This window comes from Vicugna pacos, unplaced genomic scaffold (assembly GCF_048564905.1).
Source record: "Vicugna pacos unplaced genomic scaffold, VicPac4 scaffold_16, whole genome shotgun sequence".
In the NCBI taxonomy this organism is placed as follows: Eukaryota; Metazoa; Chordata; class Mammalia; order Artiodactyla; family Camelidae; genus Vicugna; species Vicugna pacos.
Genome location: NW_027328737.1, coordinates 6,382,077 through 6,454,165, shown reverse-complemented (window position 1 = coordinate 6,454,165; position 72,089 = coordinate 6,382,077).

The window sequence follows — 72,089 nt, the reverse complement described above, 5'->3', positions numbered from 1 at the left end:
AATTCTGGGTTTTGTATTCTGTTTTCCATATTCTATATTCTGTGTTCTACATTCTATATTCTAAATTCTATATTCAGTATTCTATACTCTATATCTAAATACTGTGTTCTACATTCTATATTCTAAATTCTATATTCAGTATTCTGTATTCTATACACTAAATTCTGTGTTCTACTTTCTATATTCTAAATTCAATATTCAGTAATCTGTATTCTATATTCTAAATTCTGTGTTCTGCATTCTTCTTCTAAATTCCGTGTTCCATATTCTGCTTTCCATATTCTATATTCTGTGTTCTACATTCTATATTCTAAATTCTATATTCAGTATTCTATACTCTATATCTAAATACTGTGTTCTACATTCTATATTCTAAATTCTATATTCAGTATTCTGTATTCTATACACTAAATTCTGTGTTCTACTTTCTATATTCTAAATTCAATATTCAGTAATCTGTATTCTATATTCTAAATTCTGTGTTCTGCATTCTTCTTCTAAATTCCGTGTTCCATATTCTGCTTTCCATATTCTAAATTCTGTGTTCTACATTGTATATTCCGTATACAATATTCTGCATTCCGTATCGTACATTCCATATTCTGTGTTCTAAATTCTATATTCAGTATTCTGTATTCTATTTTCCAAATTGTGTGTTCTGCATTCCACGTTCTAAATTTTTGTTCCATATACTCTATTCTATATTCTGTATTCTGTGTTCTACATTCTATATTCTGTATACTATATTCTGCATTCCATATTCTATATTCTATAGTCTGTGTTCTACATTCTATATTCTAAATCCTATATTAAGTATTTTGTATTGTATATTCTAAATTCTGTGTTCTACATTGTATATTAATATTCTATATTCAGTATTCGGTATTCTATATTCTAAATTCTGTGTTGTGCATTCCATCTTCTAATTCTTTTGTTCTATATTCTGCATTCTATATTCTATATTATGTGTTCTACATTCTATATTCTAAATTCTATATTCAGTAATCTGTATTCTATATTCTAAAATCTGTATTCTGCATTCCATGTTCTAAATTTTGGTTTCCATATACTCTATTCTATATTCTATATTCTGTGTTCAACATTCTATATTCTGTATTCTATATTCTGCATTCCATATTCTATATTCTATATTCTGTGTTCTACATTCTATATTCGAAATTCTATATTTAGTATTCTTTATTCTGTATTCTAAATTCTGTGTTCTATATTTTGTATTCATATTCTATATTCAGTATTCGGTATTCTATATTCTAAATTCTGTGTTGTGCATTCCATGTTCTAAATTTTGTGTTCTATATTCTGTATTCTATTTTCTATATACTGTGTTCTACATTATATATACTAAATTCAATATTCAGTATTCTTTATTCTATATTCTAAATTCTTTGTTCAACATTCTATATTCAGTATTCTGTTTTCTATATTCTAAATTCTCTGTACTTCATTCCATTTTCTCAATTCTGGGTTTTGTATTCTGTTTTCCATATTCTATATTCTGTGTTCTACATTCTATATTCTAAATTCTATATTCAGTATTCTATACTCTATATTCTAAATTCTGTGTTCTACATTCTATATTCTAAATTCTATATTTAGTATTCTGTATTCTATATTCTAAATTCTGTGTTCTACATTGCATATTCATATTCTATATTTGTATTCGGTATTCTATATTCTAAATTCTCTGTTCTGAATTCCATGTTCTAAATTTTGTGTTCTATATTCTTTATTCTATATTCTAAATTCTGTGTTCTACATTCTATATTCTAAATTCTATATTCAGTATTCTATACTCTATATCTAAATACTGTGTTCTACATTCTATATTCTAAATTCTATATTCAGTATTCTGTATTCTATACACTAAATTCTGTGTTCTACTTTCTATATTCTAAATTCAATATTCAGTAATCTGTATTCTATATTCTCAATTCTGTGTTCTGCATTCTTCTTCTAAATTCCGTGTTCCATATTCTGCTTTCCATATTCTAAATTCTGTGTTCTACATTGTATATTCTGTATACAATATTCTGCATTCCGCTTCGTACATTCCATATTCTGTGTTCTAAATTCTATATTCAGTATTCTGTATTCTGTATTCTAAATTCTGTGTTGTACATTTTATATACATTTTCTATATTCAGTATTCGGTATATTATAGTCTAAATTCTGTGTTGTGCATTCCATGTTCTAAATTTTTTGTTCTATATTCTGTATTCTATTTTCTATATTCTGTGTTCTACATTCTATATTCTAAATTCTATATTCAGTATTCTATACTCTATATTCTAAATTCTGTGTTCTACATTCTATATTCTGTATCCAATATTCTGCATTCCGTATTCTACATTCCATATTCTGTGTTTTTCATTCTATATTCTAAATTCTATATTCAGTATTCTGTTTTCTGTATTCTAAATTCTGTGTTCAACAGTGTATATTTGAAATTCTATATTCAGTATTCTGTTTTCTATATTCTAAATTCTATGTTCTATATTCCATTTTCTCAATTCTGGGTTTTGTATTCTGTTTTCCATATTCTATATTCTGTGTTATATATTCTATATTCTGTATTCTATATTCTGCATTCCGTATTCTATATTCTATATTATGTGTTCTACATTCTATATTCTAAATTCTACATTCAGTATTCTATACTCTGTATTCTAAATTCTGTGTTCTACATTCTATATTCTAAATTTTATATTTAGTATTCAGTATTCTATATACTAAATTCTGTGTTCTACTTTCTATATTCTAAATTCAATATTCAGTAATCTGTATTCTATAGTATAAATTCTGTGTTCTACATTCCATGTTCTAAACTCCGTGTTCTATATTCTGGTTTCCATATTCTAAATTCTGTGTTCTACATTGTATATTCTGTATACAATATTCTGAATTTCGTATCCTACATTCCATATTCTGTGTTCTAAATTCTATATTCTAAATTCTATATTCAGTATTCTGTATTCTATATACTAAATTGTGTGTTCTGCATTCCATGTTCTAAATTTTGGGTTCCATATACTCTGTTCTATATTCTATATTCTGTGTTCTACATTCTGTATTCTAAATCCTATATTATGTATTCTTTATTATATATTCTAAATTCTTTGTTCAACATTCTATATTTGAAATTCTATATTCAGTATTCTGTATTCTATATTCTAAATTCTCTGTACTTCATTCCATGTTCTCAATTCTGGGTTTTTTATTCTGTTTTCCATATTCTATATTCTGTTTTCTACTTTGTATATTCTAAATTCTGTATTCAGTATTCTGTATTCTATATTCTAAATTCTGTGTTCTACATTGTATATTCATATTCTCTATTTGTATTCGGTATTCTATATTCTAAATTCTCTGTTCTGCATTCCATGTTCTAAATATTGGGTTCTATTTTCTGTATTCTATATTCTATATTCTGTGTTCTACATTCTATATTCTAAATTCTATATTCAGTATTCTATACGCTATATTCTAAATTCTGTGTTCTACATTGTATATTCTTATTTCTATATTCAGTATTCTGTATTCTGTATTCTAAACTCTGTGTTGTACATTTTATATACATTTTCTATATTCAGTATTCGGTATACTATAGTCTAAATTCTGTGTTGTGCATTACATCTTCTAAATTTTTGTTCTATATTCGGTTTTCTATGTTCTATATTATGTGTTCTACATTCTCTATTCTAAATTCTATAATCACTATTCTATACTCTATATTCTAAATTGTGTATACTATATTCTATATAATGTATTCAATATTCTGCATTCCGTTTTCTACATTCCATATTCCTTGTTCTACATTCCATATTCTAAATTCGAAATTCAGTATTATGTATTCTATATACTACATTCTGTGTTCTACATTACATGTTCTTAATTCTGGGTTCTATATTCTCTATTGTATATTCTAAAATTTGTGTTCATCATTCTATACTCTATATTCTATATTCTGCATTCTGTAGCCTATATTCTATATTCTGTGTTCTACATTCTATACTCTATATTCTATGTACAGTATTCTGTATTCAATATTCTAAATTCTGTGTTCTGCATTCCATGTTCTAAATTCTAGGTTCTATATTCTCTAATCTATATTCTATATACTGTTTTCTACATTATATATTCTAAATTCAATATTCAGTATTCTTTATTCTATATTCTAAATTCTTTGTTCAACATTCTATATTTGAAATTCTATATTCAGTATTCTGTTTTCTATATTCTAAATTCTCTGTACTTCATTCCATTTTCTCAATTCTGGGTTTTGTATTCTGTTTTCCATATTCTATATTCTGTGTTCTACATTCTATATTCTAAATTCTATATTCAGTATTCTATACTCTATATCTAAATACTGTGTTCTACATTCTATATTCTAAATTCTATATTCAGTATTCTGTATTCTATACACTAAATTCTGTGTTCTACTTTCTATATTCTAAATTCAATATTCAGTAATCTGTATTCTATATTCTAAATTCTGTGTTCTGCATTCTTCTTCTAAATTCCGTGTTCCATATTCTGCTTTCCATATTCTATATTCTGTGTTCTACATTCTATATTCTAAATTCTATATTCAGTATTCTATACTCTATATCTAAATACTGTGTTCTACATTCTATATTCTAAATTCTATATTCAGTATTCTGTATTCTATACACTAAATTCTGTGTTCTACTTTCTATATTCTAAATTCAATATTCAGTAATCTGTATTCTATATTCTAAATTCTGTGTTCTGCATTCTTCTTCTAAATTCCGTGTTCCATATTCTGCTTTCCATATTCTAAATTCTGTGTTCTACATTGTATATTCCGTATACAATATTCTGCATTCCGTATCGTACATTCCATATTCTGTGTTCTAAATTCTATATTCAGTATTCTGTATTCTATTTTCCAAATTGTGTGTTCTGCATTCCACGTTCTAAATTTTTGTTCCATATACTCTATTCTATATTCTGTATTCTGTGTTCTACATTCTATATTCTGTATACTATATTCTGCATTCCATATTCTATATTCTATAGTCTGTGTTCTACATTCTATATTCTAAATCCTATATTAAGTATTTTGTATTGTATATTCTAAATTCTGTGTTCTACATTGTATATTAATATTCTATATTCAGTATTCGGTATTCTATATTCTAAATTCTGTGTTGTGCATTCCATCTTCTAATTCTTTTGTTCTATATTCTGCATTCTATATTCTATATTATGTGTTCTACATTCTATATTCTAAATTCTATATTCAGTAATCTGTATTCTATATTCTAAAATCTGTATTCTGCATTCCATGTTCTAAATTTTGGTTTCCATATACTCTATTCTATATTCTATATTCTGTGTTCAACATTCTATATTCTGTATTCTATATTCTGCATTCCATATTCTATATTCTATATTCTGTGTTCTACATTCTATATTCGAAATTCTATATTTAGTATTCTTTATTCTGTATTCTAAATTCTGTGTTCTATATTTTGTATTCATATTCTATATTCAGTATTCGGTATTCTATATTCTAAATTCTGTGTTGTGCATTCCATGTTCTAAATTTTGTGTTCTATATTCTGTATTCTATTTTCTATATACTGTGTTCTACATTATATATACTAAATTCAATATTCAGTATTCTTTATTCTATATTCTAAATTCTTTGTTCAACATTCTATATTTGAAATTCTATATTCAGTATTCTGTTTTCTATATTCTAAATTCTCTGTACTTCATTCCATTTTCTCAATTCTGGGTTTTGTATTCTGTTTTCCATATTCTATATTCTGTGTTCTACATTCTATATTCTAAATTCTATATTCAGTATTCTATACTCTATATTCTAAATTCTGTGTTCTACATTCTATATTCTAAATTCTATATTTAGTATTCTGTATTCTATATTCTAAATTCTGTGTTCTACATTGCATATTCATATTCTATATTTGTATTCGGTATTCTATATTCTAAATTCTCTGTTCTGAATTCCATGTTCTAAATTTTGTGTTCTATATTCTTTATTCTATATTCTAAATTCTGTGTTCTACATTCTATATTCTAAATTCTATATTCAGTATTCTATACTCTATATCTAAATACTGTGTTCTACATTCTATATTCTAAATTCTATATTCAGTATTCTGTATTCTATACACTAAATTCTGTGTTCTACTTTCTATATTCTAAATTCAATATTCAGTAATCTGTATTCTATATTCTCAATTCTGTGTTCTGCATTCTTCTTCTAAATTCCGTGTTCCATATTCTGCTTTCCATATTCTAAATTCTGTGTTCTACATTGTATATTCTGTATACAATATTCTGCATTCCGCTTCGTACATTCCATATTCTGTGTTCTAAATTCTATATTCAGTATTCTGTATTCTGTATTCTAAATTCTGTGTTGTACATTTTATATACATTTTCTATATTCAGTATTCGGTATATTATAGTCTAAATTCTGTGTTGTGCATTCCATGTTCTAAATTTTTTGTTCTATATTCTGTATTCTATTTTCTATATTCTGTGTTCTACATTCTATATTCTAAATTCTATATTCAGTATTCTATACTCTATATTCTAAATTCTGTGTTCTACATTCTATATTCTGTATCCAATATTCTGCATTCCGTATTCTACATTCCATATTCTGTGTTTTTCATTCTATATTCTAAATTCTATATTCAGTATTCTGTTTTCTGTATTCTAAATTCTGTGTTCAACAGTCTATATTTGAAATTCTATATTCAGTATTCTGTTTTCTATATTCTAAATTCTATGTTCTATATTCCATTTTCTCAATTCTGGGTTTTGTATTCTGTTTTCCATATTCTATATTCTGTGTTATATATTCTATATTCTGTATTCTATATTCTGCATTCCGTATTCTATATTCTATATTATGTGTTCTACATTCTATATTCTAAATTCTACATTCAGTATTCTATACTCTGTATTCTAAATTCTGTGTTCTACATTCTATATTCTAAATTTTATATTTAGTATTCAGTATTCTATATACTAAATTCTGTGTTCTACTTTCTATATTCTAAATTCAATATTCAGTAATCTGTATTCTATAGTATAAATTCTGTGTTCTACATTCCATGTTCTAAACTCCGTGTTCTATATTCTGGTTTCCATATTCTAAATTCTGTGTTCTACATTGTATATTCTGTATACAATATTCTGAATTTCGTATCCTACATTCCATATTCTGTGTTCTAAATTCTATATTCTAAATTCTATATTCAGTATTCTGTATTCTATATACTAAATTGTGTGTTCTGCATTCCATGTTCTAAATTTTGGGTTCCATATACTCTGTTCTATATTCTATATTCTGTGTTCTACATTCTGTATTCTAAATCCTATATTATGTATTCTTTATTATATATTCTAAATTCTTTGTTCAACATTCTATATTTGAAATTCTATATTCAGTATTCTGTATTCTATATTCTAAATTCTCTGTACTTCATTCCATGTTCTCAATTCTGGGTTTTTTATTCTGTTTTCCATATTCTATATTCTGTTTTCTACTTTGTATATTCTAAATTCTGTATTCAGTATTCTGTATTCTATATTCTAAATTCTGTGTTCTACATTGTATATTCATATTCTCTATTTGTATTCGGTATTCTATATTCTAAATTCTCTGTTCTGCATTCCATGTTCTAAATATTGGGTTCTATTTTCTGTATTCTATATTCTATATTCTGTGTTCTACATTCTATATTCTAAATTCTATATTCAGTATTCTATACGCTATATTCTAAATTCTGTGTTCTACATTGTATATTCTTATTTCTATATTCAGTAATCTGTATTCTATATTCTAAATTCTGTGTTCTGCATTCCATGTTCTAAATTCTGGTTTCTATATTCTTTGTTCCATTTTCCAAACTCTGTGTTCTGCATTCTATATCCTGTATTCAATATTCTGCATTCCGTATTCTACATTCCATATTCTGTGTTCTACAGTCTATATTCTATATTCAAAATTCAGTATTATGTATTCTATATTCTTAATTCTGTGTTCTACATTCCATGTTCTTATTTGTGGGTTCTATATTCTCTATTCTATATTCTATAATTTGTGTTCATCATTCTATATACTATATCCTATATTTTGCATTTCGTAGTCCATATTCTATATTCTGTGTTCTACATTTTATATTCTAAATTTTATATAAAGTATTCTGTATTCTATATTCTAAATTCTGTGCTCTGAATTCCACGTTCTAAATTCTGGTTTCTATATTCTCTAATCTATATTCTATATACTGTGTTCTAAATTCTATATTCTGTATTCAATATTCTGCATTCCGTATTCTACATTCCATATTCTGTGTTCTACATTCTATATTCGAAATTCGAAATTCAGTATTCTGTATTCTATATTATAAATTCTGTGTTCTACATTCCATGTCCTTAATTCTGGGTTCTATATTCTCTATTCTATATTCTATAATTTGTGTTCATCATTCTATACTCTATATATTATATTCTGCATTCTGTAGTCTATATTTTATATTCTTTGCTCTCCAATCTATATTCTAAATTCTATATTCAGTATTCTGTATTCTATATTCTAAATTCTCTGTTCTGCATGCCATGTTCTAAATTTTGCTTTCTATATTCTGTATTCTATAGTCTATTTTCTGTGTTCTAAAATCTATATTCTGTATTCTATATTCTGCATTCCGTATTCTATATTCTATATTCTGTGTTCTACATTGTATATTCTAAATTCTATATTCAGTATTCCGTATTCTATATTCTATATTCTGTGTTCAACTTTCTATATTGTAAATTTTATGTTAAGTATTCAGTATTCTATATTATAAATTCTTTCTTCTGCTTTCCGTGTTCTAAATTCTGAGTTCTCTCTCCTCTATTCTCTATTCTATATTCTGTGTTCTACATTCTATATTCTAAATTTTGTATTCAGTATTCTTTATTCTATATTGTAAATTCTGTGTTCTACAATCTATATTCGAAATTCTATATTCAGTATTTTTTTTTCTATATTCTAAATTCCGTGTTCTGCATTCCATGTTCTCAATTCTGGGTTTTGTGTTCTGTTTTCCATATTCTATACTCTGTGTTCTACATTCTATTTTCTGTATTCTATATTCTATATTCTGTCTTCTACATTGTATATTCTTAATTCTATATTCAGTATTCTCTATTCTATATTCTAAATTATGTGTTCTACCATGTATATTCATATTCTATATTCAGTATTCGGTATTCTATATTCTAAATTTTGTCTTGTGCATTCCATGTTCTAAATTTTGTGTTCTATATTCTGTATTCTATATTCTGCATTCCGTACTCTACATTCCATATTCTGTGTCTTTCATTCTATATTCTAAATTCTATATTCAGTGTTCTGTTTTCTATATTCGAAATTCTCTGTATTACATTCCATGTTCTCAATTCTGGGTTTGGTATTCTGTTTTCCATATTCTATATTCTGTGTTCTACATTGTATATTCTAAATTCTATATTCAGTAATCTGTATTCTACATTCTTAATTCTGTGTTCTACATTGTATATTCATATTCTATATTTGTATTCGGTATTCTATATTCTAAATTCTCTGTTCTGCATTCCATGTTCTAAATTTTGGGTTCTATATTCTTTATTCTATATTCTATATTCTGTGTTCTATATTATATATTCTAAATTCTATATTCAGTGTTCCGTATTCTATATTCTATACTCTGTGTTCAACATTCTATATTGTAAATTTTATATTAAGTATTCAGTATTCTATATTCTAAATTCTGTGTTCTGCTTTCCGTGTTCAAAGTTAGAGTTCTCTATTCTCTATTCTCTATTCTTTATTCTGTGTTCTACATTCTATATTCTAAATTTCGTATTCAGTATTCTTTATTCTATATTGTAAATTCTGTGTTCTACAATCTATATTCGAAATTCTATATTCAGTAATCTGTATTCTATATTCTAAATTCTGTGTTCTGCAATCCATGTTCTAAATTCTGGTTTTTATATTCTTTTTTCCGTATTCTAAATTCTGTGTTCTACATTGTATATTGTGTATTCAATATTCTGCATTCCGTATTCTACATTCCATATTCTGTGTTCTACATTCTATACTCTAAATTCGAAATTCAGTATTATGTATTCTATATACAAAATTCTGTGTTCTACATTCCATGTTCTTAATTCTGGGTTCTATATTCTCTATTGTATATTCTATAATTTGTGTTCATCATTCTATACTCTATATTCTATATTTTGCATTCCGTAGTCTATATTCTATATTCTGCATTCCGTAGTCTATATTCTACATTCTGTGTTCTACATTCTATATTCTATGTTCTATATTCAGTATTCTGTATTCTATATTCTAAATTCTGTGTTCTGCATTCCATGTTCTAACTTCTGGGATCTATATTCTCTAATAAATATTATATATACTGTGTTCTACATTCTATATTCTAAATTCAATATTCAGTATTCTTTATTCTATATTCTAAATTCTGTGTTCAACATTGTATATTCATATTCTAAATTAAGTATTCTGTATTCTATATTCTAAATTCTGTGTTGTGTATTCCATTTTCTAAATTATGTGTTCTATATTCTGTATTCTATATTCTGGATTCCATATTCTATATTTCATATTCTGTGTTCTACATTGTATATTCTAAATTCTATATTCAGTATTCTGTATTCTGTATTCTAAATTCTGTTTTCTACATTTTATATTCATATTCTATATTCAGTATTCGGTATTCTATACTCTAAATTCTGTGTTGTGCATTCCAACTTCTAAATATTTTGTTCTATATTCTGTAATCTATATTCTATATTATCTGTTGTACATTGTATATTCTAAATACTATATTCAGTATTCTATACCCTATATTCTAAATTCTGTGTACTACATTCTATATTCTAAATTTTATATTCAGTAATTTGTATTGTATATTCTAAATTCTGTGTTCTGCAATCCATGTTCTAAATTCTGGTTTCTATATTCTTTTTTCCATATTCTAAATTCTGGGTTCTACATTATATATTGTGTATTCAATATTCTGCATTCTGTATTCTACATTCCATATTCTGTGTTCTTCATTCTATACTCTAAATTCGAGATTCAGTATTATGTATTCTATATACAAAATTCTGTGTTCTACATTCCATGTTCTTAATTCTGGGTTCTATATTCTCTATTGTATATTCTATAATTTGTGTTCATCATTCTATACTCTATATTCTCTATTTTGCATTCCGTAGTCTTTATTCTATATTCTGCATTCCGTAGTCTATATTCTATATTCTGTGTTCTACATTCTATATTCTATATTTTATATTCAGTATTCTGTATTCTATATTCTAAATTCTGTGTTCTGCATTCCATGTTCTAAATTCTGGGATCTATATCCTCTAATCTATATTCTATATACTGTGTTCTACATTCTATTTTCTAAATTCAATATTCAGTATTCTTTATTCTATATTCTAAATTCTGTGTTCAACTTTGTATATTCATATTCTATATTCAGTATTCGGTATTCTATATTCTAAATTCTGTGTTGTGTATTCCATTTTCTAAATTATGTGTTCTATATTCTGTATTCTATATTCTGGATTCCGTATTCTATATTTCATATTCTGTGTTCTACATTGTATATTCTAAATTCTATATTCAGTATTCTGTATTCTGTATTCTAAATTCTGTTTTCTACATTTTATATTCATATTCTATATTCAATATTCGGTATTCTATATTCTAAATTCTGTGTTGTGCATTCCATGTTCTAAATTTTGTGTTCTACATTCTATATCCTGTATACAATATTCTGCATTCCGTATTCTACATTCCATATTCTGTGTTCTACATTCTATATTCTAAATTCAAAATTCAGTATTATGTATTCTATATTCTTAATTCTGTGTTCTACCTTCCATGTTCTTAATTCTGGGTTCTATATTCTCTATTCTATATTCTATATTTTGTGTTCATCATTCTATATACTATATCCTATATTATGCATTTCGTAGTCTAAATTCTATATTCTGTGTTCTACATTTTATATTCTAAATTCTATATAAATTATTCTGTATTCTATATAATAAATTCTGTGCTCTGAATTCCATGTTCTAAATTTTGGTTTCTATATTCTGTAATCTATATTCTATATAATGTGTTCTACATTCTATATTCTGTAAACAATATTCTGCATTTCGTATTCTACATTCCATATTCTGTGTTCAACATTCTATATTCTAAATTCTATATTCAGTATTCTTTATTCTATATTCTAAATTCTATGTTCAACATTGTATATTCATAATCTATATTCAGTATTCCGTATTCTATATTCTAAATTCTGTGTTGTGCATTCCATGTTCTAAATTTTGTGTTCTATATTCTGTATTCAATTTTCTATATTCTTTGTTCTACATTCTATATTCTAAATTCTATATTCAGTATTCTATACTCTATATTCTAAATTCTGTGTTCTACATTCTATATTCTGTATCCAATATTCTGCATTATGTATTCTACATTCCATATTCTGTGTTCTTCATTCTATATTCTAAATTCGATATTAACTATTCTGTATTCTATATTCTAAATTCTGTGTTCTATATTGTATATTCATTCACTATATTCAGTATTCCGTATTCTATATTCTAAATTCTGTGTTGTGCATTCCATGTTCTAAATTTTGTGTTCTATATTCTGCACTCTATATTCTATATTCTGTGTTCTACATTCTATATTCTAAATTCTATATTCAGTATTCTATATTTTATAACCTTAATTCTGTGTTCTACATTCCATGTTCTTAATTCTGAGTTCTATATTCTCTATTCTATATTCTATAATTTGTGTTCATCATTCTATATAATATATCCTATATTCTGCATTCCGTATTGTACATTCTATATTCTGTGTTCTACATTTTATATTCTAAATTGTATTTAAAGTATTCTGTAACTATATTCTAAATTCTGTGTTCTGAATTCCATGTTCTAAATTCTGGTTTCTATATTCTCTATTCTATATTCTATACACTGTGTTCTACATTGTATATTCTGTATTCAATATTCTGCATTTCGTATCCTTCATTCCATATTCTGTGTTCTACATTCTATATTCTAAATTCAAAATTCAGTATTATGTATTCTATATACTACATTCTGTGTTCTACATTACATGTTCTTAATTCTGGGTTCTATATTCTCTATTGTATATTCTAAAATTTGTGTTCATCATTCTATACTCTATATTCTATATTCTGCATTCCGTTGTCTATATTCTATATTCTGTGTTCTACATTCTATATTCTAAATTCTATATTCAGTATTCTGTATTCTACATTCTAAATTCTGTGTTCTACACTGTATATTCATATTCTATATTTGTATTCGATATTCTATATTCTAAATTCTCTGTTCTGCATTCCATGTTCTAAATTTTGGGTTCTATATTGTGTATTCTATATTCTATATTCTGTGTTCTACATTCTATATTCTAAATTCTATATTCAGTGTTCCGTATTCTATATTCTATACTCTGTGTTCAACATTCTATATTGTAAATTTTATATTAAGTATTCAGTATTCTATATTCTAAATTCTGTGTTCTGCTTTCAGTGTTCAATGTTCGGAGTTCTCTATTTTCTATTCTATATTCTTTATTCTGTGTTCTACATTCTATATTCTAATTTTCGTGTTCAGTATTCTTTATTCCATATTGTAAATTCTATGTTCTACAATCTATATTCGAAATTCTATATTCAGTATTTTTTTCTATATTCTAAATTCTGTGTTTTCCATCCATGTTCTAAATTTTGTGTTCTATATTCTGTATTCTATATTCTATATTCTGTGTTCTACATTCTATATTCAAATTCTATATTCAGTATTCTATATTCTATATTCTAAATTCTGTGTTCTACATTCTATATTCTAAATTCTATATTCAGTAATCTGTATTCTATATTCTATATTCTGTGTTCTACATTGTATATTCATATTCTATTTTCAGTATTCGGTGTTCTATATTTTAAATTCTGTGTACTGAATTCCAAGTTCTAAATTTCGTGTTCCATATTCTGTATTTTATATCCTATATTCTGTGTTCTACATTCTATATTCTAAATTCTATATTCAGTATTCTGTATTCTATATAGTATATTCTGTGTTCTACATTCTATATTCTGTATTCTATATTCTGCATTCCATATTCTATATTCTATAGTCTGTGTTCTACATTCTATATTCTAAATCGTATATTAAGTATTCTGTATTGTTTATTCTAAATTCTGTGTTCTACATTGTATATTAATATTCTATATTCAGTATTCGGTATTCTATATTCTAAATTCTGTGTTGTGCATTCCATCTTCTAAATTTTTTGTTCTATATTCTGTAATCTATATTCTATATTATGTGTTGTACATTGTATATTCTAAATACTATATTCAGTATTCTATACCCTATATTCTAAATTTTGTGTACTACATTCTATATTGTAAATTCTATACTCAGTAATCTGTATTCTATATTCTAAATTCTGTGTTCAGCAATCCATGTTCTAAATTCTGGTTCTATATTCTTTTTTCCATATTCTAAATTCTGTGTTCTACATTGTATATTGTGTATTCAATATTCTGCATTCCGTATTCTACATTCCATATTCTGTGTTCTACATTCTATACTCTAAATTCGAAATTCAGTATTATGTATTCTATATACAAAATTCTGTGTTCTACATTCCATGTTCTTAATTCTGGGTTCTATATTCTCTATTGTATATTCTATAATTTGTGTTCATCATTCTATACTCTATATTCTATATTTTGCATTCCGTAGTCTATATCCTATATTCTGCATTCCGTAGTCTATATTCTATATTCTGTGTTCTACATTCTATATTCTAAATTCGAAATTCAGTATTCTGAATTCTATATTCTAAATTCTGTGTTCTACATTCCATGTTCTTAATTCTGGGTTCTATATTCTCTATTGTATATTCTATAATTTGTGTTCATCATTCTATACTCTATATTCTATATTCTGCATTCCGTTGTCTATATTCTATATTCTGTGTTCTACATTCTATATTCTAAATTCTATATTCAGTATTCTGTATTCTACATTCTATATTCTGTGTTCTACACTGTATATTCATATTCTATATTTGTATTCGTTATTCTATATTCTAAATTCTTTGTTCTGCATTCCATGTTCTAAATTTTGGGTTCTATATTGTGTATTCTATATTCTATATTCTGTGTTCTACATTCTATATTCTAAATTCTATATTCAGTGTTCCATATTCTATATTCTATACTCTGTGTTCAACATTCTATATTGTAAATTTTATATTAAGTATTCAGTATTCTATATTCTAAATTCTGTGTTCTGCTTTCCGTGTTCAAAGTTCGGAGTTCTCTATTCTCTATTCTATATACTTTATTCTGTGTTCTACATTCTATATTCTAAATTTCTTATTCAGTATTCTTTATTCTATATTGTAAATTCTGTGTTCTACAATCTATATTCGAAATTCTATATTCAGTATTTTTTTCTATATTCTAAATTCTGTGTTCTTAATTCCATGTTCTAAATTTTGTGTTCTATATTCTGTATTCTATATTCTATATTCTGTGTTCTACATTCTATATTCAAATTCTATATTCAGTATTCTATACTCTATATTCTAAATTCTGTGTTCTACATTCTATATTCAAAATTCTATATTCAGTAATCTGTATTCTATATTCTATATTCTGTGTTCTACATTGTATATTCATATTCTATTTTCAGTATTCGGTGTTCTATATTTTAAATTCTGTGTACTGAATTCCAAGTTCTAAATTTCGTGTTCCATATTCTGTATTTTATATTCTATATTCTGTGTTCTACATTCTATATTCTAAATTCTATATTCAGTATTCTGTATTCTATATAGTATATTCTGTGTTCTATATTCTATATTCTGTATTCTATATTCTGCATTCCATATTCTATATTCTATAGTCTGTGTTCTACATTCTATATTCTAAATCCTGTATTAAGTATTCTGTATTGTTTATTCTAAATTCTGTGTTCTACTTTGTATATTAATATTCTATATTCAGTATTCGGTATTCTGTATTCTAAATTCTGTGTTGTGCATTCCATCTTCTAAATTTTTTGTGCTATATTCTGTAATCTATATTCTATATTATGTGTTGTACATTGTATATTCTAAATACTATATTCAGTATTCTATACCCTATATTCTAAATTCTGTGTACTACATTCTAAATTGTAAATTCTATACTCAGTAATCTGTATTCTATATTCTAAATTCTGTGTTCTGCAATCCATGTTCTAAATTCTGGTTTCTATATTCTTTTTTCCATATTCTAAATTCTGTGTTCTACATTGTATATTGTGTATTCAATATTCTGCATTCCGTATTCTACATTCCATATTCTGTGTTCTACATTCTATACTCTAAATTCGAAATTCAGTATTATGTATTCTATATACAAAATTCTGTGTTCTACATTCCATGTTCTTAATTCTGGGTTCTATATTCTCTATTGAATATTCTATAATTTGTGTTCATCATTCCATACTCTATATTCTATATTTTGCATTCCGTAGACTATATCCTATATTCTGCATTCCGTAGTCTATATTCTATATTCTGTGTTCTACATTCTATATTCTATATTCTATATTCAGTATTCTGTATTCTATATTCTAAATTCTGTGTTCTACATTACATGTTCTTAATTCTGGGTTCTATATTCTCTATTGTATATTCTAAAATTTGTGTTCATCATTCTATACTCTATATTCTATATTCTGCATTCTGTAGCCTATATTCTATATTCTGTGTTCTACATTCTATACTCTATATTCTATGTACAGTATTCTGTATTCAATATTCTAAATTCTGTGTTCTGCATTCCATGTTCTAAATTCTAGGTTCTATATTCTCTAATCTATATTCTATATACTGTTTTCTACATTATATATTCTAAATTCAATATTCAGTATTCTTTATTCTATATTCTAAATTCTTTGTTCAACATTCTATATTTGAAATTCTATATTCAGTATTCTGTTTTCTATATTCTAAATTCTCTGTACTTCATTCCATTTTCTCAATTCTGGGTTTTGTATTCTGTTTTCCATATTCTATATTCTGTGTTCTACATTCTATATTCTAAATTCTATATTCAGTATTCTATACTCTATATCTAAATACTGTGTTCTACATTCTATATTCTAAATTCTATATTCAGTATTCTGTATTCTATACACTAAATTCTGTGTTCTACTTTCTATATTCTAAATTCAATATTCAGTAATCTGTATTCTATATTCTAAATTCTGTGTTCTGCATTCTTCTTCTAAATTCCGTGTTCCATATTCTGCTTTCCATATTCTATATTCTGTGTTCTACATTCTATATTCTAAATTCTATATTCAGTATTCTATACTCTATATCTAAATACTGTGTTCTACATTCTATATTCTAAATTCTATATTCAGTATTCTGTATTCTATACACTAAATTCTGTGTTCTACTTTCTATATTCTAAATTCAATATTCAGTAATCTGTATTCTATATTCTAAATTCTGTGTTCTGCATTCTTCTTCTAAATTCCGTGTTCCATATTCTGCTTTCCTTATTCTAAATTCTGTGTTCTACATTGTATATTCCGTATACAATATTCTGCATTCCGTATCGTACATTCCATATTCTGTGTTCTAAATTCTATATTCAGTATTCTGTATTCTATTTTCCAAATTGTGTGTTCTGCATTCCACGTTCTAAATTTTTGTTCCATATACTCTATTCTATATTCTGTATTCTGTGTTCTACATTCTATATTCTGTATACTATATTCTGCATTCCATATTCTATATTCTATAGTCTGTGTTCTACATTCTATATTCTAAATCCTATATTAAGTATTTTGTATTGTATATTCTAAATTCTGTGTTCTACATTGTATATTAATATTCTATATTCAGTATTCGGTATTCTATATTCTAAATTCTGTGTTGTGCATTCCATCTTCTAATTCTTTTGTTCTATATTCTGCATTCTATATTCTATATTATGTGTTCTACATTCTATATTCTAAATTCTATATTCAGTAATCTGTATTCTATATTCTAAAATCTGTATTCTGCATTCCATGTTCTAAATTTTGGTTTCCATATACTCTATTCTATATTCTATATTCTGTGTTCAACATTCTATATTCTGTATTCTATATTCTGCATTCCATATTCTATATTCTATATTCTGTGTTCTACATTCTATATTCGAAATTCTATATTTAGTATTCTTTATTCTGTATTCTAAATTCTGTGTTCTATATTTTGTATTCATATTCTATATTCAGTATTCGGTATTCTATATTCTAAATTCTGTGTTGTGCATTCCATGTTCTAAATTTTGTGTTCTATATTCTGTATTCTATTTTCTATATACTGTGTTCTACATTATATATACTAAATTCAATATTCAGTATTCTTTATTCTATATTCTAAATTCTTTGTTCAACATTCTATATTTGAAATTCTATATTCAGTATTCTGTTTTCTATATTCTAAATTCTCTGTACTTCATTCCATTTTCTCAATTCTGGGTTTTGTATTCTGTTTTCCATATTCTATATTCTGTGTTCTACATTCTATATTCTAAATTCTATATTCAGTATTCTATACTCTATATTCTAAATTCTGTGTTCTACATTCTATATTCTAAATTCTATATTTAGTATTCTGTATTCTATATTCTAAATTCTGTGTTCTACATTGCATATTCATATTCTATATTTGTATTCGGTATTCTATATTCTAAATTCTCTGTTCTGAATTCCATGTTCTAAATTTTGTGTTCTATATTCTTTATTCTATATTCTAAATTCTGTGTTCTACATTCTATATTCTAAATTCTATATTCAGTATTCTATACTCTATATCTAAATACTGTGTTCTACATTCTATATTCTAAATTCTATATTCAGTATTCTGTATTCTATACACTAAATTCTGTGTTCTACTTTCTATATTCTAAATTCAATATTCAGTAATCTGTATTCTATATTCTCAATTCTGTGTTCTGCATTCTTCTTCTAAATTCCGTGTTCCATATTCTGCTTTCCATATTCTAAATTCTGTGTTCTACATTGTATATTCTGTATACAATATTCTGCATTCCGCTTCGTACATTCCATATTCTGTGTTCTAAATTCTATATTCAGTATTCTGTATTCTGTATTCTAAATTCTGTGTTGTACATTTTATATACATTTTCTATATTCAGTATTCGGTATATTATAGTCTAAATTCTGTGTTGTGCATTCCATGTTCTAAATTTTTTGTTCTATATTCTGTATTCTATTTTCTATATTCTGTGTTCTACATTCTATATTCTAAATTCTATATTCAGTATTCTATACTCTATATTCTAAATTCTGTGTTCTACATTCTATATTCTGTATCCAATATTCTGCATTCCGTATTCTACATTCCATATTCTGTGTTTTTCATTCTATATTCTAAATTCTATATTCAGTATTCTGTTTTCTGTATTCTAAATTCTGTGTTCAACAGTCTATATTTGAAATTCTATATTCAGTATTCTGTTTTCTATATTCTAAATTCTATGTTCTATATTCCATTTTCTCAATTCTGGGTTTTGTATTCTGTTTTCCATATTCTATATTCTGTGTTATATATTCTATATTCTGTATTCTATATTCTGCATTCCGTATTCTATATTCTATATTATGTGTTCTACATTCTATATTCTAAATTCTACATTCAGTATTCTATACTCTGTATTCTAAATTCTGTGTTCTACATTCTATATTCTAAATTTTATATTTAGTATTCAGTATTCTATATACTAAATTCTGTGTTCTACTTTCTATATTCTAAATTCAATATTCAGTAATCTGTATTCTATAGTATAAATTCTGTGTTCTACATTCCATGTTCTAAACTCCGTGTTCTATATTCTGGTTTCCATATTCTAAATTCTGTGTTCTACATTGTATATTCTGTATACAATATTCTGAATTTCGTATCCTACATTCCATATTCTGTGTTCTAAATTCTATATTCTAAATTCTATATTCAGTATTCTGTATTCTATATACTAAATTGTGTGTTCTGCATTCCATGTTCTAAATTTTGGGTTCCATATACTCTGTTCTATATTCTATATTCTGTGTTCTACATTCTGTATTCTAAATCCTATATTATGTATTCTTTATTATATATTCTAAATTCTTTGTTCAACATTCTATATTTGAAATTCTATATTCAGTATTCTGTATTCTATATTCTAAATTCTCTGTACTTCATTCCATGTTCTCAATTCTGGGTTTTTTATTCTGTTTTCCATATTCTATATTCTGTTTTCTACTTTGTATATTCTAAATTCTGTATTCAGTATTCTGTATTCTATATTCTAAATTCTGTGTTCTACATTGTATATTCATATTCTCTATTTGTATTCGGTATTCTATATTCTAAATTCTCTGTTCTGCATTCCATGTTCTAAATATTGGGTTCTATTTTCTGTATTCTATATTCTATATTCTGTGTTCTACATTCTATATTCTAAATTCTATATTCAGTATTCTATACGCTATATTCTAAATTCTGTGTTCTACATTGTATATTCTTATTTCTATATTCAGTAATCTGTATTCTATATTCTAAATTCTGTGTTCTGCATTCCATGTTCTAAATTCTGGTTTCTATATTCTTTGTTCCATTTTCCAAACTCTGTGTTCTGCATTCTATATCCTGTATTCAATATTCTGCATTCCGTATTCTACATTCCATATTCTGTGTTCTACAGTCTATATTCTATATTCAAAATTCAGTATTATGTATTCTATATTCTTAATTCTGTGTTCTACATTCCATGTTCTTATTTGTGGGTTCTATATTCTCTATTCTATATTCTATAATTTGTGTTCATCATTCTATATACTATATCCTATATTTTGCATTTCGTAGTCCATATTCTATATTCTGTGTTCTACATTTTATATTCTAAATTTTATATAAAGTATTCTGTATTCTATATTCTAAATTCTGTGCTCTGAATTCCACGTTCTAAATTCTGGTTTCTATATTCTCTAATCTATATTCTATATACTGTGTTCTAAATTCTATATTCTGTATTCAATATTCTGCATTCCGTATTCTACATTCCATATTCTGTGTTCTACATTCTATATTCTAAATTCGAAATTCAGTATTCTGTATTCTATATTATAAATTCTGTGTTCTACATTCCATGTCCTTAATTCTGGGTTCTATATTCTCTATTCTATATTCTATAATTTGTGTTCATCATTCTATACTCTATATATTATATTCTGCATTCTGTAGTCTATATTTTATATTCTTTGCTCTCCAATCTATATTCTAAATTCTATATTCAGTATTCTGTATTCTATATTCTAAATTCTCTGTTCTGCATGCCATGTTCTAAATTTTGCTTTCTATATTCTGTATTCTATAGTCTATTTTCTGTGTTCTAAAATCTATATTCTGTATTCTATATTCTGCATTCCGTATTCTATATTCTATATTCTGTGTTCTACATTGTATATTCTAAATTCTATATTCAGTATTCCGTATTCTATATTCTATATTCTGTGTTCAACTTTCTATATTGTAAATTTTATGTTAAGTATTCAGTATTCTATATTATAAATTCTTTCTTCTGCTTTCCGTGTTCTAAATTCTGAGTTCTCTCTCCTCTATTCTCTATTCTATATTCTGTGTTCTACATTCTATATTCTAAATTTTGTATTCAGTATTCTTTATTCTATATTGTAAATTCTGTGTTCTACAATCTATATTCGAAATTCTATATTCAGTATTTTTTTTTCTATATTCTAAATTCCGTGTTCTGCATTCCATGTTCTCAATTCTGGGTTTTGTGTTCTGTTTTCCATATTCTATACTCTGTGTTCTACATTCTATTTTCTGTATTCTATATTCTATATTCTGTCTTCTACATTGTATATTCTTAATTCTATATTCAGTATTCTCTATTCTATATTCTAAATTATGTGTTCTACCATGTATATTCATATTCTATATTCAGTATTCGGTATTCTATATTCTAAATTTTGTCTTGTGCATTCCATGTTCTAAATTTTGTGTTCTATATTCTGTATTCTATATTCTGCATTCCGTACTCTACATTCCATATTCTGTGTCTTTCATTCTATATTCTAAATTCTATATTCAGTGTTCTGTTTTCTATATTCGAAATTCTCTGTATTACATTCCATGTTCTCAATTCTGGGTTTGGTATTCTGTTTTCCATATTCTATATTCTGTGTTCTACATTGTATATTCTAAATTCTATATTCAGTAATCTGTATTCTACATTCTTAATTCTGTGTTCTACATTGTATATTCATATTCTATATTTGTATTCGGTATTCTATATTCTAAATTCTCTGTTCTGCATTCCATGTTCTAAATTTTGGGTTCTATATTCTTTATTCTATATTCTATATTCTGTGTTCTATATTATATATTCTAAATTCTATATTCAGTGTTCCGTATTCTATATTCTATACTCTGTGTTCAACATTCTATATTGTAAATTTTATATTAAGTATTCAGTATTCTATATTCTAAATTCTGTGTTCTGCTTTCCGTGTTCAAAGTTAGAGTTCTCTATTCTCTATTCTCTATTCTTTATTCTGTGTTCTACATTCTATATTCTAAATTTCGTATTCAGTATTCTTTATTCTATATTGTAAATTCTGTGTTCTACAATCTATATTCGAAATTCTATATTCAGTAATCTGTATTCTATATTCTAAATTCTGTGTTCTGCAATCCATGTTCTAAATTCTGGTTTTTATATTCTTTTTTCCGTATTCTAAATTATGTGTTCTACATTGTATATTGTGTATTCAATATTCTGCATTCCGTATTCTACATTCCATATTCTGTGTTCTACATTCTATACTCTAAATTCGAAATTCAGTATTATGTATTCTATATACAAAATTCTGTGTTCTACATTCCATGTTCTTAATTCTGGGTTCTATATTCTCTATTGTATATTCTATAATTTGTGTTCATCATTCTATACTCTATATTCTATATTTTGCATTCCGTAGTCTATATTCTATATTCTGCATTCCGTAGTCTATATTCTACATTCTGTGTTCTACATTCTATATTCTATGTTCTATATTCAGTATTCTGTATTCTATATTCTAAATTCTGTGTTCTGCATTCCATGTTCTAACTTCTGGGATCTATATTCTCTAATATATATTATATATACTGTGTTCTACATTCTATATTCTAAATTCAATATTCAGTATTCTTTATTCTATATTCTAAATTCTGTGTTCAACATTGTATATTCATATTCTAAATTAAGTATTCGGTATTCTATATTCTAAATTCTGTGTTGTGTATTCCATTTTCTAAATTATGTGTTCTATATTCTGTATTCTATATTCTGGATTCCATATTCTATATTTCATATTCTGTGTTCTACATTGTATATTCTAAATTCTATATTCAGTATTCTGTATTCTGTATTCTAAATTCTGTTTTCTACATTTTATATTCATATTCTATATTCAGTATTCGGTATTCTATACTCTAAATTCTGTGTTGTGCATTCCAACTTCTAAATATTTTGTTCTATATTCTGTAATCTATATTCTATATTATCTGTTGTACATTGTATATTCTAAATACTATATTCAGTATTCTATACCCTATATTCTAAATTCTGTGTACTACATTCTATATTCTAAATTTTATATTCAGTAATTTGTATTGTATATTCTAAATTCTGTGTTCTGCAATCCATGTTCTAAATTCTGGTTTCTATATTCTTTTTTCCATATTCTAAATTCTGGGTTCTACATTATATATTGTGTATTCAATATTCTGCATTCTGTATTCTACATTCCATATTCTGTGTTCTTCATTCTATACTCTAAATTCGAGATTCAGTATTATGTATTCTATATACAAAATTCTGTGTTCTACATTCCATGTTCTTAATTCTGGGTTCTATATTCTCTATTGTATATTCTATAATTTGTGTTCATCATTCTATACTCTATATTCTCTATTTTGCATTCCGTAGTCTTTATTCTATATTCTGCATTCCGTAGTCTATATTCTATATTCTGTGTTCTACATTCTATATTCTATATTTTATATTCAGTATTCTGTATTCTATATTCTAAATTCTGTGTTCTGCATTCCATGTTCTAAATTCTGGGATCTATATCCTCTAATCTATATTCTATATACTGTGTTCTACATTCTATTTTCTAAATTCAATATTCAGTATTCTTTATTCTATATTCTAAATTCTGTGTTCAACTTTGTATATTCATATTCTATATTCAGTATTCGGTATTCTATATTCTAAATTCTGTGTTGTGTATTCCATTTTCTAAATTATGTGTTCTATATTCTGTATTCTATATTCTGGATTCCGTATTCTATATTTCATATTCTGTGTTCTACATTGTATATTCTAAATTCTATATTCAGTATTCTGTATTCTGTATTCTAAATTCTGTTTTCTACATTTTATATTCATATTCTATATTCAATATTCGGTATTCTATATTCTAAATTCTGTGTTGTGCATTCCATGTTCTAAATTTTGTGTTCTACATTCTATATCCTGTATACAATATTCTGCATTCCGTATTCTACATTCCATATTCTGTGTTCTACATTCTATATTCTAAATTCAAAATTCAGTATTATGTATTCTATATTCTTAATTCTGTGTTCTACCTTCCATGTTCTTAATTCTGGGTTCTATATTCTCTATTCTATATTCTATATTTTGTGTTCATCATTCTATATACTATATCCTATATTATGCATTTCGTAGTCTAAATTCTATATTCTGTGTTCTACATTTTATATTCTAAATTCTATATAAATTATTCTGTATTCTATATAATAAATTCTGTGCTCTGAATTCCATGTTCTAAATTTTGGTTTCTATATTCTGTAATCTATATTCTATATAATGTGTTCTACATTCTATATTCTGTAAACAATATTCTGCATTTCGTATTCTACATTCCATATTCTGTGTTCAACATTCTATATTCTAAATTCTATATTCAGTATTCTTTATTCTATATTCTAAATTCTATGTTCAACATTGTATATTCATAATCTATATTCAGTATTCCGTATTCTATATTCTAAATTCTGTGTTGTGCATTCCATGTTCTAAATTTTGTGTTCTATATTCTGTATTCAATTTTCTATATTCTTTGTTCTACATTCTATATTCTAAATTCTATATTCAGTATTCTATACTCTATATTCTAAATTCTGTGTTCTACATTCTATATTCTGTATCCAATATTCTGCATTATGTATTCTACATTCCATATTCTGTGTTCTTCATTCTATATTCTAAATTCGATATTAACTATTCTGTATTCTATATTCTAAATTCTGTGTTCTATATTGTATATTCATTCACTATATTCAGTATTCCGTATTCTATATTCTAAATTCTGTGTTGTGCATTCCATGTTCTAAATTTTGTGTTCTATATTCTGCACTCTATATTCTATATTCTGTGTTCTACATTCTATATTCTAAATTCTATATTCAGTATTCTATATTTTATAACCTTAATTCTGTGTTCTACATTCCATGTTCTTAATTCTGAGTTCTATATTCTCTATTCTATATTCTATAATTTGTGTTCATCATTCTATATAATATATCCTATATTCTGCATTCCGTATTGTACATTCTATATTCTGTGTTCTACATTTTATATTCTAAATTGTATTTAAAGTATTCTGTAACTATATTCTAAATTCTGTGTTCTGAATTCCATGTTCTAAATTCTGGTTTCTATATTCTCTATTCTATATTCTATACACTGTGTTCTACATTGTATATTCTGTATTCAATATTCTGCATTTCGTATCCTTCATTCCATATTCTGTGTTCTACATTCTATATTCTAAATTCAAAATTCAGTATTATGTATTCTATATACTACATTCTGTGTTCTACATTACATGTTCTTAATTCTGGGTTCTATATTCTCTATTGTATATTCTAAAATTTGTGTTCATCATTCTATACTCTATATTCTATATTCTGCATTCCGTTGTCTATATTCTATATTCTGTGTTCTACATTCTATATTCTAAATTCTATATTCAGTATTCTGTATTCTACATTCTAAATTCTGTGTTCTACACTGTATATTCATATTCTATATTTGTATTCGATATTCTATATTCTAAATTCTCTGTTCTGCATTCCATGTTCTAAATTTTGGGTTCTATATTGTGTATTCTATATTCTATATTCTGTGTTCTACATTCTATATTCTAAATTCTATATTCAGTGTTCCGTATTCTATATTCTATACTCTGTGTTCAACATTCTATATTGTAAATTTTATATTAAGTATTCAGTATTCTATATTCTAAATTCTGTGTTCTGCTTTCAGTGTTCAATGTTCGGAGTTCTCTATTTTCTATTCTATATTCTTTATTCTGTGTTCTACATTCTATATTCTAATTTTCGTGTTCAGTATTCTTTATTCCATATTGTAAATTCTATGTTCTACAATCTATATTCGAAATTCTATATTCAGTATTTTTTTCTATATTCTAAATTCTGTGTTTTCCATCCATGTTCTAAATTTTGTGTTCTATATTCTGTATTCTATATTCTATATTCTGTGTTCTACATTCTATATTCAAATTCTATATTCAGTATTCTATATTCTATATTCTAAATTCTGTGTTCTACATTCTATATTCTAAATTCTATATTCAGTAATCTGTATTCTATATTCTATATTCTGTGTTCTACATTGTATATTCATATTCTATTTTCAGTATTCGGTGTTCTATATTTTAAATTCTGTGTACTGAATTCCAAGTTCTAAATTTCGTGTTCCATATTCTGTATTTTATATCCTATATTCTGTGTTCTACATTCTATATTCTAAATTCTATATTCAGTATTCTGTATTCTATATAGTATATTCTGTGTTCTACATTCTATATTCTGTATTCTATATTCTGCATTCCATATTCTATATTCTATAGTCTGTGTTCTACATTCTATATTCTAAATCGTATATTAAGTATTCTGTATTGTTTATTCTAAATTCTGTGTTCTACATTGTATATTAATATTCTATATTCAGTATTCGGTATTCTATATTCTAAATTCTGTGTTGTGCATTCCATCTTCTAAATTTTTTGTTCTATATTCTGTAATCTATATTCTATATTATGTGTTGTACATTGTATATTCTAAATACTATATTCAGTATTCTATACCCTATATTCTAAATTTTGTGTACTACATTCTATATTGTAAATTCTATACTCAGTAATCTGTATTCTATATTCTAAATTCTGTGTTCAGCAATCCATGTTCTAAATTCTGGTTCTATATTCTTTTTTCCATATTCTAAATTCTGTGTTCTACATTGTATATTGTGTATTCAATATTCTGCATTCCGTATTCTACATTCCATATTCTGTGTTCTACATTCTATACTCTAAATTCGAAATTCAGTATTATGTATTCTATATACAAAATTCTGTGTTCTACATTCCATGTTCTTAATTCTGGGTTCTATATTCTCTATTGTATATTCTATAATTTGTGTTCATCATTCTATACTCTATATTCTATATTTTGCATTCCGTAGTCTATATCCTATATTCTGCATTCCGTAGTCTATATTCTATATTCTGTGTTCTACATTCTATATTCTAAATTCGAAATTCAGTATTCTGAATTCTATATTCTAAATTCTGTGTTCTACATTCCATGTTCTTAATTCTGGGTTCTATATTCTCTATTGTATATTCTATAATTTGTGTTCATCATTCTATACTCTATATTCTATATTCTGCATTCCGTTGTCTATATTCTATATTCTGTGTTCTACATTCTATATTCTAAATTCTATATTCAGTATTCTGTATTCTACATTCTATATTCTGTGTTCTACACTGTATATTCATATTCTATATTTGTATTCGTTATTCTATATTCTAAATTCTTTGTTCTGCATTCCATGTTCTAAATTTTGGGTTCTATATTGTGTATTCTATATTCTATATTCTGTGTTCTACATTCTATATTCTAAATTCTATATTCAGTGTTCCATATTCTATATTCTATACTCTGTGTTCAACATTCTATATTGTAAATTTTATATTAAGTATTCAGTATTCTATATTCTAAATTCTGTGTTCTGCTTTCCGTGTTCAAAGTTCGGAGTTCTCTATTCTCTATTCTATATACTTTATTCTGTGTTCTACATTCTATATTCTAAATTTCTTATTCAGTATTCTTTATTCTATATTGTAAATTCTGTGTTCTACAATCTATATTCGAAATTCTATATTCAGTATTTTTTTCTATATTCTAAATTCTGTGTTCTTAATTCCATGTTCTAAATTTTGTGTTCTATATTCTGTATTCTATATTCTATATTCTGTGTTCTACATTCTATATTCAAATTCTATATTCAGTATTCTATACTCTATATTCTAAATTCTGTGTTCTACATTCTATATTCAAAATTCTATATTCAGTAATCTGTATTCTATATTCTATATTCTGTGTTCTACATTGTATATTCATATTCTATTTTCAGTATTCGGTGTTCTATATTTTAAATTCTGTGTACTGAATTCCAAGTTCTAAATTTCGTGTTCCATATTCTGTATTTTATATTCTATATTCTGTGTTCTACATTCTATATTCTAAATTCTATATTCAGTATTCTGTATTCTATATAGTATATTCTGTGTTCTATATTCTATATTCTGTATTCTATATTCTGCATTCCATATTCTATATTCTATAGTCTGTGTTCTACATTCTATATTCTAAATCCTGTATTAAGTATTCTGTATTGTTTATTCTAAATTCTGTGTTCTACTTTGTATATTAATATTCTATATTCAGTATTCGGTATTCTGTATTCTAAATTCTGTGTTGTGCATTCCATCTTCTAAATTTTTTGTGCTATATTCTGTAATCTATATTCTATATTATGTGTTGTACATTGTATATTCTAAATACTATATTCAGTATTCTATACGCTATATTCTAAATTCTGTGTACTACATTCTAAATTGTAAATTCTATACTCAGTAATCTGTATTCTATATTCTAAATTCTGTGTTCTGCAATCCATGTTCTAAATTCTGGTTTCTATATTCTTTTTTCCATATTCTAAATTCTGTGTTCTACATTGTATATTGTGTATTCAATATTCTGCATTCCGTATTCTACATTCCATATTCTGTGTTCTACATTCTATACTCTAAATTCGAAATTCAGTATTATGTATTCTATATACAAAATTCTGTGTTCTACATTCCATGTTCTTAATTCTGGGTTCTATATTCTCTATTGAATATTCTATAATTTGTGTTCATCATTCCATACTCTATATTCTATATTTTGCATTCCGTAGACTATATCCTATATTCTGCATTCCGTAGTCTATATTCTATATTCTGTGTTCTACATTCTATATTCTATATTCTATATTCAGTATTCTGTATTCTATATTCTAAATTCTGTGTTCTGCATTCCATGTTCTAAATTCTGGGATCTATATTCTCTAATCTATATTCTATATACTGTGTTCTACATTCTATATTCTAAATTCAATGTTCAGTTTTCTTAATTCTATATTCTAAATTCTGTGTTCAACATTGTATATTCATATTCTATATTCAGTATTCGGTATTCTATATTCTAAATTCTGTGTTGTGTATTCCATTTTCTAAATTATGTGTTCTATATTCTGTATTCTATATTCTGGATTCCGTATTCTATATTTCATATTCTGTGTTCTACATTGTATATTCTAAAAACTATATTCAGTATTCTGTATTCTGTATTCTAAATTCTGTTTTCTACAGTTTATATTCATATTCTATATTCAGTATTCGTTATTCTATATTCTAAATTCTGTGTTGTGAATTCCATCTTCTAAATTTTTTGTTCTATATTCTGTAATCTATATTCTATATTATGTCTTGTACATTGTATATTCTAAATACTATATTCAGTATTCTATACCCTATATTCTAAATTCTGTGTACTACATTCTCTATTCTAAACTCTATATTCAGTAATCTGTATTCTATATTCTAAATTCTGTGTTCTGCAATCCATGTTCTAAATTCTGGTTTCTACATTCTTTTTTCCATATTCTAAATTCTTGTTTTATATTCTATATTCTGTATTCAGTATTCTGCATTCCGTATTCTACATTCCATATTCTGTGTTCTACATTCTATACTCTAAATTCGAAATTCTGTATTATGTATTCTATATACTACATTCTCTGTTCTACATTCCATGTTCTTAATTCTGGGTTCTATATTCTCTATTGTATATTCTAGAATTTGTGTTCATCATTCTATACTCTATATTCTATATTCTGCATTCCGTAGTCTATATACTGTATCCTGTGTTCTACATTCTATATTCTTAATTCTATATTCAGTATTCTGTTTTCTATATTCTAAATTATGTGTTCTGCATTCCACGTTCTAAATTCTGGGTTCTATATTCTCTAATCTATATTCTATATACTGTGTTCTACATTTTATATTCTAAATTCAATATTCATTATTCTTTTTTCTATATTCTATATTCTGTGTTCAACATTCTATATTTGAAATTCTATATTCAGTATTCTTTTTTCTATATTCTAAATTCTCGGTTCTTCATTCCATTTTCTCAATTCTGGGTTTTGAATTCTGTTTTCCGTATTCTATATTCTGTGTTCTATATTCTATATTCTGTATTCTATATTCTGCATTCCGTATTCTATATTCTATATTCTTTGTTTTACATTGTGTATTCTAAATTCTATATTCAGTATTCTGTATTCTATATTCTAAATTCTGTGTTCTAAATTGCATATTCATATTCTATATTTGTATTCGGTATTCTATATTCTAAATTCTGCGTTCTGCATTCGATGTTCTAAATTTTGGGTTCTATATTCTTTATTCTATATTCTATATACTATGTTCTACATTCTATATTCTAAATTCTATATTCAGTATTCTATACTCTATATTCTAAATTCTGTGTTCTATATTCTATATTCTAATTTCTATATTTAGTATTCTGTATTCTATATATTAAATTCTGTGTTCTACTTTCTATATTCTAAATTCGTTATTCAGTAATCTGTATTTTATATTCTAAATTCTGTGTTCTGCATTGCATGTTCTAAATTCCTTGTTCTACATTCTGCTTTCCATATTCTAAATTCTGTGTTCTACATTGTATATTCTGTATACAATATTCTGCATTCCGTATTCTCCATTCCATATTCTGTGTTCTAAATTCTATATTCTAAATTCTATATTCAGTGTTCTGTATTGTATATTCTAAATTCTGTATTCTGCATTCTATGTTCTAAATTTTGTTTTCCATATTCTCTATTCTATATTCTATATTCTGTGTTCTTCATTCTATATTCTGTATTCTATATTCTGCATTCTATATTCTATATTCTATATTCTGTGTTCTACATTGTATATTCTAAATTCTATATTCAGTATTCCGTATTCTATATTCTACACTGTGTTCAACATTCTATATTCTAAATTCTATATTCAGTATTCTTTATTCTATATTCTAAATTCTGTGTTCAACATTGTATATTCATATTCTATATTTAGTATTCGTTATTCAATATTCTAAATTCTGTGTTGTGCATTCCATTTTCTAATTTTTGTGTTCTATATTCTGTATTCTATATTCTGAATTCCGTATTCTATATTTCATATTCTGTGTTCTACATTGTATATTCTAAATTCTATATTCAGTATTCTGTATTCTGTATTCTAAACTCTGTGTTGTACATTTTATATACATTTTCTATATTCAGTATTCGGTATACTATAGTCTAAATTCTGTGTTGTGCATTACATCTTCTAAATTTTTGTTCTATATTCGGTTTTCTATGTTCTATATTATGTGTTCTACATTCTCTATTCTAAATTCTATAATCACTATTCTATACTCTATATTCTAAATTGTGTATACTATATTCTATATACTGTATTCAATATTCTGCATTCCGTTTTCTACATTCCATATTCCTTGTTCTACATTCCATATTCTAAATTCGAAATTCAGTATTATGTATTCTATATACTACATTCTGTGTTCTACATTACATGTTCTTAATTCTGGGTTCTATATTCTCTATTGTATATTCTAAAATTTGTGTTCATCATTCTATACTCTATATTCTATATTCTGCATTCTGTAGCCTATATTCTATATTCTGTGTTCTACATTCTATACTCTATATTCTATGTACAGTATTCTGTATTCAATATTCTAAATTCTGTGTTCTGCATTCCATGTTCTAAATTCTAGGTTCTATATTCTCTAATCTATATTCTATATACTGTTTTCTACATTATATATTCTAAATTCAATATTCAGTATTCTTTATTCTATATTCTAAATTCTTTGTTCAACATTCTATATTTGAAATTCTATATTCAGTATTCTGTTTTCTATATTCTAAATTCTCTGTACTTCATTCCATTTTCTCAATTCTGGGTTTTGTATTCTGTTTTCCATATTCTATATTCTGTGTTCTACATTCTATATTCTAAATTCTATATTCAGTATTCTATACTCTATATCTAAATACTGTGTTCTACATTCTATATTCTAAATTCTATATTCAGTATTCTGTATTCTATACACTAAATTCTGTGTTCTACTTTCTATATTCTAAATTCAATATTCAGTAATCTGTATTCTATATTCTAAATTCTGTGTTCTGCATTCTTCTTCTAAATTCCGTGTTCCATATTCTGCTTTCCATATTCTATATTCTGTGTTCTACATTCTATATTCTAAATTCTATATTCAGTATTCTATACTCTATATCTAAATACTGTGTTCTACATTCTATATTCTAAATTCTATATTCAGTATTCTGTATTCTATACACTAAATTCTGTGTTCTACTTTCTATATTCTAAATTCAATATTCAGTAATCTGTATTCTATATTCTAAATTCTGTGTTCTGCATTCTTCTTCTAAATTCCGTGTTCCATATTCTGCTTTCCATATTCTAAATTCTGTGTTCTACATTGTATATTCCGTATACAATATTCTGCATTCCGTATCGTACATTCCATATTCTGTGTTCTAAATTCTATATTCAGTATTCTGTATTCTATTTTCCAAATTGTGTGTTCTGCATTCCACGTTCTAAATTTTTGTTCCATATACTCTATTCTATATTCTGTATTCTGTGTTCTACATTCTATATTCTGTATACTATATTCTGCATTCCATATTCTATATTCTATAGTCTGTGTTCTACATTCTATATTCTAAATCCTATATTAAGTATTTTGTATTGTATATTCTAAATTCTGTGTTCTACATTGTATATTAATATTCTATATTCAGTATTCGGTATTCTATATTCTAAATTCTGTGTTGTGCATTCCATCTTCTAATTCTTTTGTTCTATATTCTGCATTCTATATTCTATATTATGTGTTCTACATTCTATATTCTAAATTCTATATTCAGTAATCTGTATTCTATATTCTAAAATCTGTATTCTGCATTCCATGTTCTAAATTTTGGTTTCCATATACTCTATTCTATATTCTATATTCTGTGTTCAACATTCTATATTCTGTATTCTATATTCTGCATTCCATATTCTATATTCTATATTCTGTGTTCTACATTCTATATTCGAAATTCTATATTTAGTATTCTTTATTCTGTATTCTAAATTCTGTGTTCTATATTTTGTATTCATATTCTATATTCAGTATTCGGTATTCTATATTCTAAATTCTGTGTTGTGCATTCCATGTTCTAAATTTTGTGTTCTATATTCTGTATTCTATTTTCTATATACTGTGTTCTACATTCTATATTCTTAATTCTACATTCAGTATTCTAAACTCTATATTCTAAATTCTGTGTTCTACATTCAATATTCTGTATCCAATATTCTGCATTCTGTATTCTACATTCCATATTCTGTGTTCTTCATTCTATATTCTAAATTCGATATTAATTATTCTGTATCCTATATTCTAAATTCTGTGTTCTATATTGTATATTCATACTCTATATTCAGTATTCCGTATTCTATATTCTAAATTCTGTCTTGTGCATTCCATGTTCTAAATATTGTGTTCTATATTCTGTATTCTATATTCTATATTCTGTGTTCTACATTCTATATTCTAAATTCTATATTCAGTATTCTATATTCTATATTCTTAATTCTGTGTTCTACATTCCATGTTCTTAATTCTGAGTTCTATATTCTCTATTCTATATCCTATAATTTGTGTTCATCATTCTATATACTATATCCTATATTCTGCATTCTGTAGTCTACATTCTATATTCTGTGTTCTACATTTTATATGCTAAATTGTACAGAAATATTCTGTATTCTATATTCGAAATTCTGTGTTCTGCATTCCATGTTCTAAATTGTGGTTTCTATTTTCTCTAATCTATATTCTATATACTGTGTTCTAAATTCTATATTCTGTATTCAATATTCTGCCTTCCGTATTCTACATTCCATATTCTGTGTTCTACATTCTATACTCTAAATTCGAAATTCATTATTATGTATTCTATATACTACATTCTGTGTTCGAGAATTCATGTTCTTAATTCTGGGTTCTATATTCTCTATTGTATATTCTAAAATTTGTGTTCATCATTCTATACTCTATATTCTATATTCTGCATTCCGTAGTCTATATAATATATTCTGTGTTCTGCATTCTATACTCTATATTCTATATTCAGTATTGTGTATTCTATATTCTAAATTCTGTGTTCTGCATTCCATGTTCTAAATTCTGGGTTCTATATTTTCTAATCTATATTCTATATACTGTGTTCTACATTCTATATTCTAAATTCAATATTCAGTATTCTTTATTCTATACCCTAAATTCTTTGTTCAACATTCTATATTTGAAATTCTATATTCAGTATTCTGTTTTCTATATTCTAAATTCTCTGTACTTCATTCCATGTTCTCAATTCTGGGTTTTGTATTCTGTTTTCCATATTCTATATTCTGTGTTCTATATTCTATATTCTGTATTCTATATACTGCATTCCGTATTCTATATACTATATTCTGTGTTCTACTTGTATATTCTAAATACTATATTCCGTATTCTGTATTCTACAATCTAAATTCTGTGTTCTACATTGCATATTCATATTCTATATTTGTATTCGGTATTCTATATTCTAAATTCTCTGTTCTGAATTCCAAGTTCTAAATTTTGTGTTCTATATTCTTTATTCTTTATTCTAAATTCTGTGTTCTACATTCTATATTCTAAATCCTATATTCAGTATTCTATACTCTATATTCTAAATTCTGTGTTCTACATTCTATATTCTAAATTCTATATTCAGTATTCTGTATTGTATATTCTAAATTCTGTGTTCTGCATTTTCTTCTAAATTCCGTGTTCCATATTCTGCTTTCCATATTCTAAATTCTGTGTTCTACATTGTATATTCTGTATGCAATATTCTGCATTCCGTATCCTACATTCCATATTCTGTGTTCTAAATTCTATATTCAGTATTCTGTATTCTGTATTCTAAATTCTGTGTTCTGCATTCCACGTTCTAAATTTTTGTTCCATATACTCTATTCTATATTCTGTATTCTGTGTTCTACATTCTATATTCTGTATTCTATATTCTGCATTCCATATTGTATATTCTATAGTCCGTGTTCTACATTCTATATTCTAAATCCTATATTAAGTATTCTGTATTGTATATACTAAATTCTGTGTTCTACATTGTATATTAATATTCTATATTCAGTATTCGGTATTCTATATTCTAAATTCTGTGTTGTGCATTCCATCTTCTAAATTTTTTGTTCTATATTCTGTATTCTATATTCTTTATTATGTGTTCTACATTCTATATTCTAAATTCTATATTCAGTATTCTATACTCTATATTCTAAATTCTGTGTACTACATTCTCTATTCTAAACTCTATATTCAGTAATCTGTATTCTATATTCTAAATTCTGTGTTCTGCAATCCATGTTCTAAATTCTGTTTTCTACATTCTTTTTCCCATATTCTAAATTCTTGTTTTACATTCTATATTCTGTATTCAGTATTCTGCATTCCGTATTCTACATTCCATATTCTGTGTTCTATATTCTATACTCTAAATTCGAAATTCTGTATTATGTATTCTATATACAAAATTCTGTGTTCTACATTCCATGTTCTTAATTCTGGGTTCTATATTCTCTATTGTATATTCTAAAATTTGTGTTCATCATTCTATACTCTATATTCTATATTCTGCATTCCGTAGTCTATATACTATATTCTGTGTTCTACATTCTATACTCTATATTCTATATTCAGTATTCTGTATTCTATATTCTAAATTCTGTGTTCTGCATTCCACGTTCTAAATTCTGGGTTCTATATTCTCTAATCTATATTCTATATACTGTGTTCTACATTTTATATTCTAAATTCAATATTCATTATTCTTTATTCTATATTCTATATTCTGTGTTCAACATTCTATATTTGAAATTCTATATTCAGTATTCTGTTTTCTATATTCTAAATTCTCGGTTCTTCATTCCATGTTCTCAATTCTGGGTTTTGAATTCTGTTTTCCGTATTCTATATTCTGTGTTCTATATTCTATATTCTGTATTCTATATTCTACATTCCGTATTCTATATTCTATATTCTTTGTTTTACATTGTATATTCTAAATTCTATATTCAGTATTCTGTATTCTATATTCTAAATTCTGTGTTCTAAATTGCATATTCATTTTCTATATTTGTATTCGGTATTCTATATTCTAAATTCTGCGTTCTGCATTCGATGTTCTAAATTTTGGGTTCTATATTCTTTATTCTATATTCTATATACTATGTTCTACATTCTATATTCTAAATTCTATATTCAGTATTCTATACTCTATATTCTAAATTCTGTGTTCTACATTCTATATTCTAAATTCTATATTCAGTATTCTGTATTCTATACACTAAATTCTGTGTTCTACTTTCTATATTCTAAATTCGTTATTCAGTAATCTGTATTTTATATTCTAAATTCTGTGTTCTGCATTGCATGTTCTAAATTCCTTGTTCTACATTCTGCTTTCCATATTCTAAATTCTGTGTTCTACATTGTATATTCTGTATACAATATTCTGCATTCCGTATTCTCCATTCCATATTCTGTGTTCTAAATTCTATATTCTAAATTCTATATTCAGTGTTCTGTATTGTATATTCTAAATTCCGTATTCTGCATTCCATGTTCTAAATTTTGTTTTCCATATTCTCTATTCTATATTCTATATTCTGTGTTCTACATTCTATATTCTGTATTCTATATTCTGCATTCTATATTCTATATTCTATATTCTGTGTTCTACATTCTATATTCTAAATTCTATATTCAGTATTCCATATTCTATATTCTATACTGTGTTCAACATTCTATATTCTAAATTCTATATTCAGTATTCTTTATTCTATATTCTAAATTCTGTGTTCAACATTGTATATTCATATTCTATATTTAGTATTCGTTATTCTATATTCTAAATTCTCTGTTGTGCATTCCATTTTCTAATTTTTGTGTTCTATATTCTGTATTCTATATTCTGAATTCCGTATTCTATATTTCATATTCTGTGTTCTACATTGTATATTCTAAATTCTATATTCAGTATTCTGTATTCTGTATTCTAAATTCTGCGTTGTACATTTTATATACATTTTCTATATTCAGTATTCGGTATACTATAGTCTAAATTCTGTGTTGTGCATTCCATCTTCTAAATTTTTGTTCTATATTCTGTATTCTATGTTCTATATTATGTGTTCTGCATTGTATATTCTAAATTCTATAATCAATATTCTATACTCTATATTCTAAATTGTGTATACTACATTCTATATACTGTATTCAATATTCTGCATTCCGTTTTCTACATTCCATATTCCTTGTTCTACATTCCATATTCTAAATTCGAAATTCAGTATTATGTATTCTATATACTACATTCTGTGTTCTACATTACATGTTCTTAATACTGGGTTCTATATTCTCTATTGTATATTCTAAAATTTGTGTTCATCATTCTATACTCTATATTCTATATTCTGAATTCTGTAGCCTATATTCTATATTCTGTGTTCTACATTCTATACTCTATATTCTATGTACAGTATTCTGTATTCTATATTCTAAATTCTGTGTTCTGCATTCCATGTTCTAAATTCTGGGTTCTATATTCTCTAATCTATATTCTATATACTGTGTTCTACATTATATATACTAAATTCAATATTCAGTATTCTTTATTCTATATTCTAAATTCTTTGTTCAACATTCTATATTTGAAATTCTATATTCAGTATTCTGTTTTCTATATTCTAAATTCTCTGTACTTCATTCCATTTTCTCAATTCTGGGTTTTGTATTCTGTTTTCCATATTCTATATTCTGTGTTCTACATTCTATATTCTAAATTCTATATTCAGTATTCTATACTCTATATCTAAATACTGTGTTCTACATTCTATATTCTAAATTCTATATTCAGTATTCTGTATTCTATACACTAAATTCTGTGTTCTACTTTCTATATTCTAAATTCAATATTCAGTAATCTGTATTCTATATTCTAAATTCTGTGTTCTGCATTCTTCTTCTAAATTCCGTGTTCCATATTCTGCTTTCCATATTCTATATTCTGTGTTCTACATTCTATATTCTAAATTCTATATTCAGTATTCTATACTCTATATCTAAATACTGTGTTCTACATTCTATATTCTAAATTCTATATTCAGTATTCTGTATTCTATACACTAAATTCTGTGTTCTACTTTCTATATTCTAAATTCAATATTCAGTAATCTGTATTCTATATTCTCAATTCTGTGTTCTGCATTCTTCTTCTAAATTCCGTGTTCCATATTCTGCTTTCCATATTCTAAATTCTGTGTTCTACATTGTATATTCCGTATACAATATTCTGCATTCCGTATCGTACATTCCATATTCTGTGTTCTAAATTCTATATTCAGTATTCTGTATTCTATTTTCCAAATTGTGTGTTCTGCATTCCACGTTCTAAATTTTTGTTCCATATACTCTATTCTATATTCTGTATTCTGTGTTCTACATTCTATATTCTGTATACTATATTCTGCATTCCATATTCTATATTCTATAGTCTGTGTTCTACATTCTATATTCTAAATCCTATATTAAGTATTTTGTATTGTATATTCTAAATTCTGTGTTCTACATTGTATATTAATATTCTATATTCAGTATTCGGTATTCTATATTCTAAATTCTGTGTTGTGCATTCCATCTTCTAATTCTTTTGTTCTATATTCTGCATTCTATATTCTATATTATGTGTTCTACATTCTATATTCTAAATTCTATATTCAGTAATCTGTATTCTATATTCTAAAATCTGTATTCTGCATTCCATGTTCTAAATTTTGGTTTCCATATACTCTATTCTATATTCTATATTCTGTGTTCAACATTCTATATTCTGTATTCTATATTCTGCATTCCATATTCTATATTCTATATTCTGTGTTCTACATTCTATATTCGAAATTCTATATTTAGTATTCTTTATTCTGTATTCTAAATTCTGTGTTCTATATTTTGTATTCATATTCTATATTCAGTATTCGGTATTCTATATTCTAAATTCTGTGTTGTGCATTCCATGTTCTAAATTTTGTGTTCTATATTCTGTATTCTATTTTCTATATACTGTGTTCTACATTCTATATTCTTAATTCTACATTCAGTATTCTAAACTCTATATTCTAAATTCTGTGTTCTACATTCAATATTCTGTATCCAATATTCTGCATTCTGTATTCTACATTCCATATTCTGTGTTCTTCATTCTATATTCTAAATTCGATATTAATTATTCTGTATCCTATATTCTAAATTCTGTGTTCTATATTGTATATTCATACTCTATATTCAGTATTCCGTATTCTATATTCTAAATTCTGTCTTGTGCATTCCATGTTCTAAATATTGTGTTCTATATTCTGTATTCTATATTCTATATTCTGTGTTCTACATTCTATATTCTAAATTCTATATTCAGTATTCTATATTCTATATTCTTAATTCTGTGTTCTACATTCCATGTTCTTAATTCTGAGTTCTATATTCTCTATTCTATATCCTATAATTTGTGTTCATCATTCTATATACTATATCCTATATTCTGCATTCTGTAGTCTACATTCTATATTCTGTGTTCTACATTTTATATGCTAAATTGTACAGAAATATTCTGTATTCTATATTCGAAATTCTGTGTTCTGCATTCCATGTTCTAAATTGTGGTTTCTATTTTCTCTAATCTATATTCTATATACTGTGTTCTAAATTCTATATTCTGTATTCAATATTCTGCCTTCCGTATTCTACATTCCATATTCTGTGTTCTACATTCTATACTCTAAATTCGAAATTCATTATTATGTATTCTATATACTACATTCTGTGTTCGAGAATTCATGTTCTTAATTCTGGGTTCTATATTCTCTATTGTATATTCTAAAATTTGTGTTCATCATTCTATACTCTATATTCTATATTCTGCATTCCGTAGTCTATATAATATATTCTGTGTTCTGCATTCTATACTCTATATTCTATATTCAGTATTGTGTATTCTATATTCTAAATTCTGTGTTCTGCATTCCATGTTCTAAATTCTGGGTTCTATATTTTCTAATCTATATTCTATATACTGTGTTCTACATTCTATATTCTAAATTCAATATTCAGTATTCTTTATTCTATACCCTAAATTCTTTGTTCAACATTCTATATTTGAAATTCTATATTCAGTATTCTGTTTTCTATATTCTAAATTCTCTGTACTTCATTCCATGTTCTCAATTCTGGGTTTTGTATTCTGTTTTCCATATTCTATATTCTGTGTTCTATATTCTATATTCTGTATTCTATATACTGCATTCCGTATTCTATATACTATATTCTGTGTTCTACTTGTATATTCTAAATACTATATTCCGTATTCTGTATTCTACAATCTAAATTCTGTGTTCTACATTGCATATTCATATTCTATATTTGTATTCGGTATTCTATATTCTAAATTCTCTGTTCTGAATTCCAAGTTCTAAATTTTGTGTTCTATATTCTTTATTCTTTATTCTAAATTCTGTGTTCTACATTCTATATTCTAAATCCTATATTCAGTATTCTATACTCTATATTCTAAATTCTGTGTTCTACATTCTATATTCTAAATTCTATATTCAGTATTCTGTATTGTATATTCTAAATTCTGTGTTCTGCATTTTCTTCTAAATTCCGTGTTCCATATTCTGCTTTCCATATTCTAAATTCTGTGTTCTACATTGTATATTCTGTATGCAATATTCTGCATTCCGTATCCTACATTCCATATTCTGTGTTCTAAATTCTATATTCAGTATTCTGTATTCTGTATTCTAAATTCTGTGTTCTGCATTCCACGTTCTAAATTTTTGTTCCATATACTCTATTCTATATTCTGTATTCTGTGTTCTACATTCTATATTCTGTATTCTATATTCTGCATTCCATATTGTATATTCTATAGTCCGTGTTCTACATTCTATATTCTAAATCCTATATTAAGTATTCTGTATTGTATATACTAAATTCTGTGTTCTACATTGTATATTAATATTCTATATTCAGTATTCGGTATTCTATATTCTAAATTCTGTGTTGTGCATTCCATCTTCTAAATTTTTTGTTCTATATTCTGTATTCTATATTCTTTATTATGTGTTCTACATTCTATATTCTAAATTCTATATTCAGTATTCTATACTCTATATTCTAAATTCTGTGTACTACATTCTCTATTCTAAACTCTATATTCAGTAATCTGTATTCTATATTCTAAATTCTGTGTTCTGCAATCCAAGTTCTAAATTCTGTTTTCTACATTCTTTTTCCCATATTCTAAATTCTTGTTTTACATTCTATATTCTGTATTCAGTATTCTGCATTCCGTATTCTACATTCCATATTCTGTGTTCTATATTCTATACTCTAAATTCGAAATTCTGTATTATGTATTCTATATACAAAATTCTGTGTTCTACATTCCATGTTCTTAATTCTGGGTTCTATATTCTCTATTGTATATTCTAAAATTTGTGTTCATCATTCTATACTCTATATTCTATATTCTGCATTCCGTAGTCTATATACTATATTCTGTGTTCTACATTCTATACTCTATATTCTATATTCAGTATTCTGTATTCTATATTCTAAATTCTGTGTTCTGCATTCCACGTTCTAAATTCTGGGTTCTATATTCTCTAATCTATATTCTATATACTGTGTTCTACATTTTATATTCTAAATTCAATATTCATTATTCTTTATTCTATATTCTATATTCTGTGTTCAACATTGTATATTTGAAATTCTATATTCAGTATTCTGTTTTCTATATTCTAAATTCTCGGTTCTTCATTCCATTTTCTCAATTCTGGGTTTTGAATTCTGTTTTCCGTATTCTATATTCTGTGTTCTACATTCTATATTCTAAATTCTATATTCAGTATTCTATACTCTATATTCTAAATTCTGTGTTCTACATTCTATATTCTAAATTCTATATTTAGTATTCTGTATTCTATATTCTAAATTCTGTGTTCTACATTGCATATTCATATTCTATATTTGTATTCGGTATTCTATATTCTAAATTCTCTGTTCTGAATTCCATGTTCTAAATTTTGTGTTCTATATTCTTTATTCTATTTTCTAAATTCTGTGTTCTACATTCTATATTCTAAATTCTATATTCAGTATTCTATACTCTATATCTAAATACTGTGTTCTACATTCTATATTCTAAATTCTATATTCAGTATTCTGTATTCTATACACTAAATTCTGTGTTCTACTTTCTATATTCTAAATTCAATATTCAGTAATCTGTATTCTATATTCTCAATTCTGTGTTCTGCATTCTTCTTCTAAATTCCGTGTTCCATATTCTGCTTTCCATATTCTAAATTCTGTGTTCTACATTGTATATTCTGTATACAATATTCTGCATTCCGCTTCGTACATTCCATATTCTGTGTTCTAAATTCTATATTCAGTATTCTGTATTCTGTATTCTAAATTCTGTGTTGTACATTTTATATACATTTTCTATATTCAGTATTCGGTATATTATAGTCTAAATTCTGTGTTGTGCATTCCATGTTCTAAATTTTTTGTTCTATATTCTGTATTCTATTTTCTATATTCTGTGTTCTACATTCTATATTCTAAATTCTATATTCAGTATTCTATACTCTATATTCTAAATTCTGTGTTCTACATTCTATATTCTGTATCCAATATTCTGCATTCCGTATTCTACATTCCATATTCTGTGTTTTTCATTCTATATTCTAAATTCTATATTCAGTATTGTGTTTTCTGTATTCTAAATTCTGTGTTCAACAGTCTATATTTGAAATTCTATATTCAGTATTCTGTTTTCTATATTCTAAATTCTATGTTCTATATTCCATTTTCTCAATTCTGGGTTTTGTATTCTGTTTTCCATATTCTATATTCTGTGTTATATATTCTATATTCTGTATTCTATATTCTGCATTCCGTATTCTATATTCTATATTATGTGTTCTACATTCTATATTCTAAATTCTACATTCAGTATTCTATACTCTGTATTCTAAATTCTGTGTTCTACATTCTATATTCTAAATTTTATATTTAGTATTCAGTATTCTATATACTAAATTCTGTGTTCTACTTTCTATATTCTAAATTCAATATTCAGTAATCTGTATTCTATAGTATAAATTCTGTGTTCTACATTCCATGTTCTAAACTCCGTGTTCTATATTCTGGTTTCCATATTCTAAATTCTGTGTTCTACATTGTATATTCTGTATACAATATTCTGAATTTCGTATCCTACATTCCATATTCTGTGTTCTAAATTCTATATTCTAAATTCTATATTCAGTATTCTGTATTCTATATACTAAATTGTGTGTTCTGCATTCCATGTTCTAAATTTTGGGTTCCATATACTCTGTTCTATATTCTATATTCTGTGTTCTACATTCTGTATTCTAAATCCTATATTATGTATTCTTTATTATATATTCTAAATTCTTTGTTCAACATTCTATATTTGAAATTCTATATTCAGTATTCTGTATTCTATATTCTAAATTCTCTGTACTTCATTCCATGTTCTCAATTCTGGGTTTTTTATTCTGTTTTCCATATTCTATATTCTGTTTTCTACTTTGTATATTCTAAATTCTGTATTCAGTATTCTGTATTCTATATTCTAAATTCTGTGTTCTACATTGTATATTCATATTCTCTATTTGTATTCGGTATTCTATATTCTAAATTCTCTGTTCTGCATTCCATGTTCTAAATATTGGGTTCTATTTTCTGTATTCTATATTCTATATTCTGTGTTCTACATTCTATATTCTAAATTCTATATTCAGTATTCTATACGCTATATTCTAAATTCTGTGTTCTACATTGTATATTCTTATTTCTATATTCAGTAATCTGTATTCTATATTCTAAATTCTGTGTTCTGCATTCCATGTTCTAAATTCTGGTTTCTATATTCTTTGTTCCATTTTCCAAACTCTGTGTTCTACATTCTATATCCTGTATTCAATATTCTGCATTCCGTATTCTACATTCCATATTCTGTGTTCTACAGTCTATATTCTATATTCAAAATTCAGTATTATGTATTCTATATTCTTAATTCTGTGTTCTACATTCCATGTTCTTATTTGTGGGTTCTATATTCTCTATTCTATATTCTATAATTTGTGTTCATCATTCTATATACTATATCCTATATTTTGCATTTCGTAGTCCATATTCTATATTCTGTGTTCTACATTTTATATTCTAAATTTTATATAAAGTATTCTGTATTCTATATTCTAAATTCTGTGCTCTGAATTCCACGTTCTAAATTCTGGTTTCTATATTCTCTAATCTATATTCTATATACTGTGTTCTAAATTCTATATTCTGTATTCAATATTCTGCATTCCGTATTCTACATTCCATATTCTGTGTTCTACATTCTATATTCTAAATTCGAAATTCAGTATTCTGTATTCTATATTATAAATTCTGTGTTCTACATTCCATGTCCTTAATTCTGGGTTCTATATTCTCTATTCTATATTCTATAATTTGTGTTCATCATTCTATACTCTATATATTATATTCTGCATTCTGTAGTCTATATTTTATATTCTTTGCTCTCCAATCTATATTCTAAATTCTATATTCAGTATTCTGTATTCTATATTCTAAATTCTCTGTTCTGCATGCCATGTTCTAAATTTTGCTTTCTATATTCTGTATTCTATAGTCTATTTTCTGTGTTCTAAAATCTATATTCTGTATTCTATATTCTGCATTCCGTATTCTATATTCTATATTCTGTGTTCTACATTGTATATTCTAAATTCTATATTCAGTATTCCGTATTCTATATTCTATATTCTGTGTTCAACTTTCTATATTGTAAATTTTATGTTAAGTATTCAGTATTCTATATTATAAATTCTTTCTTCTGCTTTCCGTGTTCTAAATTCTGAGTTCTCTCTCCTCTATTCTCTATTCTATATTCTGTGTTCTACATTCTATATTCTAAATTTTGTATTCAGTATTCTTTATTCTATATTGTAAATTCTGTGTTCTACAATCTATATTCGAAATTCTATATTCAGTATTTTTTTTTCTATATTCTAAATTCCGTGTTCTGCATTCCATGTTCTCAATTCTGGGTTTTGTGTTCTGTTTTCCATATTCTATACTCTGTGTTCTACATTCTATTTTCTGTATTCTATATTCTATATTCTGTCTTCTACATTGTATATTCTTAATTCTATATTCAGTATTCTCTATTCTATATTCTAAATTATGTGTTCTACCATGTATATTCATATTCTATATTCAGTATTCGGTATTCTATATTCTAAATTTTGTCTTGTGCATTCCATGTTCTAAATTTTGTGTTCTATATTCTGTATTCTATATTCTGCATTCCGTACTCTACATTCCATATTCTGTGTCTTTCATTCTATATTCTAAATTCTATATTCAGTGTTCTGTTTTCTATATTCGAAATTCTCTGTATTACATTCCATGTTCTCAATTCTGGGTTTGGTATTCTGTTTTCCATATTCTATATTCTGTGTTCTACATTGTATATTCTAAATTCTATATTCAGTAATCTGTATTCTACATTCTTAATTCTGTGTTCTACATTGTATATTCATATTCTATATTTGTATTCGGTATTCTATATTCTAAATTCTCTGTTCTGCATTCCATGTTCTAAATTTTGGGTTCTATATTCTTTATTCTATATTCTATATTCTGTGTTCTATATTATATATTCTAAATTCTATATTCAGTGTTCCGTATTCTATATTCTATACTCTGTGTTCAACATTCTATATTGTAAATTTTATATTAAGTATTCAGTATTCTATATTCTAAATTCTGTGTTCTGCTTTCCGTGTTCAAAGTTAGAGTTCTCTATTCTCTATTCTCTATTCTTTATTCTGTGTTCTACATTCTATATTCTAAATTTCGTATTCAGTATTCTTTATTCTATATTGTAAATTCTGTGTTCTACAATCTATATTCGAAATTCTATATTCAGTAATCTGTATTCTATATTCTAAATTCTGTGTTCTGCAATCCATGTTCTAAATTCTGGTTTTTATATTCTTTTTTCCGTATTCTAAATTCTGTGTTCTACATTGTATATTGTGTATTCAATATTCTGCATTCCGTATTCTACATTCCATATTCTGTGTTCTACATTCTATACTCTAAATTCGAAATTCAGTATTATGTATTCTATATACAAAATTCTGTGTTCTACATTCCATGTTCTTAATTCTGGGTTCTATATTCTCTATTGTATATTCTATAATTTGTGTTCATCATTCTATACTCTATATTCTATATTTTGCATTCCGTAGTCTATATTCTATATTCTGCATTCCGTAGTCTATATTCTACATTCTGTGTTCTACATTCTATATTCTATGTTCTATATTCAGTATTCTGTATTCTATATTCTTAATTCTGTGTTCTGCATTCCATGTTCTAACTTCTGGGATCTATATTCTCTAATATATATTATATATACTGTGTTCTACATTCTATATTCTAAATTCAATATTCAGTATTCTTTATTCTATATTCTAAATTCTGTGTTCAACATTGTATATTCATATTCTAAATTAAGTATTCGGTATTCTATATTCTAAATTCTGTGTTGTGTATTCCATTTTCTAAATTATGTGTTCTATATTCTGTATTCTATATTCTGGATTCCATATTCTATATTTCATATTCTGTGTTCTACATTGTATATTCTAAATTCTATATTCAGTATTCTGTATTCTGTATTCTAAATTCTGTTTTCTACATTTTATATTCATATTCTATATTCAGTATTCGGTATTCTATACTCTAAATTCTGTGTTGTGCATTCCAACTTCTAAATATTTTGTTCTATATTCTGTAATCTATATTCTATATTATCTGTTGTACATTGTATATTCTAAATACTATATTCAGTATTCTATACCCTATATTCTAAATTCTGTGTACTACATTCTATATTCTAAATTTTATATTCAGTAATTTGTATTGTATATTCTAAATTCTGTGTTCTGCAATCCATGTTCTAAATTCTGGTTTCTATATTCTTTTTTCCATATTCTAAATTCTGGGTTCTACATTATATATTGTGTATTCAATATTCTGCATTCTGTATTCTACATTCCATATTCTGTGTTCTTCATTCTATACTCTAAATTCGAGATTCAGTATTATGTATTCTATATACAAAATTCTGTGTTCTACATTCCATGTTCTTAATTCTGGGTTCTATATTCTCTATTGTATATTCTATAATTTGTGTTCATCATTCTATACTCTATATTCTCTATTTTGCATTCCGTAGTCTTTATTCTATATTCTGCATTCCGTACTCTATATTCTATATTCTGTGTTCTACATTCTATATTCTATATTTTATATTCAGTATTCTGTATTCTATATTCTAAATTCTGTGTTCTGCATTCCATGTTCTAAATTCTGGGATCTATATCCTCTAATCTATATTCTATATACTGTGTTCTACATTCTATTTTCTAAATTCAATGTTCAGTATTCTTTATTCTATATTCTAAATTCTGTGTTCAACTTTGTATATTCATATTCTGTATTCAGTATTCGGTATTCTATATTCTAAATTCTGTGTTGTGTATTCCATTTTCTAAATTATGTGTTCTATATTCTGTATTCTATATTCTGGATTCCGTATTCTATATTTCATATTCTGTGTTCTACATTGTATATTCTAAATTCTATATTCAGTATTCTGTATTCTGTATTCTAAATTCTGTTTTCTACATTTTATATTCATATTCTATATTCAATATTCGGTATTCTATATTCTAAATTCTGTGTTGTGCATTCCATGTTCTAAATTTTGTGTTCTACATTCTATATCCTGTATACAATATTCTGCATTCCGTATTCTACATTCCATATTCTGTGTTCTACATTCTATATTCTAAATTCAAAATTCAGTATTATGTATTCTATATTCTTAATTCTGTGTTCTACCTTCCATGTTCTTAATTCTGGGTTCTATATTCTCTATTCTATATTCTATATTTTGTGTTCATCATTCTATATACTATATCCTATATTATGCATTTCGTAGTCTAAATTCTATATTCTGTGTTCTACATTTTATATTCTAAATTCTATATAAATTATTCTGTATTCTATATAATAAATTCTGTGCTCTGAATTCCATGTTCTAAATTTTGGTTTCTATATTCTGTAATCTATATTCTATATAATGTGTTCTACATTCTATATTCTGTAAACAATATTCTGCATTTCGTATTCTACATTCCATATTCTGTGTTCAACATTCTATATTCTAAATTCTATATTCAGTATTCTTTATTCTATATTCTAAATTCTATGTTCAACATTGTATATTCATAATCTATATTCAGTATTCCGTATTCTATATTCTAAATTCTGTGTTGTGCATTCCATGTTCTAAATTTTGTGTTCTATATTCTGTATTCAATTTTCTATATTCTTTGTTCTACATTCTATATTCTAAATTCTATATTCAGTATTCTATACTCTATATTCTAAATTCTGTGTTCTACATTCTATATTCTGTATCCAATATTCTGCATTATGTATTCTACATTCCATATTCTGTGTTCTTCATTCTATATTCTAAATTCGATATTAACTATTCTGTATTCTATATTCTAAATTCTGTGTTCTATATTGTATATTCATTCACTATATTCAGTATTCCGTATTCTATATTCTAAATTCTGTGTTGTGCATTCCATGTTCTAAATTTTGTGTTCTATATTCTGCATTCTATATTCTATATTCTGTGTTCTACATTCTATATTCTAAATTCTATATTCAGTATTCTATATTTTATAACCTTAATTCTGTGTTCTACATTCCATGTTCTTAATTCTGAGTTCTATATTCTCTATTCTATATTCTATAATTTGTGTTCATCATTCTATATAATATATCCTATATTCTGCATTCCGTATTGTACATTCTATATTCTGTGTTCTACATTTTATATTCTAAATTGTATTTAAAGTATTCTGTAACTATATTCTAAATTCTGTGTTCTGAATTCCATGTTCTAAATTCTGGTTTCTATATTCTCTATTCTATATTCTATACACTGTGTTCTACATTGTATATTCTGTATTCAATATTCTGCATTTCGTATCCTTCATTCCATATTCTGTGTTCTACATTCTATATTCTAAATTCAAAATTCAGTATTATGTATTCTATATACTACATTCTGTGTTCTACATTACATGTTCTTAATTCTGGGTTCTATATTCTCTATTGTATATTCTAAAATTTGTGTTCATCATTCTATACTCTATATTCTATATTCTGCATTCCGTTGTCTATATTCTATATTCTGTGTTCTACATTCTATATTCTAAATTCTATATTCAGTATTCTGTATTCTACATTCTAAATTCTGTGTTCTACACTGTATATTCATATTCTATATTTGTATTCGATATTCTATATTCTAAATTCTCTGTTCTGCATTCCATGTTCTAAATTTTGGGTTCTATATTGTGTATTCTATATTCTATATTCTGTGTTCTACATTCTATATTCTAAATTCTATATTCAGTGTTCCGTATTCTATATTCTATACTCTGTGTTCAACATTCTATATTGTAAATTTTATATTAAGTATTCAGTATTCTATATTCTAAATTCTGTGTTCTGCTTTCAGTGTTCAATGTTCGGAGTTCTCTATTTTCTATTCTATATTCTTTATTCTGTGTTCTACATTCTATATTCTAATTTTCGTGTTCAGTATTCTTTATTCCATATTGTAAATTCTATGTTCTACAATCTATATTCGAAATTCTATATTCAGTATTTTTTTCTATATTCTAAATTCTGTGTTTTCCATCCATGTTCTAAATTTTGTGTTCTATATTCTGTATTCTATATTCTATATTCTGTGTTCTACATTCTATATTCAAATTCTATATTCAGTATTCTATATTCTATATTCTAAATTCTGTGTTCTACATTCTATATTCTAAATTCTATATTCAGTAATCTGTATTCTATATTCTATATTCTGTGTTCTACATTGTATATTCATATTCTATTTTCAGTATTCGGTGTTCTATATTTTAAATTCTGTGTACTGAATTCCAAGTTCTAAATTTCGTGTTCCATATTCTGTATTTTATATCCTATATTCTGTGTTCTACATTCTATATTCTAAATTCTATATTCAGTATTCTGTATTCTATATAGTATATTCTGTGTTCTACATTCTATATTCTGTATTCTATATTCTGCATTCCATATTCTATATTCTATAGTCTGTGTTCTACATTCTATATTCTAAATCGTATATTAAGTATTCTGTATTGTTTATTCTAAATTCTGTGTTCTACATTGTATATTAATATTCTATATTCAGTATTCGGTATTCTATATTCTAAATTCTGTGTTGTGCATTCCATCTTCTAAATTTTTTGTTCTATATTCTGTAATCTATATTCTATATTATGTGTTGTACATTGTATATTCTAAATACTATATTCAGTATTCTATACCCTATATTCTATATTTTGTGTACTACATTCTATATTGTAAATTCTATACTCAGTAATCTGTATTCTATATTCTAAATTCTGTGTTCAGCAATCCATGTTCTAAATTCTGGTTCTATATTCTTTTTTCCATATTCTAAATTCTGTGTTCTACATTGTATATTGTGTATTCAATATTCTGCATTCCGTATTCTACATTCCATATTCTGTGTTCTACATTCTATACTCTAAATTCGAAATTCAGTATTATGTATTCTATATACAAAATTCTGTGTTCTACATTCCATGTTCTTAATTCTGGGTTCTATATTCTCTATTGTATATTCTATAATTTGTGTTCATCATTCTATACTCTATATTCTATATTTTGCATTCCGTAGTCTATATCCTATATTCTGCATTCCGTAGTCTATATTCTATATTCTGTGTTCTACATTCTATATTCTAAATTCGAAATTCAGTATTCTGAATTCTATATTCTAAATTCTGTGTTCTACATTCCATGTTCTTAATTCTGGGTTCTATATTCTCTATTGTATATTCTATAATTTGTGTTCATCATTCTATACTCTATATTCTATATTCTGCATTCCGTTGTCTATATTCTATATTCTGTGTTCTACATTCTATATTCTAAATTCTATATTCAGTATTCTGTATTCTACATTCTATATTCTGTGTTCTACACTGTATATTCATATTCTATATTTGTATTCGTTATTCTATATTCTAAATTCTTTGTTCTGCATTCCATGTTCTAAATTTTGGGTTCTATATTGTGTATTCTATATTCTATATTCTGTGTTCTACATTCTATATTCTAAATTCTATATTCAGTGTTCCATATTCTATATTCTATACTCTGTGTTCAACATTCTATATTGTAAATTTTATATTAAGTATTCAGTATTCTATATTCTAAATTCTGTGTTCTGCTTTCCGTGTTCAAAGTTCGGAGTTCTCTATTCTCTATTCTATATACTTTATTCTGTGTTCTACATTCTATATTCTAAATTTCTTATTCAGTATTCTTTATTCTATATTGTAAATTCTGTGTTCTACAATCTATATTCGAAATTCTATATTCAGTATTTTTTTCTATATTCTAAATTCTGTGTTCTTAATTCCATGTTCTAAATTTTGTGTTCTATATTCTGTATTCTATATTCTATATTCTGTGTTCTACATTCTATATTCAAATTCTATATTCAGTATTCTATACTCTATATTCTAAATTCTGTGTTCTACATTCTATATTCAAAATTCTATATTCAGTAATCTGTATTCTATATTCTATATTCTGTGTTCTACATTGTATATTCATATTCTATTTTCAGTATTCGGTGTTCTATATTTTAAATTCTGTGTACTGAATTCCAAGTTCTAAATTTCGTGTTCCATATTCTGTATTTTATATTCTATATTCTGTGTTCTACATTCTATATTCTAAATTCTATATTCAGTATTCTGTATTCTATATAGTATATTCTGTGTTCTATATTCTATATTCTGTATTCTATATTCTGCATTCCATATTCTATATTCTATAGTCTGTGTTCTACATTCTATATTCTAAATCCTGTATTAAGTATTCTGTATTGTTTATTCTAAATTCTGTGTTCTACTTTGTATATTAATATTCTATATTCAGTATTCGGTATTCTGTATTCTAAATTCTGTGTTGTGCATTCCATCTTCTAAATTTTTTGTGCTATATTCTGTAATCTATATTCTATATTATGTGTTGTACATTGTATATTCTAAATACTATATTCAGTATTCTATACCCTATATTCTAAATTCTGTGTACTACATTCTAAATTGTAAATTCTATACTCAGTAATCTGTATTCTATATTCTAAATTCTGTGTTCTGCAATCCATGTTCTAAATTCTGGTTTCTATATTCTTTTTTCCATATTCTAAATTCTGTGTTCTACATTGTATATTGTGTATTCAATATTCTGCATTCCGTATTCTACATTCCATATTCTGTGTTCTACATTCTATACTCTAAATTCGAAATTCAGTATTATGTATTCTATATACAAAATTCTGTGTTCTACATTCCATGTTCTTAATTCTGGGTTCTATATTCTCTATTGAATATTCTATAATTTGTGTTCATCATTCCATACTCTATATTCTATATTTTGCATTCCGTAGACTATATCCTATATTCTGCATTCCGTAGTCTATATTCTATATTCTGTGTTCTACATTCTATATTCTATATTCTATATTCAGTATTCTGTATTCTATATTCTAAATTCTGTGTTCTGCATTCCATGTTCTAAATTCTGGGATCTATATTCTCTAATCTATATTCTATATACTGTGTTCTACATTCTATATTCTAAATTCAATGTTCAGTTTTCTTAATTCTATATTCTAAATTCTGTGTTCAACATTGTATATTCATATTCTATATTCAGTATTCGGTATTCTATATTCTAAATTCTGTGTTGTGTATTCCATTTTCTAAATTATGTGTTCTATATTCTGTATTCTATATTCTGGATTCCGTATTCTATATTTCATATTCTGTGTTCTACATTGTATATTCTAAAAACTATATTCAGTATTCTGTATTCTGTATTCTAAATTCTGTTTTCTACAGTTTATATTCATATTCTATATTCAGTATTCGTTATTCTATATTCTAAATTCTGTGTTGTGAATTCCATCTTCTAAATTTTTTGTTCTATATTCTGTAATCTATATTCTATATTATGTCTTGTACATTGTATATTCTAAATACTATATTCAGTATTCTATACCCTATATTCTAAATTCTGTGTACTACATTCTCTATTCTAAACTCTATATTCAGTAATCTGTATTCTATATTCTAAATTCTGTGTTCTGCAATCCATGTTCTAAATTCTGGTTTCTACATTCTTTTTTCCATATTCTAAATTCTTGTTTTACATTCTATATTCTGTATTCAGTATTCTGCATTCCGTATTCTACATTCCATATTCTGTGTTCTACATTCTATACTCTAAATTCGAAATTCTGTATTATGTATTCTATATACTACATTCTCTGTTCTACATTCCATGTTCTTAATTCTGGGTTCTATATTCTCTATTGTATATTCTAGAATTTGTGTTCATCATTCTATACTCTATATTCTATATTCTGCATTCCGTAGTCTATATACTGTATCCTGTGTTCTACATTCTATATTCTTAATTCTATATTCAGTATTCTGTTTTCTATATTCTAAATTCTGTGTTCTGCATTCCACGTTCTAAATTCTGGGTTCTATATTCTCTAATCTATATTCTATATACTGTGTTCTAAATTTTATATTCTAAATTCAATATTCATTATTCTTTATTCTATATTCTATATTCTGTGTTCAACATTCTATATTTGAAATTCTATATTCAGTATTCTGTTTTCTATATTCTAAATTCTCGGTTCTTCATTCCATTTTCTCAATTCTGGGTTTTGAATTCTGTTTTCCGTATTCTATATTCTGTGTTCTATATTCTATATTCTGTATTCTATTTTCTGCATTCCGTATTCTATATTCTATTTTCTTTGTTTTACATTGTATATTCTAAATTCTATATTAAGTATTCTGTATTCTATATTCTAAATTCTGTGTTCTAAATTGCATATTCATATTCTATATTTGTATTCGGTACTCTATATTCTAAATTCTGCGTTCTGCATTCGATGTTCTAAATTTTGGGTTCTATATTCTTTATTCTATATTCTATATACTATGTTCTACATTCTATATTCTAAATTCTATATTCAGTATTCTATACTCTATATTCTAAATTCTGTGTTCTACATTCTATATTCTAAATTCTATATTCAGTATTCTGTATTCTATTCACTAAATTCTGTGTTCTACTTTCTATATTCTAAATTCGTTATTCAGTAATCTGTATTTTATATTCTAAATACTGTGTTCTGCATTGCATGTTCTAAATTCCTTGTTCTACATTCTGCTTTCCATATTCTAAATTCTGTGTTCTACATTGTATATTCTGTATACAATATTCTGCATTCCGTATTCTCCATTCCATATTCTGTGTTCTAAATTCTATATTCTAAATTCTATATTCAGTGTTCTGTATTGTATATTCTAAATTCCGTATTCTGCATTCCATGTTCTAAATTTTGTTTTCCATATTCTCTATTCTATATTCTATATTCTGTGTTCTACATTCTATATTCTGTATTCTATATTCTGCATTCTATATTCTATATTCTATATTCTGTGTTCTACATTCTATATTCTAAATTCTATATTCAGTATTCCATATTCTATATTCTATACTGTGTTCAACATTCTATATTCTAAATTCTATATTCAGTATTCTTTATTCTATATTCTAAATTCTGTGTTCAACATTGTATATTCATATTCTATATTTAGTATTCGTTATTCTATATTCTAAATTCTCTGTTGTGCATTCCATTTTCTAATTTTTGTGTTCTATATTCTGTATTCTATATTCTGAATTCCGTATTCTATATTTCATATTCTGTGTTCTACATTGTATATTCTAAATTCTATATTCAGTATTCTGTATTCTGTATTCTAAATTCTGCGTTGTACATTTTATATACATTTTCTATATTCAGTATTCGGTATACTATAGTCTAAATTCTGTGTTGTGCATTCCATCTTCTAAATTTTTGTTCTATATTCTGTATTCTATGTTCTATATTATGTGTTCTGCATTGTATATTCTAAATTCTATAATCAATATTCTATACTCTATATTCTAAATTGTGTATACTACATTCTATATACTGTATTCAATATTCTGCATTCCGTTTTCTACATTCCATATTCCTTGTTCTACATTCCATATTCTAAATTCGAAATTCAGTATTATGTATTCTATATACTACATTCTGTGTTCTACATTACATGTTCTTAATACTGGGTTCTATATTCTCTATTGTATATTCTAAAATTTGTGTTCATCATTCTATACTCTATATTCTATATTCTGAATTCTGTAGCCTATATTCTATATTCTGTGTTCTACATTCTATACTCTATATTCTATGTACAGTATTCTGTATTCTATATTCTAAATTCTGTGTTCTGCATTTCATGTTCTAAATTCTGGGTTCTATATTCTCTAATCTATATTCTATATACTGTGTTCTACATTATATATACTAAATTCAATATTCAGTATTCTTTATTCTATATTCTAAATTCTTTGTTCAACATTCTATATTTGAAATTCTATATTCAGTATTCTGTTTTCTATATTCTAAATTCTCTGTACTTCATTCCATTTTCTCAATTCTGGGTTTTGTATTCTGTTTTCCATATTCTATATTCTGTGTTCTACATTCTATATTCTAAATTCTATATTCAGTATTCTATACTCTATATTCTAAATTCTGTGTTCTACATTCTATATTCTAAATTCTATATTTAGTATTCTGTATTCTATATTCTAAATTCTGTGTTCTACATTGCATATTCATATTCTATATTTGTATTCGGTATTCTATATTCTAAATTCTCTGTTCTGAATTCCATGTTCTAAATTTTGTGTTCTATATTCTTTATTCTATATTCTAAATTCTGTGTTCTACATTCTATATTCTAAATTCTATATTCAGTATTCTATACTCTATATCTAAATACTGTGTTCTTCATTCTATATTCTAAATTCTATATTCAGTATTCTGTATTCTATACACTAAATTCTGTGTTCTACTTTCTATATTCTAAATTCAATATTCAGTAATCTGTATTCTATATTCTCAATTCTGTGTTCTGCATTCTTCTTCTAAATTCCGTGTTCCATATTCTGCTTTCCATATTCTAAATTCTGTGTTCTACATTGTATATTCTGTATACAATATTCTGCATTCCGCTTCGTACATTCCATATTCTGTGTTCTAAATTCTATATTCAGTATTCTGTATTCTGTATTCTAAATTCTGTGTTGTACATTTTATATACATTTTCTATATTCAGTATTCGGTATATTATAGTCTAAATTCTGTGTTGTGCATTCCATGTTCTAAATTTTTTGTTCTATATTCTGTATTCTATTTTCTATATTCTGTGTTCTACATTCTATATTCTAAATTCTATATTCAGTATTCTATACTCTATATTCTAAATTCTGTGTTCTACATTCTATATTCTGTATCCAATATTCTGCATTCCGTATTCTACATTCCATATTCTGTGTTTTTCATTCTATATTCTAAATTCTATATTCAGTATTGTGTTTTCTGTATTCTAAATTCTGTGTTCAACAGTCTATATTTGAAATTCTATATTCAGTATTCTGTTTTCTATATTCTAAATTCTATGTTCTATATTCCATTTTCTCAATTCTGGGTTTTGTATTCTGTTTTCCATATTCTATATTCTGTGTTATATATTCTATATTCTGTATTCTATATTCTGCATTCCGTATTCTATATTCTATATTATGTGTTCTACATTCTATATTCTAAATTCTACATTCAGTATTCTATACTCTGTATTCTAAATTCTGTGTTCTACATTCTATATTCTAAATTTTATATTTAGTATTCAGTATTCTATATACTAAATTCTGTGTTCTACTTTCTATATTCTAAATTCAATATTCAGTAATCTGTATTCTATAGTATAAATTCTGTGTTCTACATTCCATGTTCTAAACTCCGTGTTCTATATTCTGGTTTCCATATTCTAAATTCTGTGTTCTACATTGTATATTCTGTATACAATATTCTGAATTTCGTATCCTACATTCCATATTCTGTGTTCTAAATTCTATATTCTAAATTCTATATTCAGTATTCTGTATTCTATATACTAAATTGTGTGTTCTGCATTCCATGTTCTAAATTTTGGGTTCCATATACTCTGTTCTATATTCTATATTCTGTGTTCTACATTCTGTATTCTAAATCCTATATTATGTATTCTTTATTATATATTCTAAATTCTTTGTTCAACATTCTATATTTGAAATTCTATATTCAGTATTCTGTATTCTATATTCTAAATTCTCTGTACTTCATTCCATGTTCTCAATTCTGGGTTTTTTATTCTGTTTTCCATATTCTATATTCTGTTTTCTACTTTGTATATTCTAAATTCTGTATTCAGTATTCTGTATTCTATATTCTATATTCTGTGTTCTACATTCTATATTCAAATTCTATATTCAGTATTCTATATTCTATATTCTAAATTCTGTGTTCTACATTCTATATTCTAAATTCTATATTCAGTAATCTGTATTCTATATTCTATATTCTGTGTTCTACATTGTATATTCATATTCTATTTTCAGTATTCGGTGTTCTATATTTTAAATTCTGTGTACTGAATTCCAAGTTCTAAATTTCGTGTTCCATATTCTGTATTTTATATCCTATATTCTGTGTTCTACATTCTATATTCTAAATTCTATATTCAGTATTCTGTATTCTATATAGTATATTCTGTGTTCTACATTCTATATTCTGTATTCTATATTCTGCATTCCATATTCTATATTCTATAGTCTGTGTTCTACATTCTATATTCTAAATCGTATATTAAGTATTCTGTATTGTTTATTCTAAATTCTGTGTTCTACATTGTATATTAATATTCTATATTCAGTATTCGGTATTCTATATTCTAAATTCTGTGTTGTGCATTCCATCTTCTAAATTTTTTGTTCTATATTCTGTAATCTATATTCTATATTATGTGTTGTACATTGTATATTCTAAATACTATATTCAGTATTCTATACCCTATATTCTAAATTTTGTGTACTACATTCTATATTGTAAATTCTATACTCAGTAATCTGTATTCTATATTCTAAATTCTGTGTTCAGGAATCCATGTTCTAAATTCTGGTTCTATATTCTTTTTTCCATATTCTAAATTCTGTGTTCTACATTGTATATTGTGTATTCAATATTCTGCATTCCGTATTCTACATTCCATATTCTGTGTTCTACATTCTATACTCTAAATTCGAAATTCAGTATTATGTATTCTATATACAAAATTCTGTGTTCTACATTCCATGTTCTTAATTCTGGGTTCTATATTCTCTATTGTATATTCTATAATTTGTGTTCATCATTCTATACTCTATATTCTATATTTTGCATTCCGTAGTCTATATCCTATATTCTGCATTCCGTAGTCTATATTCTATATTCTGTGTTCTACATTCTATATTCTAAATTCGAAATTCAGTATTCTGAATTCTATATTCTAAATTCTGTGTTCTACATTCCATGTTCTTAATTCTGGGTTCTATATTCTCTATTGTATATTCTATAATTTGTGTTCATCATTCTATACTCTATATTCTATATTCTGCATTCCGTTGTCTATATTCTATATTCTGTGTTCTACATTCTATATTCTAAATTCTATATTCAGTATTCTGTATTCTACATTCTATATTCTGTGTTCTACACTGTATATTCATATTCTATATTTGTATTCGTTATTCTATATTCTAAATTCTTTGTTCTGCATTCCATGTTCTAAATTTTGGGTTCTATATTGTGTATTCTATATTCTATATTCTGTGTTCTACATTCTATATTCTAAATTCTATATTCAGTGTTCCATATTCTATATTCTATACTCTGTGTTCAACATTCTATATTGTAAATTTTATATTAAGTATTCAGTATTCTATATTCTAAATTCTGTGTTCTGCTTTCCGTGTTCAAAGTTCGGAGTTCTCTATTCTCTATTCTATATACTTTATTCTGTGTTCTACATTCTATATTCTAAATTTCTTATTCAGTATTCTTTATTCTATATTGTAAATTCTGTGTTCTACAATCTATATTCGAAATTCTATATTCAGTATTTTTTTCTATATTCTAAATTCTGTGTTCTTAATTCCATGTTCTAAATTTTGTGTTCTATATTCTGTATTCTATATTCTATATTCTGTGTTCTACATTCTATATTCAAATTCTATATTCAGTATTCTATACTCTATATTCTAAATTCTGTGTTCTACATTCTATATTCAAAATTCTATATTCAGTAATCTGTATTCTATATTCTATATTCTGTGTTCTACATTGTATATTCATATTCTATTTTCAGTATTCGGTGTTCTATATTTTAAATTCTGTGTACTGAATTCCAAGTTCTAAATTTCGTGTTCCATATTCTGTATTTTATATTCTATATTCTGTGTTCTACATTCTATATTCTAAATTCTATATTCAGTATTCTGTATTCTATATAGTATATTCTGTGTTCTATATTCTATATTCTGTATTCTATATTCTGCATTCCATATTCTATATTCTATAGTCTGTGTTCTACATTCTATATTCTAAATCCTGTATTAAGTATTCTGTATTGTTTATTCTAAATTCTGTGTTCTACTTTGTATATTAATATTCTATATTCAGTATTCGGTATTCTGTATTCTAAATTCTGTGTTGTGCATTCCATCTTCTAAATTTTTTGTGCTATATTCTGTAATCTATATTCTATATTATGTGTTGTACATTGTATATTCTAAATACTATATTCAGTATTCTATACCCTATATTCTAAATTCTGTGTACTACATTCTAAATTGTAAATTCTATACTCAGTAATCTGTATTCTATATTCTAAATTCTGTGTTCTGCAATCCATGTTCTAAATTCTGGTTTCTATATTCTTTTTTCCATATTCTAAATTCTGTGTTCTACATTGTATATTGTGTATTCAATATTCTGCATTCCGTATTCTACATTCCATATTCTGTGTTCTACATTCTATACTCTAAATTCGAAATTCAGTATTATGTATTCTATATACAAAATTCTGTGTTCTACATTCCATGTTCTTAATTCTGGGTTCTATATTCTCTATTGAATATTCTATAATTTGTGTTCATCATTCCATACTCTATATTCTATATTTTGCATTCCGTAGACTATATCCTATATTCTGCATTCCGTAGTCTATATTCTATATTCTGTGTTCTACATTCTATATTCTATATTCTATATTCAGTATTCTGTATTCTATATTCTAAATTCTGTGTTCTGCATTCCATGTTCTAAATTCTGGGATCTATATTCTCTAATCTATATTCTATATACTGTGTTCTACATTCTATATTCTAAATTCAATGTTCAGTTTTCTTAATTCTATATTCTAAATTCTGTGTTCAACATTGTATATTCATATTCTATATTCAGTATTCGGTATTCTATATTCTAAATTCTGTGTTGTGTATTCCATTTTCTAAATTATGTGTTCTATATTCTGTATTCTATATTCTGGATTCCGTATTCTATATTTCATATTCTGTGTTCTACATTGTATATTCTAAAAACTATATTCAGTATTCTGTATTCTGTATTCTAAATTCTGTTTTCTACAGTTTATATTCATATTCTATATTCAGTATTCGTTATTCTATATTCTAAATTCTGTGTTGTGAATTCCATCTTCTAAATTTTTTGTTCTATATTCTGTAATCTATATTCTATATTATGTCTTGTACATTGTATATTCTAAATACTATATTCAGTATTCTATACCCTATATTCTAAATTCTGTGTACTACATTCTCTATTCTAAACTCTATATTCAGTAATCTGTATTCTATATTCTAAATTCTGTGTTCTGCAATCCATGTTCTAAATTCTGGTTTCTACATTCTTTTTTCCATATTCTAAATTCTTGTTTTACATTCTATATTCTGTATTCAGTATTCTGCATTCCGTATTCTACATTCCATATTCTGTGTTCTACATTCTATACTCTAAATTCGAAATTCTGTATTATGTATTCTATATACTACATTCTCTGTTCTACATTCCATGTTCTTAATTCTGGGTTCTATATTCTCTATTGTATATTCTAGAATTTGTGTTCATCATTCTATACTCTATATTCTATATTCTGCATTCCGTAGTCTATATACTGTATCCTGTGTTCTACATTCTATATTCTTAATTCCATATTCAGTATTCTGTTTTCTATATTCTAAATTCTGTGTTCTGCATTCCACGTTCTAAATTCTGGGTTCTATATTCTCTAATCTATATTCTATATACTGTGTTCTAAATTTTATATTCTAAATTCAATATTCATTATTCTTTATTCTATATTCTATATTCTGTGTTCAACATTCTATATTTGAAATTCTATATTCAGTATTCTGTTTTCTATATTCTAAATTCTCGGTTCTTCATTCCATTTTCTCAATTCTGGGTTTTGAATTCTGTTTTCCGTATTCTATATTCTGTGTTCTATATTCTATATTCTGTATTCTATATTCTGCATTCCGTATTCTATATTCTATTTTCTTTGTTTTACATTGTATATTCTAAATTCTATATTAAGTATTCTGTATTCTATATTCTAAATTCTGTGTTCTAAATTGCATATTCATATTCTATATTTGTATTCGGTACTCTATATTCTAAATTCTGCGTTCTGCATTCGATGTTCTAAATTTTGGGTTCTATATTCTTTATTCTATATTCTATATACTATGTTCTACATTCTATATTCTAAATTCTATATTCAGTATTCTATACTCTATATTCTAAATTCTGTGTTCTACATTCTATATTCTAAATTCTATATTCAGTATTCTGTATTCTATTCACTAAATTCTGTGTTCTACTTTCTATATTCTAAATTCGTTATTCAGTAATCTGTATTTTATATTCTAAATACTGTGTTCTGCATTGCATGTTCTAAATTCCTTGTTCTACATTCTGCTTTCCATATTCTAAATTCTGTGTTCTACATTGTATATTCTGTATACAATATTCTGCATTCCGTATTCTCCATTCCATATTCTGTGTTCTAAATTCTATATTCTAAATTCTATATTCAGTGTTCTGTATTGTATATTCTAAATTCCGTATTCTGCATTCCATGTTCTAAATTTTGTTTTCCATATTCTCTATTCTATATTCTATATTCTGTGTTCTACATTCTATATTCTGTATTCTATATTCTGCATTCTATATTCTATATTCTATATTCTGTGTTCTACATTCTATATTCTAAATTCTATATTCAGTATTCCATATTCTATATTCTATACTGTGTTCAACATTCTATATTCTAAATTCTATATTCAGTATTCTTTATTCTATATTCTAAATTCTGTGTTCAACATTGTATATTCATATTCTATATTTAGTATTCGTTATTCTATATTCTAAATTCTCTGTTGTGCATTCCATTTTCTAATTTTTGTGTTCTATATTCTGTATTCTATATTCTGAATTCCGTATTCTATATTTCATATTCTGTGTTCTACATTGTATATTCTAAATTCTATATTCAGTATTCTGTATTCTGTATTCTAAATTCTGCATTGTACATTTTATATACATTTTCTATATTCAGTAATCTGTATTCTATATTCTAAATTCTGTGTTCTGCATTCCATGTTCTAAATTCTGGTTTCTATATTCTTTGTTCCATTTTCCAAACTCTGTGTTCTACATTCTATATCCTGTATTCAATATTCTGCATTCCGTATTCTACATTCCATATTCTGTGTTCTACAGTCTATATTCTATATTCAAAATTCAGTATTATGTATTCTATATTCTTAATTCTGTGTTCTACATTCCATGTTCTTATTTGTGGGTTCTATATTCTCTATTCTATATTCTATAATTTGTGTTCATCATTCTATATACTATATCCTATATTTTGCATTTCGTAGTCCATATTCTATATTCTGTGTTCTACATTTTATATTCTAAATTTTATATAAAGTATTCTGTATTCTATATTCTAAATTCTGTGCTCTGAATTCCACGTTCTAAATTCTGGTTTCTATATTCTCTAATCTATATTCTATATACTGTGTTCTAAATTCTATATTCTGTATTCAATATTCTGCATTCCGTATTCTACATTCCATATTCTGTGTTCTACATTCTATATTCTAAATTCGAAATTCAGTATTCTGTATTCTATATTATAAATTCTGTGTTCTACATTCCATGTCCTTAATTCTGGGTTCTATATTCTCTATTCTATATTCTATAATTTGTGTTCATCATTCTATACTCTATATATTATATTCTGCATTCTGTAGTCTATATTTTATATTCTTTGCTCTCCAATCTATATTCTAAATTCTATATTCAGTATTCTGTATTCTATATTCTAAATTCTCTGTTCTGCATGCCATGTTCTAAATTTTGCTTTCTATATTCTGTATTCTATAGTCTATTTTCTGTGTTCTAAAATCTATATTCTGTATTCTATATTCTGCATTCCGTATTCTATATTCTATATTCTGTGTTCTACATTGTATATTCTAAATTCTATATTCAGTATTCCGTATTCTATATTCTATATTCTGTGTTCAACTTTCTATATTGTAAATTTTATGTTAAGTATTCAGTATTCTATATTATAAATTCTTTCTTCTGCTTTCCGTGTTCTAAATTCTGAGTTCTCTCTCCTCTATTCTCTATTCTATATTCTGTGTTCTACATTCTATATTCTAAATTTTGTATTCAGTACTCTTTATTCTATATTGTAAATTCTGTGTTCTACAATCTATATTCGAAATTCTATATTCAGTATTTTTTTTTCTATATTCTAAATTCCGTGTTCTGCATTCCATGTTCTCAATTCTGGGTTTTGTGTTCTGTTTTCCATATTCTATACTCTGTGTTCTACATTCTATTTTCTGTATTCTATATTCTATATTCTGTCTTCTACATTGTATATTCTTAATTCTATATTCAGTATTCTCTATTCTATATTCTAAATTATGTGTTCTACCATGTATATTCATATTCTATATTCAGTATTCGGTATTCTATATTCTAAATTTTGTCTTGTGCATTCCATGTTCTAAATTTTGTGTTCTATATTCTGTATTCTATATTCTGCATTCCGTACTCTACATTCCATATTCTGTGTCTTTCATTCTATATTCTAAATTCTATATTCAGTGTTCTGTTTTCTATATTCGAAATTCTCTGTATTACATTCCATGTTCTCAATTCTGGGTTTGGTATTCTGTTTTCCATATTCTATATTCTGTGTTCTACATTGTATATTCTAAATTCTATATTCAGTAATCTGTATTCTACATTCTTAATTCTGTGTTCTACATTGTATATTCATATTCTATATTTGTATTCGGTATTCTATATTCTAAATTCTCTGTTCTGCATTCCATGTTCTAAATTTTGGGTTCTATATTCTTTATTCTATATTCTATATTCTGTGTTCTATATTATATATTCTAAATTCTATATTCAGTGTTCCGTATTCTATATTCTATACTCTGTGTTCAACATTCTATATTGTAAATTTTATATTAAGTATTCAGTATTCTATATTCTAAATTCTGTGTTCTGCTTTCCGTGTTCAAAGTTAGAGTTCTCTATTCTCTATTCTCTATTCTTTATTCTGTGTTCTACATTCTATATTCTAAATTTCGTATTCAGTATTCTTTATTCTATATTGTAAATTCTGTGTTCTACAATCTATATTCGAAATTCTATATTCAGTAATCTGTATTCTATATTCTAAATTCTGTGTTCTGCAATCCATGTTCTAAATTCTGGTTTTTATATTCTTTTTTCCGTATTCTAAATTCTGTGTTCTACATTGTATATTGTGTATTCAATATTCTGCATTCCGTATTCTACATTCCATATTCTGTGTTCTACATTCTATACTCTAAATTCGAAATTCAGTATTATGTATTCTATATACAAAATTCTGTGTTCTACATTCCATGTTCTTAATTCTGGGTTCTATATTCTCTATTCTTTATTCTATATTTTGTGTTCATCATTCTATATACTATATCCTATATTATGCATTTCGTAGTCTAAATTCTATATTCTGTGTTCTACATTTTATATTCTAAATTCTATATAAATTATTCTGTATTCTATATAATAAATTCTGTGCTCTGAATTCCATGTTCTAAATTTTGGTTTCTATATTCTGTAATCTATATTCTATATAATGTGTTCTACATTCTATATTCTGTAAACAATATTCTGCATTTCGTATTCTACATTCCATATTCTGTGTTCTACATTCTATATTTTAAATTCGAAATTCAGTATTCTGTATTCTATATTCTAAATTCTGTGTTCTACATTCCATGTTCTTAATTCTGGGTTCAATATTCTGTATTCAATATTCTATAATTTGTGTTCATCATTCTATACTCTATATATTATATTGTGCATTCCGTAGTCTATATTTTATATTCTGTGCTCTACATTCTATATTCTAAATTCTATATTCAGTATTCTGTATTCTATATTCTAAATTCTCTGTTCTGCATGCCATGTTCTAAATTTTGGGTTCTATATTCTGTATTCTATACTCTATTTTCTGTGTTCTAAATTCTATATTCGGTATTCTATAATCTGAATTCCGTATTCTATATTCTATAGTCTGTGTTCTACATTGTATATTCTAAATTCTATATTCAGTATTCTGTATTCTGTATTCTAAATTCTGTTTTCTACATTTTATATTCATATTCTATATTCAGTATTCGGTATTCTATACTCTAAATTCTGTGTTGTGCATTGCAACTTCTAAATATTTTGTTCTATATTCTGTAATCTATATTCTATATTATCTGTTGTACATTGTATATTCTAAATACTATATTCAGTATTCTATTCCCTATATTCTAAATTCTGTGTACTACATTCTATATTCTAAATTTTATATTCAGTAATTTGTATTGTATATTCTAAATTCTGTGTTCTGCAATCCATGTTCTAAATTCTGGTTTCTATATTCTTTTTTCCATATTCTAAATTCTGGGTTCTACATTATATATTGTGTATTCAATATTCTGCATTCTGTATTCTACATTCCATATTCTGTGTTCTTCATTCTATACTCTAAATTCGAGATTCAGTATTATGTATTCTATATACAAAATTCTGTGTTCTACATTCCATGTTCTTAATTCTGGGTTCTATATTCTCTATTCTATATTCTATAATTTGTGTTCATCATTCTATACTCTATATTCTCTATTTTGCATTCCGTAGTCTTTATTCTATATTCTGCATTCCGTAGTCTATATTCTATATTCTGTGTTCTACATTCTATATTCTATATTTTATATTCAGTATTCTGTATTCTATATTCTAAATTCTGTGTTCTGCATTCCATGTTCTAAATTCTGGGATCTATATCCTCTAATCTATATTCTATATACTGTGTTCTACATTCTATTTTCTAAATTCAATGTTCAGTATTCTTTATTCTATATTCTAAATTCTGTGTTCAACTTTGTATATTCATATTCTATATTCAGTATTCGGTATTCTATATTCTAAATTCTGTGTTGTGTATTCCATTTTCTAAATTATGTGTTCTATATTCTGTATTCTATATTCTGGATTCCGTATTCTATATTTCATATTCTGTGTTCTACATTGTATATTCTAAATTCTATATTCAGTATTCTGTATTCTGTATTCTAAATTCTGTTTTCTACATTTTATATTCATATTCTATATTCAATATTCGGTATTCTATATTCTAAATTCTGTGTTGTGCATTCCATGTTCTAAATTTTGTGTTCTACATTCTATATCCTGTATACAATATTCTGCATTCCGTATTCTACATTCCATATTCTGTGTTCTACATTCTATATTCTAAATTCAAAATTCAGTATTATGTATTCTATATTCTTAATTCTGTGTTCTACCTTCCATGTTCTTAATTCTGGGTTCTATATTCTCTATTCTATATTCTATATTTTGTGTTCATCATTCTATATACTATATCCTATATTATGCATTTCGTAGTCTAAATTCTATATTCTGTGTTCTACATTTTATATTCTAAATTCTATATAAATTATTCTGTATTCTATATAATAAATTCTGTGCTCTGAATTCCATGTTCTAAATTTTGGTTTCTATATTCTGTAATCTATATTCTATATAATGTGTTCTACATTCTATATTCTGTAAACAATATTCTGCATTTCGTATTCTACATTCCATATTCTGTGTTCTACATTCTATATTTTAAATTCGAAATTCAGTATTCTGTATTCTATATTCTAAATTCTGTGTTCTACATTCCATGTTCTTAATTCTGGGTTCAATATTCTGTATTCAATATTCTATAATTTGTGTTCATCATTCTATACTCTATATATTATATTGTGCATTCCGTAGTCTATATTTTATATTCTGTGCTCTACATTCTATATTCTAAATTCTATATTCAGTATTCTGTATTCTATATTCTAAATTCTCTGTTCTGCATGCCATGTTCTAAATTTTGGGTTCTATATTCTGTATTCTATACTCTATTTTCTGTGTTCTAAATTCTATATTCGGTATTCTATAATCTGAATTCCGTATTCTATATTCTATATTCTTTGTTCTACATTCTATATTCTAAATTCTATATTCAGTATTCCGTATTCTATATTCTATATTCTGTGTTCAACTTTCTATATTGTAAATTTTATGTTAAGTATTCAGTATTCTATATACTAAATTCTTTGTTCTGCTTTCCGTGTTCTAAGTTCTGAGTTCTCTATTCTCAATTCTATATTCTATATTCTGTGTTCTACATTCTATATTCTAAATTTTGTATTCAGTATTCTTTATTCTATATTGTAAAGTCTGTGTTCTACAATCTATATTCGAATTTCTATATTCAGCATTTTTTTTCTATATTCTAAATTCTGTGTTCTGCATTCCATGTTCTCAACTCTGGGATTTGTGTTCTGTTTTCCATATTCTATATTCTGTGTTCTACATTCTATTTTCTGTATACTATATTCTGCATTCTGTATTCTATATTCTATATTCTGTGTTCTACATTGTATATTCTTCATTCTATATTCAGTATTCTCTATTCTATATTGTAAATTATGTGTTCTACCATGTATATACATATTCTATATTCAGTATTCCGTATTCTATATTCTAAATTCTGTGATGTGCATTCCATATTCTAAATTTTGTGTTCTATATTCTGTATTCTATATTCTGCATTGCGTATTCTATATTCTATATTCTGTGTTCTACATTCTATTTTCAAATTCTATATTCAGTATTCCGTATTCTATATTCTATACTGTGTTCAACATTCTATATTCTAAATTCTATATTCAGTATTCTTTATTCTATATTCTAAATTCTATGTTCAACATTGTATATTCATAATCTATATTCAGTATTCCGTATTCTATATTCTAAATTCTGTGTTGTGCATTCCATGTTCTAAATTTTGTGTTCTATATTCTGTATTCAATTTTCTATATTCTTTGTTCTACATTCTATATTCTAAATTCTATATTCAGTATTCTATACTCTATATTCTAAATTCTGTGTTCTACATTCTATATTCTGTATCCAATATTCTGCATTATGTATTCTACATTCCATATTCTGTGTTCTTCATTCTATATTCTAAATTCGATATTAATTATTCTGTATTCTATATTCTAAATTCTGTGTTCTATATTGTATATTCATTCACTATATTCAGTATTCCGTATTCTATATTCTAAATTCTGTGTTGTGCATTCCATGTTCTAAATTTTGTGTTCTATATTCTGCATTCTATATTCTATATTCTGTGTTCTACATTCTATATTCTAAATTCTATATTCAGTATTCTATATTTTATAACCTTAATTCTGTGTTCTACATTCCATGTTCTTAATTCTGAGTTCTATATTCTCTATTCTATATTCTATAATTTGTGTTCATCATTCTATATAATATATCCTATATTCTGCATTCCGTATTGTACATTCTATATTCTGTGTTCTACATTTTATATTCTAAATTGTATTTAAAGTATTCTGTAACTATATTCTAAATTCTGTGTTCTGAATTCCATGTTCTAAATTCTGGTTTCTATATTCTCTATTCTATATTCTATACACTGTGTTCTACATTGTATATTCTGTATTCAATATTCTGCATTTCGTATCCTTCATTCCATATTCTGTGTTCTACATTCTATATTCTAAATTCAAAATTCAGTATTATGTATTCTATATACTACATTCTGTGTTCTACATTACATGTTCTTAATTCTGGGTTCTATATTCTCTATTGTATATTCTAAAATTTGTGTTCATCATTCTATACTCTATATTCTATATTCTGCATTCCGTTGTCTATATTCTATATTCTGTGTTCTACATTCTATATTCTAAATTCTATATTCAATATTCTGTATTCTACATTCTAAATTCTGTGTTCTACACTGTATATTCATATTCTATATTTGTATTCGATATTCTATATTCTAAATTCTCTGTTCTGCATTCCATGTTCTAAATTTTGGGTTCTATATTGTGTATTCTATATTCTATATTCTGTGTTCTACATTCTATATTCTAAATTCTATATTCAGTGTTCCGTATTCTATATTCTATACTCTGTGTTCAACATTCTATATTGTAAATTTTATATTAAGTATTCAGTATTCTATATTCTAAATTCTGTGTTCTGCTTTCAGTGTTCAATGTTCGGAGTTCTCTATTTTCTATTCTATATTCTTTATTCTGTGTTCTACATTCTATATTCTAAATTTCGTATTCAGTATTCTTTATTCCATATTGTAAATTCTGTGTTCTACAATCTATATTCGAAATTCTATATTCAGTATTTTTTTCTATATTCTAAATTCTGTGTTTTCCATCCATGTTCTAAATTTTGTGTTCTATATTCTGTATTCTATATTCTATATTCTGTGTTCTACATTCTATATTCAAATTCTATATTCAGTATTCTATATTCTATATTCTAAATTCTGTGTTCTACATTCTATATTCTAAATTCTATATTCAGTAATCTGTATTCTATATTCTATATTCTGTGTTCTACATTGTATATTCATATTCTATTTTCAGTATTCGGTGTTCTATATTTTAAATTCTGTGTACTGAATTCCAAGTTCTAAATTTCGTGTTCCATATTCTGTATTTTATATTCTATATTCTGTGTTCTACATTCTATATTCTAAATTCTATATTCAGTATTCTGTATTCTATATAGTATATTCTGTGTTCTACATTCTATATTCTGTATTCTATATTCTGCATTCCATATTCTATATTCTATAGTCTGTGTTCTACATTCTATATTCTAAATCGTATATTAAGTATTCTGTATTGTTTATTCTAAATTCTGTGTTCTACATTGTATATTAATATTCTATATTCAGTATTCGGTATTCTATATTCTAAATTCTGTGTTGTGCATTCCATCTTCTAAATTTTTTGTTCTATATTCTGTAATCTATATTCTATATTATGTGTTGTACATTGTATATTCTAAATACTATATTCAGTATTCTATACCCTATATTCTAAATTTTGTGTACTACATTCTATATTGTAAATTCTATACTCAGTAATCTGTATTCTATATTCTAAATTCTGTGTTCAGCAATCCATGTTCTAAATTCTGGTTCTATATTCTTTTTTCCATATTCTAAATTCTGTGTTCTACATTGTATATTGTGTATTCAATATTCTGCATTCCGTATTCTACATTCCATATTCTGTGTTCTACATTCTATACTCTAAATTCGAAATTCAGTATTATGTATTCTATATACAA